Source organism: Bacillus rossius, chromosome 3 (assembly GCF_032445375.1).
Source record: "Bacillus rossius redtenbacheri isolate Brsri chromosome 3, Brsri_v3, whole genome shotgun sequence".
Lineage (NCBI taxonomy): Eukaryota > Metazoa > Arthropoda > Insecta > Phasmatodea > Bacillidae > Bacillus > Bacillus rossius.
Window position 1 is genome coordinate 70,486,523 of NC_086332.1, and position 72,089 is coordinate 70,558,611.

Below are 72,089 nucleotides of genomic sequence, written 5' to 3' on the forward strand. Positions count from 1 at the left end.
TATTTATTCGGCACTTGACCAATACTAAGAAGATACTTTATGTTGTCAGGTGTTAATGCACCGATGTCTGGTAGAGAACTGTTCTTATTCACGTCAATACTTCTTTTATAACTGTTCGGTGTTACGAACTTTATGCCCATCGCTTCAAGTGCAGCCGTAATGTAATTTCTTCGTCTTGAAAATTCACCAATCGTCCTCGCTGGTCAACGGTTCTGACGACGACTTCGTGTGCGCACTTCACGACGACTGGAACGTAAATGATACTTTGCGGTACTTCGACCAGTTTATATCCTGGCGGGACCATCGGCGAAAATTCGTGCAGCATGTTGCTTAGTCTTCCGTTGAGATACGTTCCACTTGCCAAATTACAGTTTATTCTTATGACATTCACAGGCAAAATGTTTACTGCGCGCGTAGATTCGTACGTTCTTCCTGCATCATACACCTTTGATTCGAATCCTAACATCGAACCTATGGTCCCAGGTTTCGTAAAGTCGACAATTTCACTGAATGTTAGAATGCTTTTTTGAGTGTTTGGATTTCCACGCAGTTGAAAGTCTACATCCTGTGGTAACATATCCCTGATGTAATTTGCAATGTCGTCAATTTCGTAAGATCCAACAGGTAACTGTATTTCATGAGCGGTCCCATCGCTTTTCAGGAAGCAGATCTTGCAGTTTTCTTCGTCGATATTCGGTATGGCATTATACGTTTGAAAATCTACGAGTCCGATACACCATTCTCCGTCTAAATCCAGAGGCGGGAAATGAACCGCCCGCAGCTCAGATGCGTGACCTGTCAAGGTAAGTGTTATCGACATGACTAATCAATTATCAACACTGCACAACCTTTAAGTAGCAATTTTTATTTGTCAGCTAAATTATTTTTTTAGTTAAAAAGCGAAGACACAAGTGTCCGCAGTTTGTTTGTTTAGACCTCTGTTCCGTTTCGTAATTGTAGAACAGTGTAGTGGTCCGGCCCAGGTACCGCCTAAGTTCAGGCGGAGGTCTCAAATTACCGAAACTGTCGTAGTAAGTAGCTTTTTTTCCAGACTTTATATACGCTACCCAGTGCGTGCCGCGACCTGCCGACGTGTCTAAATTAATTATGGCGCGTTCGTTGGTTTTTGGTTTGCTGGGTAAAGTGTCTCGCATAAACACGCCGCGGAAATGTGGTATTTTCAATTTGCGTGCGTACTTTATTAAATCTACGTTGGTGAGCGGTCGTTTCGGCAGAGAACTTAGGATTTTCGTTTCTTTTTCATGCCTCGGCCTGATTTGTGAGGACGTAAGTACAGTCCTGCGCCGTTTTTTTTACCCATGGCAATGGCTTCCATGCTTGCATTATGTCGCTGTGCTTCTTTTAACTGCTTTCGCTCATTCTTCGAAGTGTTGACTGCCCGCATTATATCGCTCGTTGCATCGATGAGACCGCCGAGAGCACCCAATGCAGGCAAAAGCAAAGGAAGAAATCCTCCTATAATCTTCTTGTCGAGAGTCTGTAATTTTTGCTTGGCTTTTTGTATGCCTGCTACAGTCTTGTGTTTGGTCTTGCGTGAGTTAGTCTTTGACTTGATGGAGCTGGGTCAACGAGCACCCAGTCCTAATTTGGTCTTTGCCTTCATGATTTTAGATACGCCCCAGGCCGTGATTTTTTCTCCTAGACCCGCGTGCGACGATTTAATAATATCTTCAGCTTCCTGTGCCAATATCTCGTCGGCCCGGTGCCTGGATTCTAGATCCTTGCTGAGGGAATACGCAATATCGTGCTGCTTGCACTTTTCGTCGAGAGAATTAATGCCCACGTCACCGCGAGCTAACCTTTTCGCTAGTTTGGTGCCCGGGCCGCAAAATCTGTATCCGGGAATGTGTAGCTCGAATGGCAGATTGTTTATCAGCGAGTTCACGAGTCCTGCACCGCTGTGTTTTTTGTTCTTACCTGTTCGAGTCATTACGCGCAACTGACCAGAAAGTATAAATGTGTTTGATTTTATACAATTTATTTAGTACAATGCAGGTCGTCAAGCAAGATGTTTGTTTGCCCGTGCGCATTACGCAAGACGATGAAACTAGCGGTCGCGAATCACGACATGGCTTACTGTTGCCTTCTGCTGTACGATGCATAATGGCGGGACCGTCAAACTGTGGCAAGACGTGCGTTCTACTGAGTTTACTGGAGGAGCCAAACGGTCTTCGGTTCGAGAACGTTTACTTGTATTCCAAGTCGTTGCAACAGCCAAAGTACCAGCGCCTAGCAACTGTTCTACGCTCGGTGGAAGGACTGGAGTATTTTCCGTTTAGCGATAATACCGATGTGGTGTCTACCGACGAAGCAAAGCCTAATTCCGTGTTTGTGTTCGACGATGTAATGTGCGAGAAGCAGGGCATTATACAAGAGTACTTTTCCATGGGCAGGCACGCCAAGGTAGACTGCGTATACCTGTGTCAGACGTACAGTAGAATACCCAAACATCTCCTACGAGATAATGCGAATGTTATAGTGCTTTTTCGCATGGACGAACTTAATTTGCGTCACGCCTACGATGACCACGTAAACACCGACATGACGTTTCAGGAATTCAAAGACATGTGTTCCTTGTGTTGGAAAGACGAGCACGGATTCCTAGTCATCGTAAAGGACTGGCCTCTATATAAGGGCAGGTACAGACAAGGTTTCGATCAGTTTATCGTCAAACATGAATCATAGCATTTCGAAATTCGGTCGTAGCAGCAGACATACTGTATGCCCCGACTCTGATATCCGCAAATACATTTCGCTACTGTCTCAAAAAGTAGACAGTGTGAAAAAGGAATTACTTGAGTATCTCGTTGCCATCGACCAGCGTGTGGAAGCCTCGGATTCTCGCATTCGCGACATGATCGAAGTATCGAATGCACAAAGACGTGACGATTTGAGGACTTTTCAAAGTAGTCTGAAAGCATCACTATCTCACTTGTCAACAAATTCAGATTTTGCCACACACAAGAAAGAAGTTTCTGCGAAGGAATAAAAAAGTATATAAAGAGGTCTTGCAATAAGTTTTCAGCCAGTACAATGTCGGACCTGGCCAGTGACCTTCTTCGAGCTATACAGTCTGTTCGTGAAAAATATTTACTTGCTAGACGAACCAGACTTGCACGTGAGATGGAAAATGAGGAGATATTTAAACCAATCACTAGTCGCCTCGACGAACTTAAAAACATGGAAGAACCAGCTAACATTGTGAAGACAGAAGTTGAAGATGAAATGCCAACTGTAAAGAAGAGAAAGTATGAACCAGATCGAGAAGAAGAAGACTTAACAAGTACATAGACCATGCACAAGAAAAAAATACCGAAAAAGGGACATCAAGTGAATGCAATGGTCCGACCATACCTGATATCGTTTACGAGTCGGAATAATGACACGACCTACGGAGTGTACAGAAAACATAATAAGTGGTTCCTCGGTGCTAAAGAAATAGACTTTCTGCCAGGAAATATCGTTCGCGTAGAAGAGTTCAAAACGCGCGGGACTCCTGGTCTGTACGAATTGCTGTTTCGCAGGGAGCCTAAAGGATATTCTCACAAAGACTTACAATAGTACAAAAAACTGCTAGAGCTAACCAATGCACATTTTCGCGATAACGATCCAGATAGTGGTGTATATAAAGACGTAGATCATGAAAAAATCGACATTCTCGCTAATCTCTTCAGTGAACTAACAATACATGGCGAAGGTTTAAAAAAGCTAGAAAGTGGTCAGATATTTGACTATGTATATTGGGACGATCCTAATGAATTAGTTGATCGCCTAAGAATTCTACATGCTTCGCTTAGCGTAGGAAACTATTCGCACATCAACGAAATAGTCTCCATACTTGAAGAACTGAGGGAAGCCGGCTACATACAATGAGTCGAACCGGAATCGCTTACGAACTTCATGCTCCTGCTAGACGAAAATACCTTCGTCGCAAAGTCATAGTTCGTGGAATTAATGATTTATTCCAGGCGGACCTTGTTGAGATGATACCGTATTCCCGATTGAATAAAGGTTTCAAGTACATGTTGACAGTCATCGATGTTTATAGCAAGTTCGCTTGGGCTAGACCTGTCAAATCAAAGACTGCAACTGAAGTAGCCAAGGCCATGAACAATATTTTGCGTGATGGACGTGTACCGTCGCACCTGCAAACGGACCTCGGGAAAGAATTCTACAATGCGACCTTCAAGGCTTTGATGAAGAAGTATGGCATCAAACACTACTCTACATTTAGTAACGTCAAAGCCTCCGTTGTCGAAAGGTTTAACAGAACTTTGCGTTCCAAGATGTGGCGGCAGTTCACGGCTAACGGAAATTACAAGTGGCTTGACATCTTGCCGAAACTAATAAACGAGTATAATTCCGCGGTGCATTCTACCACGAAAATGAAGCCAAAGGACGTAAGGGACAATCGCCTGCTTCGAACAGTGTTTTCCTACATGAAGAAGAAAGATCCACGAAAGCGTGAAGCTAACGTTGGTGACATTGTGCGAATCTCCAAGCAGAAAGGTATCTTCGAGAAAGGTTTCACTGCGAACTGGAGTCCCGAACTTTTCCGTGTGACACATGTTCGTGAATCAGAGCCTAGGACCTACTACCTCGAAGATTTGGACCACAAACCTATCCGTGGCGGCTTCTATGCCGAAGAGATTCAGCCTACGTTGTATCCTGATATGTACTTGGTGGAGAAGATTATAAAACGAAGAAACGGACTGTCCTACGTCAAGTGGTGGGGCTTTCCACCTCGCTTTAATTCGTGGGTGGCAGATGCAGACATCGAGAAATCCACAAGACTTTAGTTCTATGTCTGTGTATTATTTTTTGTACTTGTAGTAGTGTATTGAATTTATGTAATAAAAGTTTTTAAAAGTACTTGCGGTGTTTTTTATTTTCTCAATCCTGTCACTTTTGTGGTATTTTTTTAATTAAAGTTGTTTTGTATCGGCCAGGGATCAAACCAAGGACCTTAGTCGATCTAATCAATCAGTATATAGATTACAAATTTATTTAATGGATTTTGAACTTTTTCCCGAATCTCTAGCATTAAAATTACGGATTTTCAAGATGGCGGCCAAATTTCAAGATGGCGGGTGTCACAGTAATAAATGATTACTGCACTCTAGCGGGTAAGAATCAAACTAACTAGGCGGCAGCCCACTCTCGCCGCCGATACAATGATGATGGTTTCCAACATCGAAGACAAGATGACGGACATGACGTCATGCTCACTGTCGATATATATGCTTTGAAAAAAGTGGTGGGGGCCAGTCTGTCAGCAGCCACCACAGGGGGAAGGATCGGTCGCCATTTTTAATTTTTTGACCTCGTCGGGTTCGAACCGAGGACTCCGAGCTCCGTGTCGTAAATGTTCGTTTTTTAAAAAAAATATATATTAAAATTTTATTAATTGAATTTTTTTATAAATTTTAAAATTTTTTCATTAAAATCGGATAATAAATAAAAAAGTTAAAGATGGCGGGCGTAACGAAAATTGCAACGGTGACGTCATAATCCAGAATGGCGGAAAACAAAATGGCGGAAAGTTCGAGAAAACAAAGTGACGTCATCCAAAATGGCGGATCCAATATGGCCGCCGGGGTCAAGGTCAAAGGTCAAGGTCATCCAAGATGGCCGCCGTGACGTCAGAGATGGACGTGACGTCAGAGATGGACGTGACGTCAGAGATATGGCTCGGCTTCCCACTCCACAGCCAGAAGCCAGCCGCAGGAGCCCCATTCATATACTACTCAGTACGCTTCGTCACATCTCTTTTAAATAATAGCTAACTATATTTTTTTATGCTTAATAACCAATGCCTAACCTTTATTTACAAACCAAATATATTGTCCAATTGGAATCAGTGTTGTAATTGGATGGGTGTCATTCAAACATAGGGAATATATTTATAACAAAATAAATAACTTACCTGCATAAATAACTTACATGCTTCGTCAAATAAGCTGACAGTAATAACTAACCTTAAAAATAATGTATTATTACCTTAAAATCAAATAATCAGTAATTTAAAAATAGCATTAGTTCGTAAATTAAAAATTTTAACACTTAGCAGTGCTTCATATTTTCTACACACATAAAGTTTTAATTATGGCAAAGGATATAGAGAACCTGCATAACACATTTTAATTCCAAGTGAACAGTTTCTTGAAGATACCAATACCACAAAAAGTGTCATGATGATCACCTCAATAATTATGAGTGTCTGTAAATATCAAGACATCGATAGATGAATGATAATGGTAAAGTGTTTCATGTCACCTTGGTAAACGGATCGGGGTGTTCATCAGCCACTCGTCTCGTAGACACAATGCTTAAATGATTCCCCATAATATAAGTACCTCTGGTCACCATGGTATACCCATTGCAGAAAGGTGAGTATGTTCCACACTATTTGCAACGTCCCACTGACGATTGGTGTAAACTTGTAAAAAAAATATATTCATAAAACCATTGTTGAGGAGATTCTTTTGAAGATTCAGTAACTTGATTGCAAGGTCTTTAATCGTGTCCAAACAATTAACTTTGTTAATTTAAAACAATTAATAAAGGGAAAAATTAATAATTCTAGATATTATTTTATTTTTTAATAATCAAAAATTTTCTTCCCATGGGCCATGCTTGCCACACTTGAAAAAGATAAACCTTCAACGTACTGCCGTTAGTAACTGAACTTCACTCCCATGACCACATTTTTCTTTACAGTAGCTCACCACCTGAGGATTTTCTCCCGCAAATTTCAGGATGGTGCCAATATTGTAATATTATAATAAAAATATGTGATCGATTCCAAACATCCCTACGAAACGCGTTAGTCGCAAAAACATTTAATGTACATATAAGTGTTCACTCATAACTAAATTGTTGATTTTGAAAGTGGTATTATAAAAGCCACTTAAACTTTAATGTAAAATAAATGTACGATTTTATTATTTCTCGTTTCAGTTTTATATATAATGGATAAAATAACACTTTCCTATCTTTCAGACCATTAGGAAGCGAATTTTGGACAATCATAAAACATGAGATTTAGCTGAATGCATAGAGTTCGTCATTTCAGGTATCTTCGACTACTCCAACCGAAGGCCTAGCTCACATATTTTCCTGTCCATTTTCCGACACCACCGCCACGTAATGCTCTATCCAGGGCCGCCTAGCCCGCCCGCTCTTCGCTGTGAAGTGCACAATGCCTGGCAACCGACAACACACGTGTCGCATGTGACAAAAGACACAATGACATCTGGTCACATAAATGTTTCTTGCAGTCTCGTATTCGACTTAGCTAAACATTGATACCTTTGAAACTAGTAAAACATTACTCGAAACAGTTATATAATCCACAAAACAATTTTAAAATAAGTTTTTTTTGCCGAAATTTTAAATAGATTGGTATTCCACTTTGTGCTGTTGGTCGAAATGCGTAGTGATGACCACGTACTGTTACTTGTTTGATAAGTGGATAACCATAAACTCGTTATCATTTTTTTGAGTGTCGTCTTATTCAAGTTTTATCAGCGCAGCGAATCTCAACACTCGGTGTACGGTTTAAAAGTGGCGCGGCGCTGAGCAGGAGTCACTCGCAGGCAAGATGGCGTCGTGGTCACTTCTCGTACTCGGCCTCGTCGCCTTCGCGGCAACTGTCCGCTGCCAGGAGGTAAGCCCGACACTGCCCGACACTGCTGCGCCCTGGCTTGCACGTGAGAACTACAGGCCGTTCTTAGAGTAGCGCAGTCTCCAGCCCTGAACGGCTGTTTGCAAAGAGAAATGCTTTACGGTTTCATGGTGAACACAGTTATCGCATTATTCAAGTTATAATTATTGCAAACTCAAATAACTTTTTTTGGTCTGATTGATGTGTACACTCTTTTCATAGTTCATAACTAGTACTTTAAAATGTGCACGACGTCAAATAATGATAGTTTCGTAGAATATTGGCGAAGAACTGTAATAGTGTCTTGTCAAATGTTTTAATATGGCTACCATCTTGGAAAAGACAATACAAAAATAACAGTATGTATAGGTATAAGGCGTTCTAGGCTGTATTCGTATGTCTGATACAGACAAAATATTATCAATTTAATATTTATGTGTAAACACAAAAAAAAGTCGCAAGAATATATTCTTGTCTGGATAAATCGTATGACGCGAGTAGTTGTAAAACATCAATAGTTATGAACTGATAGTGATAAAATGCTCTTATAAATATATTTTATTACTAGTAGTTTTTATTATTAACACTTACATTATATAACTTTACGTCTTGTCCTTCCACGCTGCAATATCGCTTTTCAGTCCCAGTATTAATTATCTAAACGCTCATTTCTTTCAGAAACCAATTAACGACTTACACAAATTATATTTTCACATTATAACATCTGATGTGAATAACAAAGAACTTATTCAAAAATTCTTTAAATAAATCAAAAAATACTCACTGCAGTATTCTGATTCAGAACAATAAAAATCACAAAATAAAAGGACTGTAATTATTTTGCTAACCCAGTACATATGCCTACATTCTATATATGTAGGCTAGTAGTAGTTAGATTTAGTAAGTCCGAGCACAGGGGTGCCGGGTGCAGGATTCAGGATTCAGGATGTGTGACCTTGGACCTCTGATGTCACTGTTATGACCTTTGACCGATTACATCATAGCCGCCATTTTGGGTTACGTCATTTCCTACCGCCATATTGGATTACGTAATTTCCCACCACCTTATTGTATTACATCATTTCCGGCCGCCATCTTGGATGACCCTGCCGACATCTTGGATTACATCATTTCCCACAGCCATCTTAGATTACATCATTTCCGACAACCATTTTGGATTACATTTCCTACCGCCATATTTGATAACATTATTTCCGATCGCCATTTTGGATTCTAGAATTTTCGGCCATTTTGTTTTCTAGAACTTTCCACCATATTGGATTCTATAACTTTCTACCATTTTGTTTTCCACTAGTTATTATTAAGAAGTCATAGCCTCCATTTCGAATCACAGCTGTTGAAATTCTCGTTACGACTGCTTTCTTGGTTTATGGCATTACAATAGGTAGAATTGATGTAATCAATTAATAGAGACCTGCAAAATTCGCGGATTCATTCGGTGATAGGCTAGGATTCAAACACTAATTTCTTAGATAATTTTGATATTGGCTTACTGTTCATCTGGACGAATCTCAACCAGTTATATACCCACAACCAAAGAAGGATCGAATCACAGACAAACCAGCTGAGACGACTTACAAGTCGGCAGCCAATGAACTTGCGTTATTTGCCCGAGTGTACAGGGGTAAGTGCAGTCTATCCTGAAGGTCATCGCAACCGCGAATTTTGCAGGTCTCTATCAATTAATAATATTCTATATAAGTGGTTCAAAAACATCCGCCCCCCCCCCTAAAACATTGCTTACACAATCAGTGTTTACTGAACAATTATGGAAACTTAAAAGATGTTATGATGAAAGGTAAGCCAACCTGGAGTTTGATTTGTCCCGGGCTTCTGGGAGGGGCACAGGGAGGAGCGGGAGCGGTCCCCAAGCAGGGGTCGCTGCCCAAGAGAAGGGAGAGGTAGGAGCGGTCCCCCAGAGAGATCGCTGCCTACCGGAGGAGGGAAGGAGTAGGAGCGGTCCTGCAGAGAGGTCGCTGCCTGCCAGAGGAGGGAAGGGGTAGGAGCGGTCCTTCCGAGAGGTCGCTACCTACCAGAGGGGGTGGGGGTAGGAGCGGTCCTCCAGGGAGGTCACTGCCTAAATAATACTGCTCAAGTATTCTTGCCACTTTTATTTACCCAGGATTACTGGGAAGAGCTTTCTGCCTGGCTTAGCTCAGCCAGGGTAAATATACAATGTATGTACATATTCAGTAGGGAGGGCACATCTGTACCCTTCCTGTGCATACATATTCGAATTACAATACTCTTTACATTCACTTGTATCATTAACAGTTTTCTTGTCACAACACTATATATTTATATATTTGTCCTGAATTAGGCGGGGCAGGTAGACATAGTTACCTTAATTTACATTCCCCTTTGTCTGCCATCTAGGGGCGGGTGGCGAACTAAATTTCCTGCCCATAGATTGTGTAGGAGGGGTGGCGCACTTGGGGCTTGTGCTATCATACCAGCCGAGGCCAAAATGGTGGACATGACAATTCGCCCCCCTCCCTCTGTGGCCTTGACTGGGATCGTTGCACATGCCAGGAGTCAGCACGCTGGGCTTCAGTCCCAGGGCTGGCTCCTCTACACTGGCCACTACACTATGTGGAGGATAGACGGTAGCGGGCTGGTCTGCCCAGCCGTTCCCATGGTCGTAGGGTCCTGGAGGTAGTTGTCCTGGTGAAGAGGGGTTAGTAGGTTCCTGGGGTTCGGGGTTTTTGGACAGATCTGTTTTCCGTCTCCATGGCTGCAGGTGAATCCTGTTCTGGGGAAACCATATTCCTCAGTCTGGAAAAGGCTCTTTCTTCCAGTGGCATCTTGCCTTTGAGAGGGCGTCGCTCAGCGGCTGTCTCCATGACTGCATGGTCGATTTCCCCTTTGGGGTTCCTCCTTTCTGGCACCACTGAAAACCACTGCCCGAGTTATTTTGGCTTAGCTTGGTTGTGGCAGAGCGAAGGGAAGGAGTTTCTTGAGGTCTCTGGTCCCCTTGCGTCAACACAACCATCGGTTGGTCTCTGTGTTGTTCAGTGCAGATTCCAGGATTAGGGTTACCACCACTTTGATTAGGGGCATTCAGGTCACCCATTCCTTTGGTGCCCCAGTCAAGAGTCCGGCGGGACGTTCGTCCGAAGTGCATAGTTTGATCTTCAAAGTCCAATATCGCCTGCTGCTGCGTGAGCCAATCTTGGCCCAGCACAAGTTCTTCTCGAAGGTCCTTTGCGACTAAACATGGGATCTCCATCTCCATATCGGCTATGCAGCATTGTACCACAGCATTGCCCAGTAAGGTCATGGTGGATCCCTGGGTGGCAAGCTGTGCCATTTGGGGTTGGGAATTAATAGGGGTCCCTATTATCTACACCACACTCTCGCGCACATAATTAGTGGTGGCGGCTGAGTCGATAAGAGCCTGAATGTTCTGTGAGTCCAGTTGCACCTTGACTCTTGGCAGTTCTGGTTGTGGGTGGTGCTGTACGCACATAAGGCTCGGGGTCGGTCTACCTTCGAGCCGAGCTTGGGAGTTGAGGTCTTCTACCTTCGGTGTAGGGGTAGGGCTCGTTGGCACCACTCTTTCCCTCCAGGGGTCTACTGTGTTGAGGCTGTTCCTTTCAGACTGTTGGCAGCGGAACACTGGGCAGTCTTTGTGAAAGTGTTGTTCAGGGCAGTGCCAACACTTCGGCAACCTTTTGTTGGGGGTAGCATATTCTTGTACCAGGGTTGGTGGTGAACAAGGTTTACTTGTTACAGTGCCCCTAGTTTCGAGACAGTCTCGCTGCACGGCAGTGGCTCGAACCATAAGTTCGGATAAATTCTCGGGAGGCGGATGCCGTAGAAATGGCCGTAGGTTGGGCCGCACCAGCTCCAACAAGGTAGGAAGAAATTCATTTGGGTCTCTCCCTGGGTGTAGCCTCTTATAAAGTTTCCTTTTCTGTAGTAAGAAACTTTCGACATCCTCTCCTTCCTTTTGTTTGGTACCATATAATTGGGCAGTAAGCTTTGCCAGTCTTGATTGGTTTCCAAAATGGTTCAGGAAGCCCCCTGTGAACTCTTCCCAGGTGTCATACAGCCCTTCATGGTTATTCCACCATCTAGAGGCATCCCCAAGTAGTAATGGGCCTATCTGGTCTTGCACAGGGTCCTCATGATCCTGCCCTCTAAAGGGCCGAGGTACACTTGCAGATCCTGTACTTGAAGGTAAACTGGGATTCACTCTACACTGGGCGCAGGTAAACGACATCCCAGCAAGGTCCAGTGGTGTGTCTTCCCAGCCTAGACAGGCGAGATGGTAGTCGCGCTGGCAGGCCTGGCAGGTGACGATGACTAGGGCTGTCTCCGGGCAGTTCGGCGCGAAGCAGCGCCGGGGAGCTGGAACTGTTGGCTTCTTCTCTACCAGAAGTTGTCTGCAGGGCTGGCATATGTGGATATATGCCTGTTCACTGACTTGTTCCACGATACCAAGGCATTGTAGGTGAAACTGGGCATTGCAGCATACACAGGGAATGCTGGGTCCATCCGGTGCACTGCAGCGAGGTGCGGCACAGGATCCAGAAGACATCCTTCAGTTGGGTTGGGCGCCACCAGGTGTTTTCTGCACTCCTGGAAGTGGATGTGGTTCCGGCTGTGCTGATAGCTCTCGTAGAATCAGGGCGAGGTCCTCAGGTTATCCAAGCTGACTGGCCCCACGTTGGGCGCCAAATTGACTTGTCCCGGGCTTCTGGGAGGGGCACAGGGAGGAGCGGGAGCGGTCCCCAAGCAGGGGTCGCTGCCCAAGAGAAGGGAGAGGTAGGAGCGGTCCCCCAGAGAGGTCGCTGCCTACCGGAGGAGGGAAGGAGTAGGAGCGGTCCTGCAGAGAGGTCGCTGCCTACCAGAGGAGGGAAGGGGTAGGAGCGGTCCTTCAGAGAGGTCGCTACCTACCAGAGGGGGTGGGGGTAGGAGCGGTCCTCCAGGGAGGTCACTGCCTAAATAATACTGCTCAAGTATTCTTGCCACTTTTATTTACCCAGGATTACTGGGAAGAGCTTTCTGCCTGGCTTAGCTCAGCCAGGGTAAATATACAATGTATGTACATATTCAGTAGGGAGGGCACATCTGTACCCTTCCTGTGCATACATATTCGAATTACAATACTCTTTACATTCACTTGTATCATTAACAGTTTTCTTGTCACAACACTATATATTTATATATTTGTCCTGAATTAGGCGGGGCAGGTAGACAAAGTTACCTTAATTTACATTCCCCTTTGTCTGCCATCTAGGGGCGGGTGGCGAACTAAATTTCCTGCCCATAGATTGTGTAGGAGGGGTGGCGCACTTGGGGCTTGTGCTATCATACCAGCCGAGGCCAAAATGGTGGACATGACAAGTTCTTCATTCCATGATAATTAACGCTTTTTACTCAACAAAACCTTTCCCCTGCACATCCAACTGACACTTTTAGGTCGATTTTAGCTAGGTTGTACTTCCTTGAAAGACACGCACAGCATCCTTAAACTATATTATCTCGACTCCTGCCCCGCACAATGTCCCGTGTGTTGTAGATGTAACTGCACTATGTTGGCTGTTGTTCCTCAGGGCTACGATGCCTCGCCTACGGTGCAGACAGCACAAGGCACTGTCCGCGGGATGTCTGCCATCACGGCTGACGGCACCAAGTACTACAAGTTCCTGGGCATCCCGTACGCAAAGCCGCCTGTGGGGAACCTTCGATTTACGGTAAGTTTTCATCAGTAGCTTCATCACTGGTACAAACTATTTAGGACCTCTTTTTAAATACCTTATGATAGCTTATTATTGTAGGTATTGCTTGCAGCAAGCAAGCTAATACAAGCCTGCAAGTTTACTAGTCTCTAAGCGTTCAGATTGATGCAGGTTTGCTGCAACAAGCTTAGAGAAAGCTGGAACGAGCTTGATTCAAGCTTACAACAAACTTTAATTTATGTTTATTTGAAACGTTATCTTGGCTAGCGTTATTCACTCTCACTGCAAGCTTGCGAATGCAGGTCCATGTCATAGTTATCAAAACTGAGCTTGAAATATGCTTGAATCAAGGTCTTATGATAGGCTAGCACAGTAACAAATCTTTTAACTCTGCAAACTTAGCCTAAGAATAAATGCTATGTGGGGGTTGTTATTTTAATACTTCATCCGATAGTCGTAAAATACCATGCCATTTACTGCACATAAAAAATACTTTTCAGTTTGTGCGTACTAATTTCTACAGCTGATATATAAAATGGTCATAAATTCGTTGCAATGAAAATGTTATTTTATTTCTTGTATTTATTGTGCTCATATACTTTATAATATTTAACTTGTGAACTTCAATGCAAAGTTTGATTTCCGTACAGCTATATCTTCAGTATACATAGACCTTAATTTATTCTAAACTGAAAGTTGTTTATGGCTGTCCGTGGTACCAACTTTCCACGAATATTTAGTTTGGCGTCGTACCTGCTATGATAGTAAAGCCCGGTCTCCACCCCGCCAGTACCAGTCTCCGCTGGCGGAACGCACCCTCTCATCACGTCCGCACGAGTCAAGTTTGTGATTGTGTCCGCAACTAGTAAGTGCACCGTGCTGTGTGTTAGGCACTCGTATGAGTACCAGTGTATTTAATTCCCGTAAGAATTTATGTAAACTCATAATATTCACAAAATAAAGTGCATCGTTAAGTATGCGTGTGTCCCTTTAAGAGTATATAACTGGTTTGACGAACGCCTTAATATCGTTTGCGGCCCCAGGACAGATTTAATACGTAGTGCTCACTGAGTGTTTTAATAATAAATAAATAGTCTGGCTCCAGGTAACCATAGTAGCCCATACGCGACGAACAGTTTCTGGTTTGACTGGTGTTTTTCATATAAAAAAATACCATATAGATAAACGCACATATTTAGACCTTCTGTCAGTCGTTTCCCACTTGGAGAATTTAACAAAGTAAATTGTAAGAGTTTTAGATGTTAAAATATTTATTAGTGCTGTATGGATGTGGCGCGCGAGGGCGCTATCCCTCTCCTCTCCCGCTGCACAGCTCTTGCGGCGAGTCCTCAGGAGTTCGCTGTACAAGGCTGACGTCACGTGTGGAAGCTCTAATGCGTACATCACTGAGTTCTGTGTGACAGTAAATCTTATTAATCAACAAAAACCTTCGGTACTTAATTCACCACAAATACCTGGTCCAGTTTGCGGTGCAGCGTGTGACCCTCTCGCCGTAACTCCTCCTTCGCCGCGAGAACGCCCCATGGAGTTTTGAAAAGAGTACAGAGCCGACTGATTCGTATCGCAATCTTTCTATAGCGGGACGGCCACCAGAGGGCGTAGACGAGTAACGTGAAATGCAACATGTGTTAACAGTGTTTCCAGTGTAAATTGTAGTATACCGACACAGGCTTAGTACCTGTCCATCGGCTCCTGTGAATAAAACCACGCCCGCCAAAAGTTTGTTTTACTCAGTAGTTTGCCCAAACTACTTAGGAATCAACTACATATGCGGAGAAGGGAGCGCTCAGGAATGCCGTTAGTTAGTAGAGTCTTCACCATCTGGTTCAGTCACCGAGCTTAGTGAGCCACACTGGGACCGGTGATCCACACCAACCCTGGGGTTAGACGCCCGGGCTAACCTGGCGCCCTCCTGGAACAAGTCTATATTTCAATTGTAAATTACTTCCGCGTCACTACGTTCAAGCCGGTTCTGTCACGGGACCGCCGGGCAGTGGCAAGTTATAATAAGGTTAGTAAGAGTTTGTAACACTGTTGTAGAAAGCTTATTTTGGCGACCCCAGTCTAAAGCTTAGTTTACATAATTCTATTATGATTTACACTTATAGTGTAGGTACCCAAATTACACTGGTCGACATGATTTTTGTAACAGTGATAAGAATGCTATTTTTTAGTTCCTTTATGTATTTAATCAAAACCCTTTTTCACAGAAATAGCCTAGCATGTCCCATTTACAAGCAACTGCTTGTCCTTTTATAATAGTCATTGACATTATTTGTACATGACTTTGGACTGGAAAATGTAATATTTACCACAATATCGTAAAGGGAGGTTTCCCACAGTATTATACGAACCTTTAAGGGCAGTTTTATATACGGAAAATTTAATAAAGATCGATTAAACGATAAATCTCGACATTCCGGGAAGAAATATTGTCCCTCACGGTGACGCGTCGGCTCCTAAAATATACTCGGAAAAGATTCTAGTGAACCAGCTCTAAACTGTAAACCACGGCTATCTAGCGGCTCCAATAGTTACTAATGACTCGTGAAACATGCGCTAGATAATACCAAGGTCAAGCTTCCACAGCACTTCGCACAAAAGTGCAGAAAGCGGTCCGAATGCTACAGCACTCCACCGCAGTGTTGCCAATATAGCGACTTTGTTGCTAGAAATGAAGACTTTTGCTTAAGTCTTAGCGAAGAAAAAAAACTTATGATAAAAATATATAGATACTTATTAGACGAATTTCTGAGTACAAACCAAAACATTTTAGACAATGGATACGTAAACTATAGAGTAGGTAGGTACTAAACTGACTAAGAGTAACAATTCACTGACTATAGAACAACGCACTACCTACTAGTATTATCGTCAGTTAGTCTTATCGATATAGACTTGAAATGTTTAACCTTTTAACTTATTTTTTTTTCGAGTTGACAAAAAACGTATGTATATTAAATAATAATAAAATATATTTCTGACCAACAATATTTTGTTTTTGAAATGTTAACTCATAACACAAGAGCAATGCGGTCGAGGAATCCCCGGATTTTGTTATGTTTTTAAGGCTGAACAATCGGATTGATATCGACTTAGTTGATTGTTTTATATCCATAGCCCGCTTGCTTTTTAATTCATTTTAAATAATTATAAAGTCCTTAAACTTGTGTTGTGGTGGCTTAAATAATGGATTTACCTCAGGAAAAATAGCAGTACGTTAAAAAATATCGAGATACATGGGAAGCAGAGCCTAAATTCAAGGGATGGCTGAAACCAGTCTTTGAAGACTATCTAAGGAAAGATGTCAAATATATGTAACAGAATTTTATGCTAAATTGAGTGATATTAAACAAATTCAAAAACTAATAAGCATAAACAAAAAACTGATTAAAAAAACACAAGCTTTTAAACCTGTTAAAATTGTCCCGGAAACAACGGTAAGAATATCAAGCAGAACGGAATGTGTCCTTCCTTTATTTATTACTGGACATTTTCTATTTTAGCTGTATATCATTTAGGCACAGGTGTTTTCCAGTGTTGAGGCTACTAAAAACATGCAATTACATCGTACAAAGTGTACTAACTTTTTCACCGAAGTTTTAGCTCCATATTCTACACATTCATTGGTTGAAGATATAGGTGATCAAAAATACAATGTACTAATAGGTGAATCCACAGATGCATCAGTTTCAAAAACACTAGGAATCGTTATACGGTACTATAGTGTAAAAAACAAACCATTATATCAGCATTTCTCAAGCTCGCCTTAGTAGAAACTGCAGATGCAAAAAATCTGGCTGCTGTTCTTGTGAATTCCTTGAAGTATCTCCAAATCCCAATCGCTAATATGGTAGGAATTTGCACATATAATGTTTCTGTAATGGTCGGAGTAAATTATGATCTTTTCTAACTACTCAAGAGAGAACATGAATTTAATTTTTTTTTTTTTTCGTTATGTATGTCATTCTCAACAACTTGCGGTTTAACACACCTCAGTAAATACCATACCTATAAACATAGAGTTTCTTGTACGGAAAACCTACAATTGATTTCTATTTCTCCCAAAAGACAAAAATAATATAACAATATTTATGAGACGATAAATTGCGGGAAACAGCCACTAAAAAATTCGAAAGTCTGTGCAACCCGTTGAATTTCAACTGCACCAGTTGTACGCAGGATTCTGGAGCGAAAATTTTCACTTTTAATGGTTCAAGACAATTGCTACACAGCTGATCTTTTGTACAAGATGTATTGCGATGAATCAAATCAACTTTACATGCTTTAATTAAAAATATTTTAAAGGACATATAAATAGCACTATAAGCATTTGAAGGTGAAGACAATGATCCCACAAAATTACTTGATACCCTAGAATTTCTCATGCAATCACTCGGAAAAAAATTGTTTTTTCCAACTGTTGATTTGGTGACAACTCCCGTTTTGAACGAATGTACGTACACCAATCCACAACTTGGTTTTGCGTTTGAACATAAATTGTCTGAGTCAAGTTTGTCTCAAAAAAAAATTATTTGAAGAAGAGGTGCATTGAATTTAGTCTGAAACTCATAAAGGAGATTCAACAAAGACTACCAAGTAACGTCATTATCATGAAAAGTTCAATGTTAAATGTTGAAGAAACATTAAAAGTAAATAAAAATAATGCAATAGCCGATGTAGCCAAAGAATTGGCTTTGAGTAGCGATTGCATAGACGATATGCTGAAAGAATGGCATAATATCAACTTAATTATGTGGAATAACAATACTAACACTGTTAGATTTTGGAGTGAGGTTTTGCAGTATAAAAATGTCGTAGGAGAGAATCCCTTTTCTTAGATTTCACAATTGGTATTCACTATTCTATCGCTGCCTTATTCAAATGCTAAAGTCGAAAGCGTATTCAGTTCGATGAACATGATAAAAACAAAACAACGCAATAGATTGTCATAAAAAATATTAATACGTTGATCCTGTCGAGAAATCAGTTAAAAAAAATTAAATATGTTGTGCATCTTTTGAAATACCGTCGAAAGCGCTGCAACTCATTGGAACGAACAAAAGTTATTCTTTTGCAACAAAAACCGTTAAACTGCAACATCTGGTTTTGATCGACGTTCAACCCTTTACTTCAACTACAGCTGTGTCAGATGAACATGAGACCGAAGAATTATTTGATTTATTAAGTGACAATGATGAATAACTTACATATATATTTTTAATCTGATTTAAATTCTATTTTACCTTTTGTTACAAATGCAATTGCATATTTAAAGTATTTTTGGCAATTGTGATTTAAACAATGATTATAACATACTTAATTAAACATTAGTTTTTTATATGTATGTTGCTGCACACGATGCGTTATTTAATTATAATTTAATTACTTGCCAACACATTTTTACTAACTTTTTCACGGACCCAACCCCCTCCTCCTTTTTTTTAGACCACCACTGGCCTCTTATGCCCCTCCCAGAACGAAATCCTGGATCCAACCCAGGTGGAATCAGTTTTAGCGACTTTCTAGCGATTTTTGATATTGAGCCTAGTGATTCGGATTTATTGGAGTTGGCAACAGTGGGTCCACCGTCTGACGGGGCCGGAAGAGCACAGACTACTACAGCAGTCCACAGGTAAGCGGGACCAGCCAGGTCTCGACTGCTACACAAGTCGACCGGAGTTAAAGGGTTTTAAGTCAATTTTATATAAAATGGCAAGTTCTAGTCGTCGATGTTGCAAAAATCCACCGGATAAGTTTTTTTTGATATATGCGGACGATTTATTTTAAAGTCACAAGCTAGATCTATATCCGTGGAAGTAAAAAAACCTATCTTTTATATTTTAAGTGCCAAATTGGAGATCAAGATAAAAGTTGGTCCCCTCATGTTTACTTTGTGAGTTGTCACGTTATTTGAGTGCAGTAGATGCATCGCAAGTAAAAGTCTATGCCGTTTGCAGTTTATATGGTGTGTAGAGAATCTACTGACCATGTAAGCGATTTATATTTTTGTATCACTAAAACAGAAGGGATATCAAAAAAGCAAAGGAACGAAATTCAATATCCACATTTGCCTTTTGCAGTAAGGCCAGTTCCTCATAGCCAGGAACTGCCGGTACCGATTGCGCCTTCAAACCTGAACAACATGTTTTTCGGTGATTCTAATTCATCAGGATCTGATTCAAAACTTTCTGAGAACACCACTTGTAACTCAATATTTTACCAACTACCAGTGAACTTCTCTTAATAACTCAGAATGAATTAAATGATTTGGTACTTGACCTGGGATTATCAACATAAAAATCGTAACTCTTCTTGGTTCCAGACTCCAACAGTGGAACCTGTAAATGGAAATTGTTTCATTTTACCGAAAACGAAATGTAACAGTTTCAAGTTTTTTATAACACGGAAGGATCACTATGTGTTTTTGTGATATTGATGGTTTAATGAATTAGCTTAATATGTAACATGTACCTTCCGAGTGGTGTATTTCATACATTGATCGAAATACAGCCTAAAAGCAGTCTTCCATCATAATGGAAACAAAAAAAACATATATTCCTTTAGCCCATTCACAATGAAAGAAATCTATGACAACTTAGCAACCATACTAAATCGCGTTAAATATGAATGAATATCAGTGGAATATTTGTGGGGATTTAAAAGTCATAGGTATAATGCTAGAACTTCAAGGGGGTTTTACAAAGTATTGCTGTTTTTTTTGTATCTATGGGACAGTAGGGCATCAAAAGAACATTTCCGTAAGAAAGATTGGCCTCATAGAACCTATTTTGAACCTGGTACTTCAAACATAAAATATGACTCCCTTGAAAACCCAAAAAATTGCTTCTTTCCCTCTCCTAATTAGGATTGGACTAATGAAAAACTTTGTTAAAGCCATGAACCAAGAAGGTAATGTTTTCAAGAACCTAAAATAAATATTTCCTAAAATAAGTTATGCAAAACGAAAATAAAACTTATTTAATGGACCTCAAATAAGAAAGCTTCTAGGTGATTTCCATTTTCATGAAAAGTTAAATGAAAAGGAATTGGCAGCTTCGAAGTGTTTTGTAAGTGTAGTGAAAGGATTTCTGGGCAACAAGAAAGTTGAAAACTATAAATACCTCATAGATGAACTCTTGAAAGCCTATGAAATACTAGGTTGTCGCATATCCTTAAAAATGCATTTTATACACTCACAGTTGGATATTTTCCGGAAAATTTGGATGCAGTAAGCGATGAAAAAGGAGAGATGTTTCACCAGGACATCAGGACGATGGAAACAAGACACCAGGGACGCTGGAACTCATCAATATTGGGCAACTACAGCTGTTTTAAAAAGAGATGATACTACAGAACACAAGAGGAAAAAGTGAAAGTTTTGGTCGCTGAATGACATCTCATATAATATATTTTTTATTCACACAATCCTCATAAATTTCTTTGAATGGATTTAACACACTTTACATGTTTATATTAAAAAAAATATTATTAATAATTATTTGATTGTAAAAATATGTCTTCTCCTTCATTTCCTCCACCACCCACCCCATGTAACATAAAAGCTATACGTGTTAGAGTAATCTGCTTATCATTTTCGGATTTATAATTACAAAATACTTCATATACACCTATTTTCATCTATGTTACTTCAAACAAAGTTTAAATTTATTGGCCTGTGTTATAATAGAGTTTGTGTATACTTTATTAAATAAAATTCTTATCACATAAAACAAAACTGGATATTTAGTAAGAATTAAATATTTAATATCATTTGCTAAATTATTTTCGCCGTCTACAGCAGTGACAAAATGTTTTAGTCGCACCATGTAATTCAGCAGAAAAACCTTCTCTCTAGTAAATCTTTCATTTTATATATTTGTATTTACTTAGGTAATTAATTCTTTTCTGCTAGCAAGATATAGGTTGAATTGAAATCTTTTAGTCGGCAACAAAATAATTAAAGGCTTACATTGAGAATATCAGTGCACGAAAAATTACACTGAGCCTCAAATACTGATACAATCTTCATATAAGCGCCTATTTGCTAAAACTCAGTCAAAACGCACTAGGAAATGTACTTTGCGCATGTATTCAACTTTTACACACTAGCTCTGGGATACGAATATATCATTGTGCTATCCCCCCTAAATGCGTTAGCTAATACTTCATTAAACTAACTTATAGTTCACAAGCGCTGCAATAGTATAACATATCTCAAAGAGTTAGATAACAAATGTGACTGGCCTGTATTTTTCCAGGATCCACAAGAAGCAGAGTCGTGGTCAGGAGTGAAGAACGCAACTAGTTTCGGGCCAATGTGCTTACAGCTCAGGGGTGGATCTGAGGACTGCCTGTTCTTGAATGTCCACTCGCCACAGGTAAGTACAATACAACTTGCGTTTAGCTTTATTCCATCACTGGGACATTCGGTTTGCTAACCGATAGCTTGTACCAGGGTCCATGGTATACTGTGTGTGTGGTGTGTATATGTGTATATATATGTGTGTGTAAAATGGAACAGAAATATTCATATAAATTTACAGATATTTGTACATTTACATGAAAACAACTGTATCACTACAAAATAGTGATCGCAGTGTACAAAGTTACAATTAATTTCTTTTAGTATTATAAACTATTTCTTGGCAACTGGTTTCCAAAGGAATCTTTTGTGAAAGTAAGGTTTTGTTTTCTGTGTGAATGAACTAATTCAAGTCGGGTTCGACTTTCAAGAAGTTTCACACGCTAATATTTGTGATTCGCCTACGAGTAAATAGATTGCAGCTATCCTACGTGCTGACTGTGTAGTATCGCAACTTTCATAATTGACAGCTCTGGCTGTCAAGGCTGGGCTATAGTAGCATTGGAGGTTTTTTTTTTTTAATTTTAAGTGGATTTTGGATGTTTTAGAACGAATTATAGTACATTACATTTGTATTTTCTGATACAAAAGTATTTTAATAAGTCGGGAACACAAATTGAGGTTGTGTTGCTGCAAGGATTCATCTTGATCTTGACCTCAATTTAAAATACGACACCTCGATTTCAACACTAACAAAAGCCTACAAATTTGAGTTTTCAAGAAATTAAATAAAAAATAAATATGTAAAACCTTTTATTTTCTGTTGTTTTGTAACTTCGATTCGATAGCTGACATAGTAAAATTTCTTTATGGCTGCCAAAAATAAAGACAATTTTAAAAATAAACAATACATAATTAGGCTGAGCAACATCTAATTAGTAAAATCAGTTATGGTTCCCCATTTAATCTTCAGACAGAAAGAGTATATATGCACCAATTTAAACAAAAAAAAGTTAATTATATGTTATGGTGAATAACTGACTTCTTAAAATTTTCGTTTTAACAGAGACAATGTTCTGTGTTCAAACTTCCCAAACTCTTGCATAAAACAAACTATGACAGTCTTTGATTCGTGAAAAAAAAATTTAAAATTTGTTGTATACTGTTATTTAAAAGGCAATTTTAACTTTACACTCTATAAATATGTTTTTTTACAACATACTACTTGTAGGTGTATTACATATTCATCGTTAAATAAGTTGTTTACAGTTTTATAATAGTCAGATTTTAGTAATAAATCTGACGTTTTCATAGTTTATTTATTTCGTCTTCTTTTATTTTCACTCTAGTTGGGTAGCTGTACGTAGAAATGTTGATGCGATTATGATACATTAACAGTGAGGGTATAATGTGAAGGAATTCCGAATCCCGTTGCTTAATAGTGCAAGATTCACAAGCAAGGATATTTTATATAAATTTTGTATATATATAAACTGTGCTTACCTTTCAGAATAAAAATGACTTTTTCTAATTACCATGTACATGCCTATACAACATGAAAACACAGTGAGGTTAACGAAATCTATAAGTAGCCATTGCTGTCAAGCTAATAAAATTCGGCCCTAAAACCGGCTCGATCACCCTAAATTTAAGGGTCATTTTACTAACAATAACACTTTAAGGTTATGACAGTTGGTACATTTTAAACTCAAATTTTATTTTTTCAGCTGCCATCGAAAAACTCCTCCTTGCTGCCCGTCATGGTGCACATCCACGGCGGAGCTTTTGTGGGTCGTTCAGGGGACTTCGAGCCAGGGCAGCTTCTTAACTACGGAGTTGTCTTCGTGGGTTTAAACTACCGCCTCAACGTGTTTGGTAAGAAGCTCGTTACATTTTTATTATATCGTTTGGGCATCCTTTATTAAATTAAATTCTTGTTGAAAAAAAACAAATTTGGATAGGTATTAATAATTAAATATTTAATATCAACTAAAGTAATATAGTTTAGGGGCTGCGGGGACTGGGTCCTGGGTCCGGTGACTGGTGCCGAGCTACATCTCTGAATGTGACGTCACGGCGGCCATCTTGGATTGAGACGTCACGGCGGCCATCTTGGATGAGTGTGGAGTTGACCTTTGACCTTGACCCCGGCGGTCATTTTGTATCCGCCATCTTGGATCCGCAATCTTTAAATCGAGTGCCCCACTCACCCATGATGTAATTTTCGTCACGGTCGCCATATCGATTTTTTTTTCTATTCCACTGGAGCCTGCCATATAGGATACCGTCGACCTTGTTTCCGCTGTATGTTCCTAGAGAGCGACAGGGTCGCTCTTGATTTCTTTCTGTTCCACTGGAGGCCGCCATCTTGGATACCATCGACTTTGTTTCTGCTGTTTGTTCCTAGAGAGTGTTTGTGAGGCTCATGATTTTTTTTATTCCGTTCCACTGGAGGCCGCAATCTTGGATACCGTCGACTTTGTTTCTGCTGTTTGTTCCTAGAGAAAGCCAGTGTCGCTCAGTCTCATCACATAAGGTAATTGTTCCATTACCTACCAGAGCTATTATGGTCCTTATCGACATATTATATTTAATTTTTATGCAAAATACATTGGAAGCGCTGTGATTCGAACCATCGCAGCTCTGATCTCTAGGTTGGAAAACATATGCCTTTAACCGCACGGCAATCGAGTCATTTACCAGACTGAGAATTAAATAAGGTATATATAAAAATAACATGCATATTCGGACTTGTAATTTTTTTTTTTTTTTTAGTTTGGAGTAATAATATCATCACCTGTTCGAGACAAAACCACCATCTTGTATTAAGACGTAACTGTTGTAATTATCGTTACTGTTGGCATCTTGAAAATCCGTAATTTCAATGATTGAAATTCCGAAAAAAATTCCAAAAAGTATTTTAAAAATCGCCTACTTCAAATGTTTAGTTATTTAAACTATTTCGGTCATCGGTTCTATTTCCGGCGAGATAAACCAGTATTTTAATATATTTAAAAATTCTCAGTAAAAAGTAATAACAACATCTTCCACCACACCCGACATTTTGAATTGTCACCACGGAATCAATTATCGTGAAAGGCGCCTTCTTGAAATCTTTATTTACTATCCGATTTTAATGAAAACAAGTTCAAAATTCAACAAAAAATTAACTTATTAGAATACTGATTGATTAGATCGATTCCCGTCCTTGGTTCGAAGCCGGTAAGAGCATAAAAAAAAAAAAAAAGACAGAATCTTCCTCCACAGAAGCCACATACAGACTGACCTACCACCACCAATAGCAAGATATATATCGTCATCTGGTATGACATCATGTCCGCCATCTTGTCTACGTCCGCGGGATAACATATTGTTTTCGTCTGCTAGAGTGTGCTGATGGCATGTTAGTATAATTTTCTGTTCACCATACCATTGACCTCGACTGTAGGCATTGATCTTTGACCATAACCTTGAACTTTGACCGTGACTTTGAAATTTAACCATGAAATTGAACTTTGTCCTTGACCTTGAACTTTGACCTTGACTTTGAAATTGGACCTTGACCTTGAAAATTGACTTTGACCTTGACCTTAAAGATCATCATGGATCCGACATTATGTGTTCAGTATATGCTACCAGGAGCGACCACCTGTTAGAGGACATTGCCACCATCTTGTTTTCGTCTCCTGGAGACCAAACTCTTGTTTACGTCTACTAGAGTAGGCTACCAACATAAAGTTTAATTCTTACCCGCTAGAGTGCAGTAATCATTTATTTTTACTGATGTGCCCACCATGTTGGACATTTGTATTTATTGACATAAATTCGGAAAAATTCCAAAATTCAGCGAAAAAATCACTCACTAATTTACATATTGAATAGATTGATTACTGTCGTCGGTTTGCTTCTTGACCAGTGTCAAGTATTACTAAATATTAAATAAATTTATATTTTTGATTCCATTACGTACCTTTCACGGAATTATCAATTATTCACTCTAAGTAAACGACTCAAGACAATATACGACAATGTAGGACGAATTAAATACGTAGCCGTTAAGCCTAACATGTAAGTCTAGTTTTTGATACTTAGAATAACCTCTCAACCGTTCATGTACAAAGCCATCTATACATATAGAAAAATCGTCTTCGGACCGCGAGGCCGGCTCATAAACAATGTCAGACGTATAGACCAGTTATTTCCGAACCTCATGACCTTCTTCGTTGTTAGCTAAAAACAGTCAATTAGACCATCGTGCAATTTTTTATACATACTAAAGGATCAAGTGACCTTGAAAAATATTTTAGCAACACCAAGAGGTTTTGAACTAGTAAATATTCAGCCACTACAGATTTCACTACGCACAATCAACGAAAAGGAAGCACCATCAACAAAAAGATACCACATTTGAAAGCACAATCAAAAAGGTAGCACATTTTGGAAGCATAATAAAAAAGACAGCACATTTCGGATGCATAATCAAAGAGTCAGAACATTTTGGAAGCACCATCAACAAAAAGGCAGCACATTTTGGAAGCACTTCAACAAAATTAACTCATTTTGAAGAACAATTTAAAAGGCAGAAATTTGAAAGCACAATCAACAAAAAGCAAGCTCATTTTGGACGCACCGACTATCAAAAAGGCAGCACATTTGGGAAGCACCATCATCAAAACAGCAGCACATTTTGGAAGCACAATCAAAAAGGCAGCACATTTGGAGCACCATAAACAAAAAGGCAGCACATTTTCGAAGCACAATCAAAAAGGCAGCACATTTTGGAAGCACAATCATAAAGGCAGCACATTTTGGAAGCACAATCAAAAAGGCAGCACACTTTTGGAAGCACCATAAACAAAAAGGCAGCACATTTGGAAGCACAATCAAAAAAGCAGCTGTATTACGAGAACTAAGTCTTAGTTAGAAATCAGAATACAAAAAAAAAACATTGAATTTTTACTTTAAATATTTAATTTATTTTTTAACATTATACAAATGCAAGTAAAATAAGACATTATTGTATTTAGCCAGCTTTACTCGGTTCTTTGAGTAAGAAGGATATTTCTTTGATGCACGAATAGTTTCCTGCACAAAGCGAGCCATGTAGAAGTCTTAGCCGGTCAACAAATATGCAAGGATCTTTCCACGATGTGTAATCAATCTCTGCTACCAGCATCTTACTTGTTTGTTTATATAAATACTTTTAATATCACAATCATTCCAGTGATCTAAATAAGCTTTATCAGATTTTTTTATTATAACACGTCGTTTCCATCGTTTCGGTCTCAGGACACCGCCACATTCTTCGATCTTGTAAGCTTTAGGTGCTTCATCACAGTCTATGCCCTTGTCAACAGCCTCAGAGTCACTGTAGTAATCACCGAAGAAGGCATCGTCTTCATCTAGATTACCGTAAGAATTCGATATCGATGATGGCGAAGTGTCTTCATCGTCTTCATGCTTCCCTTTTAGGAGTCCATCATTTTTACAAAGAATGAAAGATCTACTTGAATTCGGTGGGAATGTATTCTCACTTTTCATGTTAAGGATTTTTCCATTGTCTTCATTCTTCCATAAATCATCAACGTCCTTCAATTTAAGTTCTTTGTCGAGATCGGAACGATCATAATCTCTCCCAATAAAAGGAAAATTATGGTCTTAATGCAGATCACTCTTCCTTAGTCTAGTAGATCCATCGTTGTCCTCTAGCTTGTACGCAGGCTTGACGTTACAAGTTCTGTCATGTCTTTTTAATCTCTCTCTCCGCGTAAACGACTTGCTACATCGAACACAACTTATAATATTGCGTAGTGGATTTTTAACACAGTCATTCTTCTCGTGTTGTCTTCCATTCTTTCTCAAGATAAATTTTTACACCTGTGGCCTTTCGATACAGTGACAGACATCGAATCAGGATTCATATTAGTAGTCTGAGACTAATGCCAGATGCAAACTGAGTGTTTTAAATTAGATCCATTACTTAAATAGAATATTTTTTTCTTATTTCATCAGCGAGATTTAAGTTACCTCATACAAAGAACTTGTTACAAGTAGTCCTGATTATTGTCAACAGTTGACACCACATGTTGCTTACAGGTAAATATTATTAATTTCTTTTAAGTGGGATGCAGGATGCTCACTAATCATCGCAAAAGAAGGATGGCTACCCTAGACACCAAGGACAAGGAAGTTCGTCTTGCATGTTAGTGTTCACAGATGTTTCATGGTATATTATTTGATTGAGTAATGGTTGTTTATTTTTTGTTTTAATTTCACCTGGTAAAAAAAATTGCAATTGCTGATTTAGTAGCAGAAATTCTCGAATTAAATGTAACTCCAAATAAAATCTAATGACTCATTAGGTAATAATCCTTCATACAGAGAGCTGTTTCTCAGAATAGACAGAAGCACTTGAAGAAACCACAGGAATAATCAGGCTCACACAGAGAAAACCATAAACATATTGACAAGAATATTCAGGAGCAAACGCATTGACAAGAATAATCGGGAGCACACGGAGAAAACCATCAACATATTAATAAGTATAATCAGAAGCAAATGTATTGATAAGAATAATCGGGAGCACATGGAGAAAACCATCATACTTTTCTTTTATGTTGAAATGAACTTTATTTCACGGCCACTACCATCCTACCCCTCTTTCTCGTTCCACTCTCCGCTTCTCGCCGCCTTCCCTTTCCTTTCTTGCTTCCCTCCCTCATCAGCTCTGCGCTTGCGCGGCGACCTGGGTGCTAGGGTATTTAAGCCTCTGAGAGCCGCCTCTCGGGTGGAGTATTAATATTTAAAATTTTCAGATAGTCCGCTTTGGTGGATCAGTCAGGACTTGGATATTTTCTATGTAATTATTTCAGTTTGTTAGACGTAGGAGCGGCGTAGTATCCGGTGAGCATGGCGACTTTTGGTTTATAATTTAACTTCGTTGCGACAGAAGGTGGCTCTGTCTACTATGTGAAATTTCTGGTTAAATTCTTGTCTTGTTTTAAATTTTCTGATTCGGACGCCACCTTGTAAAAATTTGGTTCGGTGCGTTAACGATTTTGATGGGTTGATAGTGTGATCACCCCTTAACTGTACCTCTTGTGTTCCTTGTTTGCAATGACTAGTCTAACCGCGCTGTGGTTGTTCTGATTTCGTTCACTGTAATGCGTATACTTTGTGCACATATACTCCTTCGGTTATGGTGCTATACATTTTTTTTGTGCTTGTTGAATTTCCCTATTTTGCATATCTCCGGACAGGCTATTGCCTTGATGTACGTTACGTGCATAGTTGCTATGTTGAGCCCAACACACGTAAATGCTATGTTAGGCGTTTGGCCGATTCTTTCTGTGACACGTGTGACACGTAATGTTTTTCTCTAACGCAATACTTACGTTGGCCTGGGTGCATGTAATTCACGAAGGTAACGTCCTTAAAGTAGTTCTTCTGAATGATACCTTAAGATAGGTACTTACGGCTTCGATTTACGACGTCGTATTCTAGAGTCCCTAAACGTTGGACGTAATATATAGGCTATGTCTTGTTTGATTTACCCTCATGTAACTAAAAGCCCTAAGTGGGATGCTAGCATGTTATAGTATCACTACGTAAATTACTAGGGACATGTGTAAAGCCTTTTTTATAAGTATGGCCATTGTAAACTTATGTCGTGTCTATGTTAATCAAATCTAATATTACCTTTGGCAGACTGTATACTCGGCAACACGCTTCTCTATTACTGTTGCTATGCATTGCGTGTAATCAACTGATTTTAACATCTGATGTAACAGACTTATAGCGCACATTTAGTTGGAGATAAACTGAGTTTTGTACCTGTTAAATCACATATATTTATATATTTTTATATTGTATTGATTGACATCTACGTATCGTGTAATCCTGACTGTAATCGATTTATATATCGTACTAGACATCAGTAAAAGCGTCTAATGTTCTAATTGGCGAAATCTCCTGTTATTCATTACTCATTACACAATTAATTCCTTACTCTGTTGTGCATAACATAATGCACGTCCTAATTCAAATTTAATATTTCTCTTGCTCATTTTTTTGGTAAGGCTGTGGTGTTTTGGGTGGAGTACGATCCCAGAACGCTGCAATAACATGAAATAACAGAAAAAAAATTTAATAAATAAAAATAGGTAATGAAAAATTACAAAAATTACAAAAATTACAAAAAAAAAATGCATAAACTTTTCTGCTAGCTTGTGAACTTCACATTGTTGAGCAAAGATAGAGTTCTAGTACAAACCAGAATTTTAAGTATTTTTTTTTGTAAATTTTTTGTTTATTTTTATTTATTAAATATTTTTCTGTTATTTTATATCAGAGACAAGTGTAATGGTTTTCTCCGTATGCTCCCGATTATTCTTGTCAATACGTTTTCTCCTGATTATATTTGTCAATATGTTGATGGTTTTCTCCGTGTGCTCCCGATTATTCTTGTCAATACGTTTGATCCTGAATATTCTTGTTAATATGTTTATGGTTTTCTCCGTGTGAGCCTGATTATTCCTGTGGTTTCTTCAAGTGCTTCTGTCTATTCTGAGAAACAGCTATCTGCATGAAGGATTTTTACCTAATGAGTCATGAGATTTTATTTGGAGTTACATTTAATTCGAGAATTTCTGCTACTAAATCAGCACTTGCAATTTTTTTACCAGGTGAAATTAAAAAAAATAAACAACCATTACTCAATCAAATAATATACCATGAAACATCTGTGAACACTAACATGCAAGACGAACTTCCTTGTCCTTGGTGTCTAGGGAAGCCATCCTTCTTTTGCGATGATTAGTGAGCATCCTGCATCCCACTTAAAAGAAATTAATAATATTTACCTGTAAGCAACATGTGGTGTCAACTGTTGACAATAATCAGGACTACTTGTAACAAGTTCTTTGTATGAGGTAACTTAACTCTCGCTGATGAAATAAGAAAAAAATATTCTATTTAAGTAATGGATCTAATTTAAAACACTCAGTTTGCATTTGGCATTAGTCTCAGACTACTAATATGAATCCTGATTCGATGTCTGTCACTGTATCGAAAGGACACAGGTGTAAAAATTTATCTTGAGAAAGAATGGAAGACAACACGAGAAGAATGACTGTGTTAAAAATCCACTACGCAATATTATAAGTTGTGTTCGATGTAGCAAGTCGTTTACGCGGAGAGAGAGATTAAAAAGACATGACAGAACTTGTAACGTCAAGCCTGCGTACAAGCTAGAGGACAACGATGGATCTACTAGACTAAGGAAGAGTGATCTGCATTAAGACCATAATTTTCCTTGTCTTGGGAGAGATTATGATCGTTCCGATCTCGACAAAGAACTTAAATTGAAGGACGTTGATGAATTATGGAAGATGAAGACAATGGAAAAATCCTTAACATGAAAAGTGAGAATACATTCCCACCGAATTCAAGTAGATCTTTCATTCTTTGTAAAAATGATGGACTCCTAAAAGGGAAGCATGAAGACGATGAAGACACTTCGCCATCATCGATATCGAATTCTTACGGTAATCTAGATGAAGACGATGCCTTCTTCGGTGATTACTACAGTGACTCTGAGGCTGTTGACAAGGGCATAGACTGTGATGAAGCACCTAAAGCTTACAAGATCGAAGAATGTGGCGGTGTCCTGAGACCGAAACGATGGAAACGACGTGTTATAATAAAAAAATCTGATAAAGCTTATTTAGATCACTGGAATGATTGTGATATTAAAAGTATTTATATAAACAAACAAGTAAGATGCTGGTAGCAGAGATTGATTACACATCGTGGAAAGATCCTTGCATATTTGTTGACCGGCTAAGACTTCTACATGGCTCGCTTTGTGCAGGAAACTATTCGTGCATCAAAGAAATATCCTTCTTACTCAAAGAACCGAGTAAAGCTGGCTAAATACAATAATGTCTTATTTTACTTGCATTTGTATAATGTTAAAAAATAAATTAAATATTTAAAGTAAAAATTCAATGTTTTTTTTTTGTATTCTGATTTCTAACTAAGACTTAGTTCTCGTAATACAGCTGCTTTTTTGATTGTGCTTCCAAATGTGCTGCCTTTTTGTTTATGGTGCTTCCAAAAGTGTGCTGCCTTTTTGATTGTGCTTCCAAAATGTGCTGCCTTTATGATTGTGCTTCCAAAATGTGCTGCCTTTTTGATTGTGCTTCGAAAATGTGCTGCCTTTTTGTTGATGGTGCTCCAAATGTGCTGCCTTTTTGATTGTGCTTCCAAAATGTGCTTCCTTTTTGTTGATGGAGCTTCCAAAATGTGCTGCTTATTTTGTTAATGGCGCTTCCCAAATGTGCTACCTTTTTGATAGACGGTGCGTCCAAAATGTGCTTCCTTTTTGTTGATTGTGCTTTCAAATCTGCTGCCTTTTTAATTAGTCATCCAAATATACTGCCTTTTTATTGATGGCACTTTAAAAGGTGCTGCCTTTTTGTTGATAGTGCTTCCAAAAAGTGCTGCCTTTTTGATCATGCTTCCGAAATATGTTGGCTTTTTGATTGTACTTCCAAAATGTGCTGACTCTTTGATTATGCATCCGAAATGTGCTGTCTTTTGTATTATGCTTCCAAAATGTGCTACCTTTTTGATTGTGCTTTCAAATGTGGTATCTTTTTGTTGATGGTGCTTCCTTTTCGTTGATTGTGCGTAGTGAAATCTGTAGTGGCTGAATATTTACTAGTTCAAAACCTCTTGGTGTTGCTAAAATATGTTTCAAGGTCACTTGATCCTTTAGTATGTATTAAAAATTGCACGATGCTCTAATTGACTGTTTTTAGCTAACGACGAAGAAGGTCATGAGGTTCGGAAATAACTGGTCTATACGTCTGACATTGTTTATGAGCCGGCCTCGCGGTCCGAAGACGATTGGTCTATATGTATAGATGGCTTTGTACATGAACGGTTGAGAGGTTATTCTAAGTATCAAAACTAGACTTACATGTTAGGCTTAACGGCTACGTATTTAATTCGTCCTACATTGTCGTATATTGTCTTGAGTCGTTTACGTAGAGTGAATAATTGATAAACTCCGCGAAAGGTACGTAATGGAATCAAAAATATAAATTTATTTAATATTTAGTAATACTTGACACTGGTCAAGAAGCAAACCGACGACAGTAATCAATCTATTCAATATGTAAATTAGTGAGTGATTTTTTCGCTGAATTTTGGAAATTTCCCGAATTTATAAGTCAATAAATACAAATGTCCAACATGGTGGGCACATCAGTAAAAATAAATGATTACTGCACTCTAGCGGGTAAGAATTAAACTTTATGTTGGTAGCCTACTCTAGTAGACGTAAACACTAGCCTGGTCTCCAGGAGACGAAAACAAGATGGTTGCAATGTCCTCTAACAGGTGGTCGCTCCTGGTAGCATATACTGAACACATAATGTCGGATCCATGATGATCTTTTAGGTCAAGGTCAAAGTCAATTTTCAAGGTCAAGGTCCAATTTCATAGTCAAGGTCAAAGTTCAAGGTCAAGGATAAAGTTCAATTTCATGGTTAAATTTCAAAGTCACGGTCAAAGTTCAAGGTTATGGTCAAAGATCAATGCCTACAGTCGAGGTCAATGGTATGGTGAACAGAAAATTATACTAACATGCCATCAGCACACTCTAGCAGACGAAAACAATATGGTCTCCAGCGGACGTAGACAAGATGGCGGACATGATGTCATACCAGATGACGTAATATATCTTGCTATTGGTGGTGGTAGGTCAGTCTGTTGGTGGCTTCTGTGGAGGAAGATTCTGTCTTTTTTTTATTTTATGCTCTTACCGGCTTCGAACCAAGGACGGGAATCGATCTAATCAATCAGTATTCTAATAAGTTAATTTTTTGTTGAATTTTGAACTTGTTTTCATTAAAATCGGATAATAAATAAAGATTTCAAGAAGGCGCCTTTCACGATAATTGATTCCGTGGTGACAATTCAAAATGTCGGGTGTGGTGGAAGATGTTGTTATTACTTTTTACTGAGAATTTTTAAATATATTAAAATACTGGTTTATCTCGCCGGAAATATAACCGATGACCGAAATCGTTTAAATAACTAAACATTTGAAGTAGGCGATTTTTAAAATACTTTTTGGAATTTTTTCGGAATTTCAATCATTGAAATTACGGATTTTCAAGATGGCAACAGTAACGATAATTACAACAGTTACGTCTTAATACAAGATGGTGGTTCTGTCTCGAACAGGTGATGATATTATTACTCCAAACTTAAAAAAAATTACAAGTCCGAATATGCATGTTATTTTTATATATACCTTATTTAATTCTCAGTCTGGTAAATGACTCGATTGCCGTGCGGTTAAAGGCGTATGTTTTCCAACCTAGAGATCAGAGCTGCGATGGTTTGAATCACAGCGCTTCCAATGTATTTTGCATAAAAATTAAATATAATATGTCGATAAGGACCATAATAGCTCTGGTAGGTAATGGAACAATGACCTTATGTGATGAGACTGAGCGACACTGGCTTTCTCTAGGAACAAACAGCAGAAACAAAGTCGACGGTATCCAAGATGGCGGCCTCCAGTGGAACGGAAAAAAAAATCATGAGCCTCACAAACACTCTCTAGGAACAAACAGCAGAAACAAAGTCGATGGTATCCAAGATGGCGGCCTCCAGTGGAACAGAAAGAAATCAAGAGCGACCCTGTCGCTCTCTAGGAACATACAGTGGAAACAAGGTCGACGGTATCCTATATGGCAGGCTCCAGTGGAACAGAAAAAAAAATCGATATGGCGACCGTGACGAAAATCACATCATGGGAGAGTGGGGCACTCGATTAAAAGATGGTGGATCTAAGATGGCGGATACAAAATGACCGCCGGGGTCAAGGTCAAAGGTCAACTCCACTCTCATCCAATATGGCCGCCGTGATGTCACAATCCAAGATGGCCGTCGTGACGTCACATTCAGAGATCTGGCTCGGCACCAGGCACCGGACCCTGGACCCAGTCCCTGGAGCCCTTAAACTATACTACTAACCAAATATTCTCTCAATTTTTTCATGAATAAAAAATTATAAATGAGGGTGTAGTTATGAGTACCTATTGTGTTAAATTATAATATCTGATTACAAACAAATATCTAATATCTAATGAAAACTTATTATACTGGAAGAGTATTGCTATTTTACATGTTATATAAGTTTGACATATTTAAATATTAAAAAAAATTATTACAAAAATAGAAATACATATTTTGATTTTATATTAAATATTTATATTACGACAAATTTGAAAAAAAATCCCTTCCTGATTCTTAAGAAATTTATATTAAATTAATCTTAAAATTAAATATTACACTGTTTTATTAGAATATTCACGCACATATGCCTATATACATACATATATATAAGTTTTTAGTTTTTTGAAAATTTAATGATTCCTATATTTCATTGCAAATTAAAACCACTTTTTAAAGGAAAAATTAAGAGCGCAGTTAAGTTACATCTCAACGCTTAGCAAAAGGAGACGGAGAAAAATGCCATAGTAAAGAGGCCTATTTTGTTCAAATCATAACGGATGTACAAACTATACAAATAGGGACGTAACCGGTATAAGAAAACTCGCCTATAACAATTACTATACTTCACGATAAGACAGTACGTAAAATGAATTAAGATGTCTTGTTTGAGAGCTAACGCATAGCTGATCAAAAGTGCCTTGAGATCAAACTATAATCCCAGAAAGCATTTAAGAGCTGTAAAAACATATTTGAGCTAATAAAGCTCTTTTATTAACATTGTGTAGAATATAAAGACATATTATTATGGGTAGGTTTGTGTATAACTTAAACTGTTATGAGCAGGTAGTGGTAACACACCACCAGCAGCAACAGCAGGAGTATGAATTTAATTAATATTCAGTGTGGATGCTGTGTGTGCTCACAGGGTTCCTGAGTGTCAGCGACTCAGACGCCCCTGGAAACGCTGGCCTGAAGGACCAGACCCTTGCCTTGCGGTGGGTGCAGAAGAACATAGCCAAGTTCGGCGGAGACCCGAACAGCGTCACTATCTTCGGAGAGAGCGCGGGTGGCGCTAGCGTCCACTACCACGTCCTGTCGCCTCTCTCCAGAGGTACGAATGTTAATGCTGTGAATAATCCTATCCAAAATGTACTTCATTATCTGTTGTAATATTGGTTTTATGGAGCAATATAACAAAGGTTAATTTTTATTGTGATTCCTTCTGCTGAAAATCAGCGACATTGTACCCACAGGCATCCTTAACTAGATGTAAATAAATATCAAATGACCATAACCCCACGTTAATAGGAAAGTAGTAGATTTTCGTAGAATTTATATAGGTATATATAAATATAATCGGGAAAACATTGATCGCCAAAGTCAAACAATTTATTTTGTCAGAAACATTTTTCAACCAACAAAACATTTTATTCAGAAATTATGATTTTATGAAGACAGCATAGATTTCAAAAGAATATCATTTAGGTAGCAGTAATGTTAACGTATGCTACATAATTAAAAATGATTAAAATTTACAATATAATAAAGAATATTAGATGGTTGTTTTGATTAAAAATATCCAAAATGTGTATAGTCACTTTGTTTTGATTACAAGAGTTTTAAGGGCATATAAAAACAAAACAGCGGTGAAGGGAAATTAATTTTTTTATTTACGCAACTTAATCCAAGTCTTACGTTTATCTTTTGCAGGCCTGTTCCACAGAGCCATCTCGGAGAGTGGTTCTGCCTTCAACCCTTGGGCATACTACAAGAACACTGAAGAGCGCGCCTACCGCCTGATCTCCAAAATAAGGCAGCACGCCAACAACTCTGCAGACCTCCTCAAAATTTTACGTGCCGCAGAGCCCGCCGATCTATTGAAAAACCTAGGGAGAGTTTTGGTTGGGTCAGAGAGGTGGCCTCCGCTGGCAAATCCCTTCATACCATCGCTGGAGTTCCCGAGGAAAGGAGTGCAGCCATTCCTGCCGCACGAGCCAGCCTACATCGAGCAGCACGGGTTGTTCAACAAGGTGCCATACATAACCGGCTCAGCCGCTCGTGAAAGCGTGTCCTTCATCGCGGCCAGCAAGCTGACTCAAGATTCCTACTGGCAGTCCGTCAACGACAACCTGGAGCAGGTGGTCCCAGCCGATCTGGGACTCGAAATAGGGTCTCAGCTGTCCAAAGAGGTGGCGCAGAAAGTGAAGAACTTCTACTTCGGCAGCAAAAACATCTCGTACGAAACTCGTGAGCAGTGGATAGCTCTGCAGACGGACCTGCTGATCGCCTTGGGTGTTGTGAATGCTTTCCACGCCCAAGTCAGGCACTCGACTAGCCACACCTACAACTATCAGGCCACATACGGCAGCGCCCAACATTGCGTGGAGTTTCAGTTCCTGGTCTACAACGGCAAAATTAATGGGGAAAGTTCAGACACTGTAAAACTTGCTAGGTTTCTGGGACAAATGTGGACGAATTTTGCCAAGACGGGGGTGCCCAGTGCAGAAGGTGATGTAGTGTGGAAACCAGCCACACAGAATGGAAGCTATCCCTATCTGGAGATCAATCTCCCCTCGGCTCTGAAATATAATGTGGATAAAGATCGAATGGACTTTTGGGAGAAAATTTACAACGAATACAACAAAACAAACGCCACTTTACTGGCAAATTGAAGACAAAAATCCAGGTTTAAAAATTATACGTAAATAAAAAAATTGAATAGAGCATCTATTCTGCTCATTTACAAACAAATACCAAATTTCTGTTTACTTGTGGAGAAAAAACTTTTAAGTTTGAAATTATAGAGCACTGTTTCTGCATATAGACGTGTTTGATTAAAATTTAACTGTAGTTATCTTTAGATGATTGAAATAATTAATGAAACCATGTATTTTAACACATATTATAATTTTATGTAACAATATTATTTAACGAATAAATTATTTTAATTTAGCATTTGACTTCAATAATTTCTAGATTCCAGAACAATTCCTGTAATGTAAATTATTCACTAACCGGAAACACGCGATCCTTGTAGCCTATATGTTGGCAAATCCTGCTTAGTGCACACTCCGTCTATTTCCCGCGATATGTTTGAGAGAATCTTCACTCGTTCGACGGTCGCACGTCTCCCTTCTGGGCTCCACGATGTAATGCGACACCACGTCTTCTAACACTTCTGTAAGACGCATTCTTTACGGCGAATCACCCGCCCAACCGCCTCGCCACAGCCCCGACCTTGCGACGGCCCGCTTACTGGCGCCCGCGACGACCCTGACGCGTTTTTACCTTAGACCCGGTTAACAAACCACTCAAAAACACATGATCGCTAGACGCAAAATGTTCAGCAACCACAGTTTAGAATACTTCTTTACAAAGTACTCAAGGTGCAATAACGTAACGCAAGTGTTTAACATTCGACTGTAGTGCGTTTTGGCTTGCGTTTCCTACGGCCATATTTTAAAGAGAAGTGTTCCGAAAACTGTTAGTGTGTAGAAGCCTACCATGTTCTTTTTGCTACTTAAATCTATTTTAATATTGTTAAAATTTCACACAGTGAAGAGAATAACACTTTAAGATAAAATTACTGTCGTTTTCTTTTCATTTCATGATAAATATGAATTATCAAAATAAGCTTGGGTTAGAAATTTGGTTTCTACTGTTTTACAATTTTAAGTTAAGGGTTTGGCAGCGTCTTTCAATTTGCATGTTGGTTACAGGTTGCATTATTACGACGACGTGTTCCTGGCGTAGTTTATAAACCCGACCTTAAGAGGCCGTGTCACAAATTTGCGCTCCTATCTATATCAATGTTATTTTAAAAGGCAGTTTTTCTCAAAGTCTATAAGAGGTAGGGGCCGGAAATTTCGCCTACTGAAAGTATACAATACATTTAACATAACTGTTTTTTTCAAATTTAGTTATCATATCATATATTATTTCTGTGATGAAAATAATATTATCAAAAGTTTGATTTGTCCAGATAATTGAAATTTTGCTTATATTTATAATTATTTAGCTAAAACTGAAAACGCCATTGAAATGTACTGGACATTACCTTCCGATCAGTGTCTTCATGATCATGATGGGTTTATAAACCTGGGTGTAATCAAGTCTTTAACTATTACATAACAACATTTATACTTAATAATTTGGAGATAGGCCTTTTCTATCCTCAGCCCCTGAGCTTTTACTACCTGGTCTGGCGACCGACCTGTCACCTTCAACCGCCCCAGGGGTCTCCGACTGCACATCCCATAAAAAAAAAGCTGTTCGTTCATTTGTTTTTGTGTTCGAGCGAAGGTTTACTTCTCCACAAGTGCCACAGTCTTCACACATTTATGCTAAGGGAATATTCCGCTGATGTGACGCCATATGAATGTATTATTCGCGACCATACAACTTTTTTGTTTGTCATCGGGAAGAAATAAAATCATGGTGTTTTTTTATACAGGGAAAAACCGTCGTTTATCAAGCAATAGTGGGGTGTTTATTTCAACTAGAAGAAAGAAAAACAGAGGGGAAAGTTTGCAGAAATGGAGATGCAAGGAAAAATTTAAGAAATTTTTTTATTATATTAACATTAATAGATAGTAAATTGCCAACATCAGCTACGAACATTAAATATAGTCAAGAGATCGCCCAAAACTTTTACAAATTAAATTATAAGCTATATCCATAATGTAACGTCGTGTGCAGAATGCCAGTGCTGAGAATAGTTTTACCCTCTAGGTTTATTATCATGAGAAATTACTTTACATCTTCCCTTGACCACAATAATCCAATGTTAAATTAGTTTAGGCTCTTTTGGTGTTTTAATTGCAGTTTTATCATGTTATATTTGAAGATAATTAAATGGCTAAGAAACAAGGTTAGGAACATAGGAACAACAGGCAACAAAGAAAATATAATATGTGTACTGCATCTTATTTTATTGTGACTGACACAATTCGGAGTGTCATCCTAGTGTGTGAGTGTTTGAAGTGAGATTTTATTTTGTTATTTCGTTGATTTAGCATTTATTTTGTTGAACATGCATAGCACCACCATACTGAATGATCAAATTGAAAATTTTATTTGGCCCAATGATGAATCTTAAATAACAGTATAAACAGTTAGGATGTGCACGCAGATTGTCTACTTTCCGATAATTCTGAAGCAGGGATTGTAATTGTAATTATTTTACATGGTGAAATTATTTTAATGGATGAATTCCGACATCTCATTTATTATATTTCCTTACATTGAAACAAAAAAACACTACGTGGTGAATAGCTTCAAAATTTCTATGTTGAGATCAATATCACATCCAAAATGCGAATGTGCCACCTTGTTCCCCATAAAAAAATCATTTTGTCTTTTACTTTCAACATAGGATATATCACAAACTTTTTTTGTACATCGAAATAAATATATATGATATGTGCCATAAATTTTCCTATTTTTACTAACAAAATCCTAAAACTCAGGAAACTGTATCATTGACAGCAAAAAGTACTAGTCGTGTAACAGTTTCAATGATTTTTGAAACGCCTCATCGTATCACAACTAAACGATATGATGAAATGTAAGATAAAAAATTTATTTATTGTAAGAGTATGACTGGTATATTGCTAAATTACATCCGACAGCTTCCAAAACGCTGATTGTCATGCTACGTCTGCAGAAGCATTCGTGAAGACTATTTTGTTTGAAGGCTAATCGTGTGTTTTCAATAATATTGCAGTGGCATGGCGAATGAGTTAGTCACATTCAGCACAACAGTCAATTACGAAAATAAAATATAATGTTTATAAACACTGAGTTTAAATTATCGAGTAGTCAGTGTTTTCCATAATTAATCACTGTCTTTCTTTATTAAATGTAGTGGGAATCCTGAATAACACATATAGGGCAAAGGATGTTTGACAAAATAACCATATTAAAAATATATATTTACAGTGTAAATTGCAAAATTCTCTTGAAATAATTTGCATCCCAAATATCTAAAATATCAAAGAATAAATTGGATATATTTTTTACAAGAATTATGTTAACAGCAGGTACTTAAACACTAAACAAGAAAATTATGTTACGTCAAGCATCATGTTATAAGAAATTTCAAATTAAATTTTAAAAATGAACAATACATAAACTGATGTGCATGATTTCGACACCGATGCCATGTTGTGGGGAAGAGAAAATTAAATGAACGCCATTCAAGAAGTTGAGAAAATACTTTCAGTCAAAATCAAACCATGTGGACTATTTGTAGACCCAGAACTTTCATATTTAGGTGCAACCCCGGATGGAACTGTTGACTCTGATGGCCTTGTTGAAGTTTAGTGTCCATCGTCAGCAAAAGAAATTTCTCCTGACGATGCTATACTATCTAGAAAATTCACATTCTGGAATGTAAAGGATAAAACACATGTTGATGTTATCAACAAGAAGCATGCTTATTACTATCAAGTTCAGGGTCAGCTTCATGTTACCAGGAAATTGTACTGTATTTTTTGTCTGTGGACTCCATTGGGCTCAAAAATAGAAAAAAATTTATCGAGACGATAATTTCTGGAATTGTCAGATGAAAGAAAAACTTATGTCTTTTTATATCGATTGTATGCTTCCTGAATTAGTAGACCCCAGGCATACCCGCTCGATGCCCATTAGGAACCCAATTTACATCATTCAAGCTATTAAAGAAAAAGAGGAGAAAACGAAAACTTCTTGCGCAGAAAAGCAGACCAAGAAATCTGTACGAAGGATGTTATGAATTAGGCTACGCCACAGTTTGATTTCTTGTGGTGATACAAAATAAATTTTCTTGCTAGGGAATGTTCATTTTGAATTGAGCATTTTTAAATGTCAGCGTAAAATATGCTTATCTGCCCATTTTGTTTCTTTCCATAATAATGAGAAAAGTTAACATTGTCATAGAAATTTTATTATATTCGTTTGCCGTCCAAGTACAAATGTCACACTATATCGCACTTAATTATAGCCTATATTTTACTAATTTGTTAGTTGTCATTTTATTTCAGTTACAAATAACAGTAATAAAAAATATTACTTAATAGTCCAGAAAAGATATTTAGTTATTATTCATTTAATAGGGGTTTAAAATATGGTACTACATACATACTTATATTATCTTGTTGTCTTCTTTGAAACTTTACTGGAAGAATGTCATTTGGTTTGTATGTTAACTCACAATGAAAATACTTCAGAAGTACTCAATTAACAGTGAACAACCTAGGCCCTATACTACTTTAATTATGTTGATGGAAATATAATTGAAATTAATAATAATGAACTATATGTGTTTTACGTAGAGATATCGTACGAACTGGATGTGGTACAGACCAACATTTGCTAAGACTCTGTAAATAAGTAATTTCAGTTAATGTGTAGAGAATATTAAAAGTTATAAATAATGATATATATAACAATGCAGAGTTATCAGTATAAAAATAAAAGTTATTTTTACGTAGCGCCTACTGGAATGTGTATTTTGTGTTAAATTATGTGGCATGATTATTAGTATTCTCTTATTGTATTTGTGTTCTGTTAAAATCTTATAAAACATAACTTACTGTTGAAGGATTTTCATTTTTTTGTGATATTATTACTTAAACAAGTTTTAATATTATTACACATGTCTATTTTAAAAGCTTTTTAATGTATACTTATAGAATTGTAATAGGCTTTATACGGACTCTCACGATGCATGTGAGCATCTATAATTATCTACATCACCATTGTACAAATAAAACAGAAAGGCTGTTTGCAACAGGGCCGTTTTATGAGAATTGGAGGCCTGGGGCAACAATATTCCGAGGCCCCCCTTTTTTTATTGTAGTGATAATTTTCAGGTATGAAAAACTCATATTTTTGCATGTATGTATGTAATAACTAACATAAAAAAGGACAAGAAGTACCATAATGAAATGCAGCATCTATACACAGAAATATGAAACATATTTATGCAGAGAAAACAAAATAATGTATAACAACAAATTTTCTAGTTGAAATGGAGTAATATTTCATAGCCAACACCCACCCCCAATATTTCTCTGCTTCATTTACGAAAGTCTTAAATCGTTCTCAAATATTTACACAATTTTATGAGTTGCAGATCCCGACCAATCAAAATTACATATTTATTAACTCACTTTGGAATAAACTTCTTCCTTGCCTTTTTAGCAGCAAACAAGTTAATGAGTCCATCAAATAAAATGCTGTTCACAAGATCATGTTCTGTAGAAATCACCGCTAACGAGTTTAATCTCTCTTGTGACATGGTAGATCGGAATTGATTCTTCAGAACTGACAGTTTTGAAAATGATCTTTCACTTTCACAGTTTGTGATTGGTAGTGTCAAATACAAGCTCAGTGCTATTGCTACATTTGGAAATATATCAATTATATCACTGTTATATAAGTGCTGCAAAACCTTTTGTGGAGTGATGATGTAACGCTGTCTTTAACTTGTTGCTCTCCGAGAAATGATGATAAGTGCAATAATTAATTTGTAATAACAGGCTGCAGATCCTTTCTGTATTTTCTGACCAACTCAGTAGCACTAGATTTGAGTTCATCTTCACTTGCTGTAGTTAAGTTACAAAGAACCCCAAATGTTGAGGCAATATCTTTGTAGGAAGCAGCTCTCTTCTCCAGTTCCATGCGGAGCTTATCAGCAATGCATAGAAATGTGGAAATTCTGAAATTCTCGCGGGATGTTACAACAGTTGAAAGTTCGTCTTTTCCATCCAAAAACTTTTTATTTTTGGATGATCTAGTATCTACAAAAGTTTGTAACACATGGTTGCTTAGTTGTGTTGCTTTAACTTCAATTTCATCAAAATTATTTCGCAGATCGGAAACAAAATCTTTCAAAGAATTCATCAGTTGATGACCAGTTATGACATCGAGTCCAGGCTTCTGTAGATGCTTGGTTACTGCACCGAATCTTCCATAATGTCGTACCAAAATACGACCATAAAAGCAAATTCTAAATATTGCATTTTCTTCATGAGGGAGTTCACTTCCATCCTTGTGACTTGCGTTTCATTTTTGTCGTTGAACATATCATTAAATACACAGAAAATATCATCATAATGAATGACGAGAGTTTTCAATGCATCTTCTCTGCATGACTACCTTGTTTCCGACAAGCTCTTGACATTGATTTTTGGCTTTCCGCTACATATTTCCTGTGCTTTCCGAAATAACTCCTTCAAGAACTGACCACCTGTGAGTGGAAGCCGCGAAAAATGAGTACAACTTTTCTATAAACAGAAACAGTTTTGTTGCATGAATACATTCACCAACGCTGTTTTTTCCTACTAAGTTTACTGAATGTGCTGCACATGGAACATACAGCACAGAGCTGTTTATTGATTTAATGTGCGCTTGTAGGCCCTCATATTTTCCTGACATGTTGGCTGCATTATCATAGCTCTGACCTCGGCAATCCTGGATATCAATGGTGTTGTCTTTTAGAGTACAGGTTACAACTTCACTTAAATTTCTTCCTGTGTGGATGTAAATTGGAATGGAACACAAAAACCCTTTCCAAAATGTTACCGTTAAGGCAGTATCTAAACACAAAAGATAACTGATCTGTATGGGAAACATCAGGTGTAGAATCAACTATCAGTAAATAATATTTGGCCTGTCTAATCTCATTTAGCATGTGTTTCCGAAGTTTGTTGGCCATTAGCTCAATGAATTCTTCACATATATCAGAAGAAAGATACGATACATGACCTTTTACTTTGTTCCCATGTATCCTTAAATGTTCCTGTAAAAAAGGATCAAACTGAGCAAGGAGTTCCGAAATTCCTAGGTAATTACCATTACGAGGTGATCCAAGCATCTGATTATCACCACGAACAGGAAGACCACGACTGCACAACAATTTTACAACTGCCACCACTCTAACAAGAACATTCTTCCAGTAATTTGTCTCAGTCACTTGTGCATCTAAATGTGATGAAATTGACATTTTCTTATGTTTTTTGAAACCTATTTTAAAGAACATGCTTTGTGTTCAATACTGTTTTCATGCTCCCTCAATTTTTCTTCTGTTTTCTTCCAATTAGAAAAACCATTTACAAATTTTGATAGTTTACAATTACTGAAAAGTTTGCACGCAAAGCAAAACACATTTCCCGTACATTTAGAGTACAATAACCATTTTCTCTCCCGTCACTCCATTTTCAAGAACTCTCACAAATGCAGATGATGTTAGTTTACGAGTACATTTTGGATATTGCCTAGCAGAAGTTGTGTAGTCTCCATCATTATTACTAAAAAAGTCCGGCCCCTTATCAACACAACACTAATCATTTCGTCAGTGATATTGCCAGGCCATGCCGTAGGATCTTGCTGGATTTCTTCTATTAACACTGCACTATCAAACTCTACACTTCTTTCAGTCCTAGAACAGTTTCTAGAAGTTATGGGAATTTCTGGAGTTGTGTTAATGAGATTACAATTATTTATTTTAGTTACTTCTGTGTTTTCTTTAACTTTATCAGAGCTTGAAAGTGGTAAAGTCAAAGGCAACTTACCATCACAATCACATGGTTCTAGTGTTTGAGGAGGTTCATGGACCGGCGTCGATGTCGGTGACTTACTCAGTAGTTATAAATAAAACCATACAAGTTACAGCATGGTGTGGTTTTATTGTGAAATCATGCTTTACAAAACTAAATAAATAGGTATCTAAATTTAAAGACAAGTTATTATTAAGTCAGATATAAAATGGGAAATAAATTTAAATAATGATATATTTTTTGGATAAAATTTGAGGCCCCCTTGAATGTGAGGCCCGGGGCAAATGCCCCTTTTGCCCCCCCCCCCTAGACGCGGCCCTGGTTTGCAAAACAATCTGTTATTCACAAATGCAAGGCTACGCACAGTTAAAACATACTTGTTTTTCCAACACTCAACCCACTTAGTATTAAGGAACATATACTGAGAACTAAAATTAACCTAGCCAAACTCAAGCACTAATTATTCTTAGATGACGCTGTGGGGACTATTCATTTGGTTAGAATTCGTATATAAGGAGTATAAAATCTATATTTTAACACAAAAAATTAGGATAGGTTCCTAATATGGTAATTTTATAAAATAGCAGCTTCTTGTAAATAAGGCTAATACAAAAGTAGTATAGTTTGGCCAGTCCGGAAACAGGCCTCAGGCGGTGGAGCCGAGAGCCGGCTCCGCCATATTGGATTGTGACGTCACGGCGGCCATCTTGGATGGTTGTGACCTTGACCTTTGACCTTGACCTTGAATTTGATCCTCAAAAATCGCCAAAATCCGCCAAAATTGGGCAAAATTTGCCCAAAATTCCTCAAAAATCGCCAAAATTTCCATTTCTGTGGAAAAAAGTTCCGCCAAAAAATCTCAAAAAATTCCACAAATTAAAGATTTCTCATTTCGAGGGAAAAATTTCCCGTTTCGAGGGAAAAATTCCCGTTTTTAGTCCTTAAAAATCCCAGCGGCTGAAAATTCCTAAAACTGGCTTAAGCATCCTTAACTCAAGCCTCAGTTAAGCCATTTCTAGGAATAAGGATACCATGACCGCCATCTTGAATTATGACGTCATCGTTGCAATTTCCGTTACGGCCGCCATCTTTAAATTTATTATCCGATTTTAATGAAAAAAAATTTAAAATTCATAAAACAAATTAAATAATAAAATTTTTAATAAAATATTTAAAAAACAAACATTTACGACACGGAGCTCGGAGTCCTCGGTTCGAACCCGACGAGTGCAAAAAATTAAAAATGGTGACCGATCCTTCCCTCACAGTGGACGCAGGCATACTGACTCCCACCACTTTTTTTCAAAGCATATATATCGTCAGGTAGTATGATGTCATGTCCGCCATCATGTCTTCGATGCTGGAAGCCATCATCATTGTATCGTCGGCTAGAGTGCGCTGACGCCATGTTAGTTTAATTCTTATCCGCTAGAGTGCAGTAATCATTTATTATTGCTGTGACACCCGCCATCTTGAAAGTTGACCGCCATCTTGAAAATCCGTTATTATTTAGCTAGAGATCCGGGAAAAAGTTCAGAAATCATTAAATAAATTTCCGATCAATATACTGATTAATTAGATCGACTAAGGTCCTTGGTTCGATCTAGGATGATGCAAAAAAAATTAAATATAACATCAATTTAACATAATAGTAACAGGTTCGAGGAATTAAACACTGCAAGTTCTTTTACAAACATAATATTTATTACATAATTTCTATTCTACTACAGGATCATTTGCGAAAGCCAGCAATCTTATAATCATTTAGTTCCGCAGCGGTGTGAAATGACTAATTCTTAGCTCCAATCGGTTTATACTAGACAGAGTCCAGCCAGAACCTTTACAGACATAGTCCACCTCTTCTTGACAGAGTTTCTGGATACCGTTTTTAACAGTTTGCTTCACATCGTTAGAACTGTAAATTACTGCAGCCGATGTCTTGAATGCACACTTCTTCACTTTGTCATCGAACGGATATGGCTTTCCATATATACAGTCCAACCACAAGTTATATTTCAAAGGTCCGTTTGTTGCTACATCATCAGTAAGTTGATTGATTATGTCCTCTCTGATATCATCAAGAAAATTACAAATGTCTTTCGACTCACCTAACGTATTTAAATAATAATAGTCCTTCAATGTTCCACGAAATGCAGACTGCGCCAAGTAGAAGCCATTATCGTTCACTTGTAATGCTCCGAACACAGTCTTAGGTTTATTTTCCTGTTCAGACGTCATACCAATCGGTTGATGCACATCGGTTTTCTTGCTTGTACGCTCACGAACCTTCAACCTAAACCGAGGAGTCGAAATTTCTGCAGGTAGTTCAGCAGTAGGCACACGGACTTCACCTTTACAGTTTTTCGCATGTCGTCGCAAATTATCAATTCGAGTTAACCATTCATGACACTCATCACATCGAAACTTCATGCGAGATGGATTTTTCGTGCATTTGCTCCGCTCATGTCTTCGTGCATCATGGGAAAATGCGAACGACGTATCACAGTAGCTGCAAGGATACCGTGGTGATGAAGACGATCCTTTCAGACCCGATCCAGATACAGGCGTTACAACAGTAGTACCATTTCCAGGCATTCTCTTATGCACATCGATGCATCGTTGTTGCGACGAAACCTTTACTTTCTGCCGAACAGCAGGACCTTTGCATGCCTTCATGTGCGTTTTCATATTATCTTTTCTGGCAAACTGCTTATGACATTTCTCACAAACAAACGTTTTACGATATAGGTTCTTGGCACATTCGCTCCTCTCGTGTCGCCGAGCATTGCTGCTGTTTGAGAAAATCTTGTCGCAATAACAGCACCGATGTTCGCTAGTTGTCAAATCAGCATCCATTGAAGTCTCCATCGAGGTCGTATCGTCGATCGTCGTGGTTTCCTGCACATCCAGCTCAGTAGTCATTAAGCTATCTTCTGCTGGTGGTATCACATCTGTTGAAACCTCCTCCAGTGTTGACATCGACGTTGTCAACGGAATCTGCTCCTTCTCCGTCGTAGCTGTCGTCAAGGTTCCCGTAGACGATGGTACAACCTCCATCGAGTTCGTCGTTAAAGTCGGTAAAGATGCCATCGAGTTCGCAAGAACAGGTAATTACGTGATTAATGCACCAGAAGAAACAAACTAGGTGATCCTTACACCGACGACGTCAGTAACAAACTGAGCGTCCTGTTGTCTAGGACTCGCTTATATACATGCACCGTATGGAATAAAACGCTAGTCAAATCAAGAACCATTTAAAATAATACTAGAGTCAAAACAACATTAAAATAGAAGGACCATCAACGAAAAGGCAGCACATTTGGAAGCACCGACAACGAAACGGCAGCACATTTGGAAGCACCGACAACGAAAAGGCAGCACATTTGGAAGCACCGAAAACGAAACGACAGCACATTTGGAAGCACCGACAACGAAAAGGCAGCACATTTGGAAGCACCGACAACGAAAAGGCAGCACATTTGGAAGCACCGACAACGAAAAGGCAGCACATTTGGAAGCACCGACAACGAAATAGCAGCACATTTGGAAGCACCGACAACGAAAAGGCAGCACATTTGGAAGCACCGACAACGAAACGGCAGCACATTTGGAAGCACCGACAACGAAAAGGCAGCACATTTGGAAGCACCGACAACATAACGGCAGCACATTTGGAAGCACCGACAACGAAACGGCAGTACATTTGGAAGCACCGACAACGAAACGGCAGCACATTTGGAAGCACCGACAACGAAACGGCAGCACATTTGGAAGCACCGACAACGAAAAGGCAGCACATTTGGAAGCACCGACAACGAAACGGCAGCACATTTGGAAGCACCGACAACGAAAAGGCAGCACATTTGGAAGCACCGACAACGAAAAGGCAGCACATTTCGAAGCACCGACAACGAAAAGGCAGCACATTTGGAAGCACCGACAACGAAAAGGCAGCACATTTGGAAGCACCGACAACGAAACGGCAGCACATTTGGAAGCACCGGCAACGAAAAGGCAGCACATTTGGAAGCACCGACAACGAAAAGGCAGCGCATTTGGAAGCACCGACAACGAAAAGGCAGCACCATCATCAAAAAGGCCGCACATTTGTCATTGGCTCCAATATTCATTGGCTCCATTATTCATTGATTCCATCAGTCTATTGATTCCATCAGTCTAGTGACTCCATCTGTCATTGGCTCCTACAGTCATTGGCTCCTACAGTCATTGGCTCCAACAACTGTCTTTTGTCTCACCAACTCCAAATATATATATTTGGCTAGAATTCTACGAGTCTAAGAGACTATGAGACCACATGGCTACGAGTCTAAAATGATCTAGCTGGTTACGAGTTATACATGGCTTGCGAGGCTACAGAGCTACGAAGTTTCTAGTACACAGGTTTACATGACTGCGAGGATACAGGACTACAAGTCTGCAAGAGTACTTGACTACGAAGGTACTCGTCTACATGACTCCAGTTACCGCATCTGTCTTCGACGGAATTTTCTCTTTTGCTCCAACTGCTCCATCAGCATTATGTTATAAGATTACAAGGCCTCTTGCTTACGTAGCTTCAAGTCTACAAGCCTCCAATGCATCATGACTGCGAGACTACGATCAATGAGGTTACGAGTCTACGCGATTGCGAGTCTTCTAGGTTACGTGATCGCGAGGCTATAGGACTACGAAGCTTCTAGAACGCATGGTTACGAGACTGCGAGGCTACAATTCTACGAGGTCCCAAGACTTCCAGGCTACGCGACTACGAGCCATGAGGTTACGAGACTACGTGACTACGAATCTTCAAGTTTACGAGACTGCGAGGCTACAGAGCTACGAAGCCTCTAGTACACAGGTTTACGTGACTGCGAGGATACAGGACTACCAGTCTGCATGAGTACTTGACTACGAAGCTACTCGTCTACAAGGCTACAATTACAGCATCTGTTTTCGTCAGAATTTTCTCTTTTGCTCCAACTGCACCACCGGCATTATGTTATAAGATTACAAGGCCGCTTGCTTACGTAGCTTCAAGTCTACGAGGATACTTGGATACGTAGCTTCAATTCTACGAGGTCCTAAGACTTCATGACTACGCGACTTCGAGTCATAAGGTTACGAGATTACGTGACTACGAATCTTCATGTTTACGGGACTGCGAGGCTACAGAGCTACGAAGCCTCTAGAAAACGAGTTTACGTGACTGCGTGGATACAGGAATACAAGTCTGCATGAGTTCTTGACTACGAAGCTACTCGTCTACAAGGCTCCAATTGACACATCTGTCTTCGATGGAATTTTCTCTTTTGCTACATCTACACCATCAGCATTATGTTATAAGATTACAAAGCTACTTGCTTACGTAGCTTCAAGTCTACAAGGCTCCAATACATCATGACTACGAGACTACGAGCCATGAGGTTACGAGACTATGCGATTGCAAGTCTTCAAGGTTACGTCATCGTGAGGCTATAGGACTACGAAGCTTCCAGAACGCATGGTTACGAGAATGCATGACTAATTGGCCGCATGGCTACGAAACTTTATGTCTCTAACTGACTACAATAGCACTATTCAGTGGTGAGAGTTAATTTATTTCATGCAAAGGTACTTGCTGCAAGCAGTTCCACTTTTCAACATCAGATGACGTCACGTTTTGCTTGCAGGTAAAATAATATTTATTTATTTTATGCGGGATGCGGGTTGTTCACTATCGATCGCATAAGAAGAATGGCATCGATAGTCTTCAAGGAGAAGGAAGTTCGTCCTTCCTGCTAGTGCTTCACAGATTTCTCACGGTCCGCCATCTTGGATTGCGACGTCACGGCTGCCATCTTAGATGGGTGTGACTTTGACCTTTGGCCGAAACCGCAGGAATGATCGCAAGCACACGGATTAACCATCAAAATATATATAAGAATTATCAGGAGCATACGGAGAAAACCATCATAATATTGGCAAGAATAATCAGGAGCACACGGAGAAAAACGACACATGTTTTCTTTGATATCATAAAATTACAGAAAAAAAATATTTAGAAATAAAAAAAAATTAATAAAAAAATTTAAAATAAAAACAAAAAATACATAAATAGATTCTGCTAGCTTGTAAACTTATCATTGCTGAGCAAAGATAGAGTTCTAGTACAAGCCAGAATTTTATGTATTTTTTGTTTTTATTTTAAATTTTTTTATTAATTTTTTTTATTTCTAAATATTTTTTTTCTGTAATTTTATGATATCAAAGAAAACATGTGTCGTTTTTCTCCGTGTGCTCCTGATTATTCTTGCCAATATTATGATGGTTTTCTCCGTGTGCTCCTGATAATTCTTATATATATTTTGATGGTTAATCCGTGTGCTTGCGATCATTCCTGCGGTTTCGGTCAAAGGTCAAAGTCACACCCATCTAAGATGGCAGCCGTGACGTCGCAATCCAAGATGGCGGACCGTGAGAAATCTGTGAAGCACTAGCAGGAAGGACGAACTTCCTTCTTCTTGAAGACTATCGATGCCATTCTTCTTATGCGATCGATAGTGAACAACCCGCATCCCGCATAAAATAAATAAATATTATTTTACCTGCAAGCAAAACGTGACGTCATCTGATGTTGAAAAGTGGAACTGCTTGCAGCAAGTACCTTTGCATGAAATAAATTAACTCTCACCACTGAATAGTGCTATTGTAGTCAGTTAGAGACATAAAGTTTCGTAGCCATGCGGCCAATTAGTCATGCATTCTCGTAACCATGCGTTCTGGAAGCTTCGTAGTCCTATAGCCTCACGATGACGTAACCTTGAAGACTTGCAATCGCATAGTCTCGTAACCTCATGGCTCGTAGTCTCGTAGTCATGATGTATTGGAGCCTTGTAGACTTGAAGCTACGTAAGCAAGTAGCTTTGTAATCTTATAACATAATGCTGATGGTGTAGATGTAGCAAAAGAGAAAATTCCATCGAAGACAGATGTGTCAATTGGAGCCTTGTAGACGAGTAGCTTCGTAGTCAAGAACTCATGCAGACTTGTATTCCTGTATCCACGCAGTCACGTAAACTCGTTTTCTAGAGGCTTCGTAGCTCTGTAGCCTCGCAGTCCCGTAAACATGAAGATTCGTAGTCACGTAATCTCGTAACCTTATGACTCGAAGTCGCGTAGTCATGAAGTCTTAGGACCTCGTAGAATTGAAGCTACGTATCCAAGTATCCTCGTAGACTTGAAGCTACGTAAGCAAGCGGCCTTGTAATCTTATAACATAATGCCGGTGGTGCAGTTGGAGCAAAAGAGAAAATTCTGACGAAAACAGATGCTGTAATTGTAGCCTTGTAGACGAGTAGCTTCGTAGTCAAGTACTCATGCAGACTGGTAGTCCTGTATCCTCGCAGTCACGTAAACCTGTGTACTAGAGGCTTCGTAGCTCTGTAGCCTCGCAGTCTCGTAAACTTGAAGATTCGTAGTCACGTAGTCTCGTAACCTCATGGCTCGTAGTCGCGTAGCCTGGAAGTCTTGGGACCTCGTAGAATTGTAGCCTCGCAGTCTCGTAACCATGCGTTCTAGAAGCTTCGTAGTCCTATAGCCTCGCGATCACGTAACCTAGAAGACTCGCAATCGCGTAGACTCGTAACCTCATTGATCGTAGTCTCGCAGTCATGATGCATTGGAGGCTTGTAGACTTGAAGCTACGTAAGCAAGAGGCCTTGTAATCTTATAACATAATGCTGATGGAGCAGTTGGAGCAAAAGAGAAAATTCCGTCGAAGACAGATGCGGTAACTGGAGTCATGTAGACGAGTACCTTCGTAGTCAAGTACTCTTGCAGACTTGTAGTCCTGTATCCTCGCAGTCATGTAAACCTGTGTACTAGAAACTTCGTAGCTCTGTAGCCTCGCAAGCCATGTATAACTCGTAACCAGCTAGATCATTTTAGACTCGTAGCCATGTGGTCTCATAGTCTCTTAGACTCGTAGAATTCTAGCCAAATATATATATTTGGAGTTGGTGAGACAAAAGACAGTTGTTGGAGCCAATGACTGTAGGAGCCAATGACTGTAGGAGCCAATGACAGATGGAGTCACTAGACTGATGGAATCAATAGACTGATGGAATCAATGAATAATGGAGCCAATGAATATTGGAGCCAATGAATATTGGAGCCAATGACAAAATGTGCGGCCTTTTTGATGATGGTGCTGCCTTTTCGTTGTCGGTGCTTCCAAATGCGCTGCCTTTTCGTTGTCGGTGCTTCCAAATGTGCTGCCTTTTCGTTGCCGGTGCTTCCAAATGTGCTGCCGTTTCGTTGTCGGTGCTTCCAAATGTGCTGCCTTTTCGTTGTCGGTGCTTCCAAATGTGCTGCCGTTTCGTTGTCGGTGCTTCCAAATGTGCTGCCGTTTCGTTGTCGGTGCTTCCAAATGTGCTGCCGTTTCGTTGTCGGTGCTTCCAAATGTGCTGCCGTTTCGTTGTCGGTGCTTCCAAATGTGCTGCCTTTTCGTTGTCGGTGCTTCCAAATGTGCTGCCGTTTCGTTGTCGGTGCTTCCAAATGTGCTGCCTTTTCGTTGTCGGTGCTTCCAAATGTGCTGCCATTTCGTTGTCGGTGCTTCCAAATGTGCTGCCTTTTCGTTGTCGGTGCTTCCAAATGTGCTGCCTTTTCGTTGTCGGTGCTTCCAAATGTGCTGTCGTTTCGTTTTCGGTGCTTCCAAATGTTCTGCCTTTTAGTTGTCGGTGCTTCCAAATGTGCTGCCGTTTCGTTGTCGGTGCTTCCAAATGTGCTGCCTTTTCGTTGATGGTCCTTCTATTTTAATGTTGTTTTGACTCTAGTATTATTTTAAATGGTTCTAGATTTGACTAGCGTTTTATTCCATACGGTGCATGTATATAAGCGAGTCCTAGACAACAGGACGCTCAGTTTGTTACTGACGTCGTCGGTGTAAGGATCACCTAGTTTGTTTCTTCTGGTGCATTAATCACGTAATTACCTGTTCTTGCGAACTCGATGGCATCTTTACCGACTTTAACGACGAACTCGATGGAGGTTGTACCATCGTCTACGGGAACCTTGACGACAGCTACGACGGAGAAGGAGCAGATTCCGTTGACAACGTCGATGTCAACACTGGAGGAGATTTCAACAGATGTGATACCACCAGCAGAAGATAGCTTAATGACTACTGAGCTGGATGTGCAGGAAACCACGACGATCGACGATACGACCTCGATGGAGACTTCAATGGATGCTGATTTGACAACTAGCGAACATCGGTGCTGTTATTGCGACAAGATTTTCTCAAACAGCAGCAATGCTCGGCGACACGAGAGGAGCGAATGTGCCAAGAACCTATATCGTAAAACGTTTGTTTGTGAGAAATGTCATAAGCAGTTTGCCAGAAAAGATAATATGAAAACGCACATGAAGGCATGCAAAGGTCCTGCTGTTCGGCCGAAAGTAAAGGTTTCGTCGCAACAACGATGCATCGATGTGCATAAGAGAATGCCTGGAAATGGTACTACTGTTGTAACGCCTGTATCTGGATCGGGTCTGAAAGGATCGTCTTCATCACCACGGTATCCTTGCAGCTACTGTGATACGTCGTTCGCATTTTCCAATGATGCACGAAGACATGAGCGGAGCAAATGCACGAAGAATCCATCTCGCATGAAGTTTCGATGTGATGAGTGTCATGAATGGTTTACTCGAATTGATAATTTGCGACGACATGCGAAAAACTTTAAAGGTGAAGTCCGTGTGCCTACTGCTGAACTACCTGCAGAAATTTCGACTCCTCGGTTTAGGTTGAAGGCTCGTGAGCGTACAATCAAGAAAACCGATGTGCATCAACCGATTGGTATGACGTCTGAACAGGAAAATAAACCTAAGACTGTGTTCGGAGCATTACAAGTGAACGATAATGGCTTCTACTTGGCGCAGTCTGCATTTCGTGGAACATTGAAGGACTATTATTATTTAAATACGTTAGGTGAGTCGAAAGACATTTGTAATTTTCTTGATGATATCAGAGAGGACATAATCAATCAGCTTACTGATGATGTAGCAACAAACGGACCTTTGAAATATAACTTGTGGTTGGACTGTATTTATGGAAAGCCATATCCGTTCGATGACAAAGTGAAGAAGTGTGCATTCAAGACATCAGCTGCAGTAATTTACAGTTCTAACGATGTGAAGCAAACTGTTAAAAACGGTATCCAGAAACTCTGTCAAGAAGAGGTGGACTATGTCTGTAAAGGTTCTGGCTGGACTCTGTCTAGTATAAACCGATTGGAGCTAAGAATTAGTCATTTCACACCGCTGCGGAACTAAATGATTATAAGATTGCTGGCTTTCGCAAATGATCCTGTAGTAGAATAGAAATTATGTAATAAATATTATGTTTGTAAAAGAACTTGCAGTGTTTAATTCCTTGAACCTGTTACTATTATGTTAAATTGATGTTATATTTAATTTTTTTTGCATCATCCTAGATCGAACCAAGGACCTTAGTCGATCTAATTAATCAGTATATTGATCGGAAATTTATTTAATGATTTCTGAACTTTTTCCCGGATCTCTAGCTAAATAATAACGGATTTTCAAGATGGCGGTCAACTTTCAAGATGGCGGGTGTCACATCAATAATAAATGATTACTGCACTCTAGCGGATAAGAATTAAACTAACATGGCGTCAGCGCACTCTAGCCGACGATACAATGATGATGGCTTCCAGCATCGAAGACAAGATGGCGGACATGACATCATACTACCTGATATTAATATGCTTTGAAAAAAAAAGAGTCAGTATGCCTGCGTCCACTGTGAGGGAAGGATCGGTCACCATTTTTAATTTTTTGCACTCGTCGGGTTCGAACCGAGGACTCCGAGCTCCGTGTCGTAAATGTTTGTTTTTTAAATATTTTATTAAAAATTTTATTATTTAATTTGTTTTATGAATTTTAAATTTTTTTTCATTAAAATCGGATAATAAATTTAAAGATGGCGGCCGTAACGGAAATTGCAACGATGACGTCATAATTCAAGATGGCGGTCATGGTATCCTTATTCCTATAAATGGCTTAACTGAGGCTTGAGTTAAGGATGCTTAAGCCAGTTTTAGGAATTTTCAGCCGCTGGGATTTTTAAGGACTAAAAACGGGAATTTTTCCCTCGAAACGGGAAATTTTTCCCTCGAAATGAGAAATCTTTAATTTGTGGAATTTTTTGAGATTTTTTGGCGGAACTTTTTTCCACAGAAATGGAAATTTTGGCGATTTTTGAGGAATTTTGGGCAAATTTTGCCCAATTTTGGCGGATTTTGGCGATTTTTGAGGATCAATTTCAAGGTCAAGGTCAAAGGTCAAGGTCACAACCATCCAAGATGGCCGCCGTGACGTCACAATCCAATATGGCGGAGCCGGCTCTCGGCTCCACCGCCTGAGGCCTGTTTCCGGACTGGCCAAACTATACTACTTACAAAACCGTTAAGTGGAAGATTCGTTTCGTAAATTCAGAAGTTGTAATATTGATTTGGAACGTAAGTTAAACTTTATACGTAATTAATAAAGGTGACCTAACTAACCTTTAACTGTAGTTACTATTCAACTTGTTTTCCAGGGGCCTCTACTCTGTAATTTTCCCCTAAAACATTCCGATGTGGCACTCGAGTAATATATAAATGAATGTCCGGCATCTGGTGCCAGTACATTGTGTGTGGTTGAGGTCCATCATCTTGGATTGTGACTTCACGGCGGCCATTTTGCGTGACCTTGGCTTTGACCTCGGCCGCTTGTTATTCCTGACAACATTTTGTTGGTGTTCTCCCTGTGCTCCTGGTTATTCCTGTCAAAACTTTTGTTGAATTTCTTAGTGTGCTTCTGGTTAATCATTAGAAAGTAGGTAATCATTTCAAGTATTTTTTTTGGATTGAGACATGCAATTGTATTCAGTTTTGCGTTTATTTAGTGAATTACTGTTACCAAATTACTTTCGATTTGAGACATGCAATTGTATTAAGTTTTACGTTTAGTTAGTGATTCCTGTTACCAAATTACAACTACAAATTAAATCAGATGAAACTCACACATAAATTAGATTTATCACTGAGTCGATTTCTATGTATTAAAACAGCTTAGAACCACAGCATGCAAGAAAGACTATTCTCCTTCTGCTTAAAGTCTTCTATCCCGATCGTTAGTGAGCATCCCGCATCTCGCCTAAAACAGTGACCGCTTTTACAACATAACAAATAACGAATGTTTTATACTTGCATTATTATACAATGTAAATTGTACTAGATGGATTCAGATATATATTGTTTGAAGCACGAACACTGTGAGCAATTACATGAGGAGACATCTGTTGGTGAAAAGCAGATCTAGCTAATTGTAGATGATTTTTTCAACAAATGTAAAATTAACTCTAGCTGATAGGTTACTGAAATTCCTATTTGAATGTCTGTTTTAGTTTTGAACAGTAGTATAGGATAGTATGTTCTGGCACAGGATTCAGGTTGTGGAGCCTGTGGAGCCGACCGCCATCTTGGATTGTGACGTCACGGCAGCCATATTGGATGACCTTGACCTTGACCTATGACCTTGACCTTGAATTTGATCCTCAAAACTTGCCAAATTTGGGCAAAAATTGCCCAAAATTCCTCAAAAATCGCCAAAATTCCCATTTCTGTGAAAAAAAAATTCCACCAAAAAATCTCAAAAAATTCCACAAATTAAAAATTTCTCTTTTCAAGGGAAAAATTTCCCGTTTCGAGGGAAAAATTCCCGTTTTTAATCCTTAAAAATCCCAGCGACAAGAAATTCCTTAAAGCGGCTTAAAACTCCTAAGAGCTAGCCGCTCTAAGCCGTCGAGGTCATGACCTTGAAAACTAGGATTATGACCGCCATTTTGAAATATGACGTCACCGTTGCAATTTCCGTTACGGTCGCCATATTTAAAATCTTTATTTATTATCCGATTTTAACGGAAAAAATTAAAATTTATAAAAAAAATTCAAATAATAAAAATTTAATAAAAAATAATAAAAAACAAACATTTATGACACGGAATTCGGAATCCTCGGTTCGAACCCGGTGAGGGCAAACAAATTAAAAATACGACTGGCTCCTTCCTCAATGGTGGCTGCAGTCAGACTGACTTACCCCCACCACTTTTTTTTTATTTTTTTTTCATAGCACATATATCGTCAGGTATCATGACGTCACGTCCGCCATCTTGTCCTCGTCTGCTGGAAGCCATCATCATTGTATCATCGGCTAGAGTGCGCTGATGCCATGTTATTTTAATTCTTATCCGCTAGAGTGCAGTAATCATCTATTACTGTGACACCCGCCATCTTGTCATTTCGACGCCATCTTGAAAATCCGTAATTTCAATGCTAGAGATGCGGGAAAAAGTTCAAAATTCATTAAATAAATTTGTAATCTATATACTGATTGATTGGATCGACTAAGGTCCTTGGTTCGATCCCTGGCTGATACAATGTTTAATTTTATGTAAAAAATAATAATTTCATTATATCATGTTCAACATTCTTAAAGAGACTTTAAAACCTCTACTACCATCATCCTATAAGCCATCAAGACCACCATATTGTAAATGCGTAATTATATTGCTAGAGATTCGGGAAAAAGTTCAGAAATCATTAAATAAATTTCCGTTCAATATACTGATTAATTAGATCGACTAAATTCCTTGGTACGATCTAGGATGTTGCAAAAAAAAATTAAATATAACATCAATTTAACATAATAGTAACAGCTTCGAGGAATTAAACACCGCAAGTTCTTTTACAAACATAATATTTATTACATAATTTATATTCTACTACAGGATCACTTACGAAAGCTAACAAATTTATAATCAATCATTTAAGTTCCGCATCGGTGTGAAATGACTAATTCTTAGCTCCAATCGGTTTATACTAGACAGAGTCCAACCAGAACCTTTACTGACATAGTTCTCCTCTTCTTGACAGAGTTTCTGGATACCGTTTTTAACAGTTTGCTTCACATCGTCAGAACTGTAAATTACTGCAGCCGATGTCTTGAATGCACACTTCTTCACTTTGTCATCTAACGGATATGGCTTTCCATATAGACAGTCCAACCACAAGTTATATTTTAATGGTCCGTTTGTTGCTACGTAATCAGTAAGCTGATTGATAATGTCCTGTCTGATATCATCAAGAAAAGTACAAATGTCCTTCGACTCTCCGAACGTATTTAGATAATAGTAGTCTTTCAAAGTTCCGCGAAATGCAGACTGCGCCAAGTAGAAGCCATTATCGTTTACTTGTAATGCACCGAACACAGTCTTAGGTTTATTTTCATGTTCAGACGTCATAGCAATCGGTTTCTGCACATCTGTTTTTTTGATTGTACGCTCACGAGCCTTCAATCTAAAGCGAGGAGTCGAAATGTCTGCAGGTAGTTCAACAGTAGGCACACGGACTTCACCTTTACATATTTTCACATGTCGTTGCAAACTATCAATTCGAGTAAACCATTCATGACAATCATCACATCGAAACTTTATACGAGAAGGATTCTTTTTGCATTTGCTCCGCTCATGTCTTCGTGCATCATGAGAGAATGCGAACGACGTATCACAGTAGCTGCAAGGATACCGTGGTGATGAAGACGAACCTTTCAGACCCGATCCAGATATGGTCGTTGCAACAGTAGTAGTACCAGTTCCAGGCATACTCTTATGAACATCGATGCATCGCTGTTGCACCGAAACCTTTACTTTCTGCCGCACAGCAGGACCTTTACATGTCTTCATGTGCGTTTTCATATTATCTTTTCTGGCAAACCGCTTATGACATTTCTCACAAACAAAGATTTTACGATATAGGTTCTTGGCACATTCTCTCTTCAAATGCCGTCGAGCATTGCTGATGTTTGAGAAAATCTTGTCACAGTAACAGCACCGATGTTCGTTAGTTGTTGTCGATTCGGCATCCATTGAAGTCTCCATCGAGGGCGAAACGAAGTTCGTCGAGTTTTCCTGCACAGCCAGCACTACCGGCATTAAAGTCTCTTCTGCTGGTGGTATCACGTCTGATGAAGTCTCCTCCAATGTTGACATCCTCGTTGTCAACGGGATCTGCTCCATCATCTTCGTCGCTGACGTCAAGGTTCACGTAGTCGATGGTACAACATCCATCGAGTTCGACGTTAAAGTTGGTAAAGATGCCATCGAGTTCGCAAGAACAGGTAATTACGTGATTTATGCACCAGAAGAAACAAACTAGGTGATCCTTACACCGCCGTCGTCAGTAACAAATTGAGTGTCCTGCTGTCTAGGACTCGCTTATATACATGCACCGTATGGAATAATACGCTAGTCAAATCAAGAACAATTTACTAAAATACTAGAGTCAAAACAACATTAAAAAAATAGAAGCAACATCAACAAAAAAGGAAGCACATTTGGAAGCACCATCAAAAAAGGAAGCACATTTGGAAACACCATCAAAAAAGGAAGCACATTTGGAAGCACCATCAAAAAAGGAAGCACATTTGTAAGCATCATCAAAAAAGGAAAAACAATAGGAAGCACCGTCAACGAAAAGACAGCACATTTGGAAGCACCGTCATCGAAAAGGCAGCACATTTGGAAGCACCGACAACGAAAAGGCAGCACATTTGGTAGCACCGACAACGAAAAGGCAGCACATTTGGAAGCACCGACAACGAAATGGCAGCACATTTGACAGCACCGACAACGAAAAGGCAGCACATTTGGAAGCACCGACTACGAAAAGGAAGCACATTTGGCAGCATCGACAACGAAAAGGCAGCACATTTGGTAGCACCGACAACGAAAAGGCAGCACATTTGGAAGCACCGACAACGAAATGGCAGCACATTTGGAAGCACCGACTACGAAAAGGCAGCACATTTGGAAGCACCGTCATCGAAAAAGAAGCACATTTGGAAGCACCATCAAAAAAGGAAGCACATTTGGAAACACCATCAAAAAAGGAAGCACATTTGGAAGCACCATCAAAAAAGGAAGCACATTTGGAAGCACCGACAACGAAAAGGCAGCACATTTGGAAGCACCGACTACGAAAAGGCAGCACATTTGGCAGCACCGACAATGAAAAGGCAGCACATTTGGAAGCACCGACAACGAAAAGGCAGCACATTTGGAAGCTCCATCAACAACAAAAAAAGGCAAAAAGGAAGCACAAGTTACGAGATCTAAGTCTTAGTTAGAAATCAGAATACAAGAAATAAAAACATTAAATTCTTATAATTTAAATTATTTATTTTATTGCTTTACATTATACAAATGCAAGTAAAACAAGCCATTATTGTATGTAGCCAGCATTCCTCAGTTCCTTGAGTATGAAGGATATATATCTTTGATGCACGAATAGTTTCCTGCACAAAGCTAACCATGTAGAAGTCTTAGCCGGTCAACCAATATGTTTGGATCTTTCCATGATGTGTAATCATTCTCTTCTACCACCATCTTCCTTGCACCTTTATAATAAATATTATGATCTCTGGTGTCTTCCGTTTTACCACCAACCTCAGGGTAACTTTCATGTTTGAGACGGTGATCATCACAAGCTTGATCAGATTTATTTAATATATCACGTCGTTTCCACCGTTTCGGTCTCAGGACACCGCCACATTCTTCGATCTTGGCAGCTTTAGGTGCTTCATCATAATCTATGTCTTTGTCAACAGCCTCAGAGTCACTGTAACAATCACCGTAGAAGGAATCGTCTTCACCCAATTTACCGTAATAATTCGATGTTGATGATGTTGAAGTGTCTTCATCGTCTTCATGCTTCCTTTTTAGGAGTCCATCATTTTTACAAAGTAGGAAAGATCTACTTGAATTCGGCTGGAATATATTCTCACTTTTCACGTTAAGGATTCTTCCATTGTCTTCATTCTTCCGTAAATCATCAACCTCCTTCAATTTAAGTTCTTTGTCGAGATCGGAAGAGCCAAGAAAATTATTGTCGTAATGCAGATCACTCTTCCTTAGGCTAGTAGATTCATCGTTGTCCTCTAGCTTGTACGTAGGCTTGGCGCTACAAGTTCTGCCATGTCTTTTTAGGCTCTCTCTCCGCGTAAATGACTTGCTACATCGAACACAACTTATCATATAGCGCAGTGGATTTTTAACACAGTCATTCTTCTCGTGTTGTCTTTTATTCTTTCTCAAGATAAACTCTTTACTGCAAAACTTACACCTATGTTCTTTCGATACAGCGTCAGATCCCAAATCTGAATTCATATTAGTTACTGAGACTAATGCCAGATACCAATTGACTGTTTTAAATTAGATCCAATACTTAAACAGAAATTTTTTCATATTTCATCAGCGAGAATTAATAAATCTCATGCAAAAGTACTTTATGCATGAGATATATTAATTCTCGCTGATAAAATATGAAAAAATTTCTATTTAAGTATTGCATCTAATTTAAAACACTCAATTGGTATCTGGCATTAGTCTCAGTAACTAATATGAATTCCAATTTGGGATCTGACGCTGTATCGAAAGAACATAGGTGTAAGTTTTGCAGTAAAGAGTTTATCTTGAGAAAGAATAAAAGACAACACGAGAAGAATGACTGTGTTAAAAATCCACTGCGCAATATGATAAGTTGTGTTCGATGTAGCAAGTCGTTTACGCGGAGAGAGAGCCTAAAAAGATATGGCAGAACTTGTAGCGCCAAGCCTACGTACAAGCTAGAGGACAACGATGAATCTACTAGCCTAAGGAAGAGTGATCTGCATTACGACAATAATTTTCTTGGCTCTTCCGATCTCGACAAAGAACTTAAATTGAAGGAGGTTGATGATTTACGGAAGAATGAAGACAATGGAAGAATCCTTAACGTGAAAAGTGAGAATATATTCCAGCCGAATTCAAGTAGATCTTTCCTACTTTGTAAAAATGATGGACTCCTAAAAAGGAAGCATGAAGACGATGAAGACACTTCAACATCATCAACATCGAATTATTACGGTAAATTGGGTGAAGACGATTCCTTCTACGGTGATTGTTACAGTGACTCTGAAGCTGTTGACAAAGACATAGATTATGATGAAGCACCTAAAGCTGCCAAGATCGAAGAATGTGGCGGTGTCCTGAGACCGAAACGGTGGAAACGACGTGATATATTAAATAAATCTGATCAAGCTTGTGATGATCACCGTCTCAAACATGAAAGTTACCCTGAGGTTGGTGGTAAAAAGGAAGACACCAGAGATCATAATATTTATTATAAAGGTGCAAGGAAGATGGTGGTAGAAGAGAATGATTACACATCATGGAAAGATCCAAACATATTGGTTGACCGGCTAAGACTTCTACATGGTAAGCTTTGTGCAGGAAACTATTCGTGCATCAAAGAAATATCCTTCATACTCAAGGAACTGAGGAATGCTGGCTACATACAATAATGGCTTGTTTTACTTGCATTTGTATAATGTAAAGCAATAAAATAAATAATTTAAATTATAAGAATTTAATGTTTTTATTTCTTGTATTCTGATTTCTAACTAAGACTTAGATCTCGTAACTTGTGCTTCCTTTTTGCCTTTTTTTGTTGTTGATGGAGCTTCCAAATGTGCTGCCTTTTCGTTGTCGGTGCTTCCAAATGTGCTGCCTTTTCGTTGTCGGTGCTGCCAAATGTGCTGCCTTTTCGTAGTCGGTGCTTCCAAATGTGCTGCCTTTTCGTTGTCGGTGCTTCCAAATGTGCTTCCTTTTTTGATGGTGCTTCCAAATGTGCTTCCTTTTTTGATGGTGTTTCCAAATGTGCTTCCTTTTTTGATGGTGCTTCCAAATGTGCTTCCTTTTCGATGACGGTGCTTCCAAATGTGCTGCCTTTTCGTAGTCGGTGCTTCCAAATGTGCTGCCATTTCGTTGTCGGTGCTTCCAAATGTGCTGTCTTTTCGTTGTCGGTGCTACCAAATGTGCTGCCTTTTCGTTGTCGGTGCTGCCAAATATGCTTCCTTTTCGTTGTCGGTGCTACCAAATGTGCTGCCTTTTCGTTGTCGGTGCTTCCAAATGTGCTGCTTTTTCGATGACGGTGCTTCCAAATGTGCTGTCTTTTCGTTGACGGTGCTTCCTATTGTTTTTCCTTTTTTGATGATGCTTCCAAATGTGCTTCCTTTTTTGATGGTGCTTCCAAATGTGCTTCCTTTTTTGATGGTGTTTCCAAATGTGCTTCCTTTTTTGATGGTGCTTCCAAATGTGCTTCCTTTTCGATGACGGTGCTTCCAAATGTGCTGCCTTTTCGTAGTCGGTGCTTCCAAATGTGCTGCCATTTCGTTGTCGGTGCTTCCAAATGTGCTGTCTTTTCGTTGTCGGTGCTACCAAATGTGCTGCCTTTTCGTTGTCGGTGCTGCCAAATATGCTTCCTTTTCGTTGTCGGTGCTACCAAATGTGCTGCCTTTTCGTTGTCGGTGCTTCCAAATGTGCTGCTTTTTCGATGACGGTGCTTCCAAATGTGCTGTCTTTTCGTTGACGGTGCTTCCTATTGTTTTTCCTTTTTTGATGATGCTTCCAAATGTGCTTCCTTTTTTGATGGTGCTTCCAAATGTGCTTCCTTTTTTGATGGTGTTTCCAAATGTGCTTCCTTTTTTGATGGTGCTTCCAAATGTGCTTCCTTTTTTGTTGATGTTGCTTCTATTTTTTTAATGTTGTTTTGACTCTAGTATTTTAGTAAATTGTTCTTGATTTGACTAGCGTATTATTCCATACGGTGCATGTATATAAGCGAGTCCTAGACAGCAGGACGCTCAGTTTGTTACTGACGACGGCGGTGTAAGGATCACCTAGTTTGTTTCTTCTGGTGCATAAATCACGTAATTACCTGTTCTTGCGAACTCGATGGCATCTTTACCAACTTTAACGTCGAACTCGATGGATGTTGTACCATCGACTACGGGAACCTTGACGTCAGCGACGAAGATGATGGAGCAGATCCCGTTGACAACGAGGATGTCAACATTGGAGGAGACTTCATCAGACGTGATACCACCAGCAGAAGAGACTTTAATGCCGGTAGTGCTGGCTGTGCAGGAAAACTCGACGAACTTCGTTTCGCCCTCGATGGAGACTTCAATGGATGCCGAATCGACAACAACTAACGAACATCGGTGCTGTTACTGTGACAAGATTTTCTCAAACATCAGCAATGCTCGACGGCATTTGAAGAGAGAATGTGCCAAGAACCTATATCGTAAAATCTTTGTTTGTGAGAAATGTCATAAGCGGTTTGCCAGAAAAGATAATATGAAAACGCACATGAAGACATGTAAAGGTCCTGCTGTGCGGCAGAAAGTAAAGGTTTCGGTGCAACAGCGATGCATCGATGTTCATAAGAGTATGCCTGGAACTGGTACTACTACTGTTGCAACGACCATATCTGGATCGGGTCTGAAAGGTTCGTCTTCATCACCACGGTATCCTTGCAGCTACTGTGATACGTCGTTCGCATTCTCTCATGATGCACGAAGACATGAGCGGAGCAAATGCAAAAAGAATCCTTCTCGTATAAAGTTTCGATGTGATGATTGTCATGAATGGTTTACTCGAATTGATAGTTTGCAACGACATGTGAAAATATGTAAAGGTGAAGTCCGTGTGCCTACTGTTGAACTACCTGCAGACATTTCGACTCCTCGCTTTAGATTGAAGGCTCGTGAGCGTACAATCAAAAAAACAGATGTGCAGAAACCGATTGCTATGACGTCTGAACATGAAAATAAACCTAAGACTGTGTTCGGTGCATTACAAGTAAACGATAATGGCTTCTACTTGGCGCAGTCTGCATTTCGCGGAACTTTGAAAGACTACTATTATCTAAATACGTTCGGAGAGTCGAAGGACATTTGTACTTTTCTTGATGATATCAGACAGGACATTATCAATCAGCTTACTGATTACGTAGCAACAAACGGACCATTAAAATATAACTTGTGGTTGGACTGTCTATATGGAAAGCCATATCCGTTAGATGACAAAGTGAAGAAGTGTGCATTCAAGACATCGGCTGCAGTAATTTACAGTTCTGACGATGTGAAGCAAACTGTTAAAAACGGTATCCAGAAACTCTGTCAAGAAGAGGAGAACTATGTCAGTAAAGGTTCTGGTTGGACTCTGTCTAGTATAAACCGATTGGAGCTAAGAATTAGTCATTTCACACCGATGCGGAACTTAAATGATTGATTATAAATTTGTTAGCTTTCGTAAGTGATCCTGTAGTAGAATATAAATTATGTAATAAATATTATGTTTGTAAAAGAACTTGCGGTGTTTAATTCCTCGAAGCTGTTACTATTATGTTAAATTGATGTTATATTTAATTTTTTTTTGCAACATCCTAGATCGTACCAAGGAATTTAGTCGATCTAATTAATCAGTATATTGAACGGAAATTTATTTAATGATTTCTGAACTTTTTCCCGAATCTCTAGCAATATAATTACGCATTTACAATATGGTGGTCTTGATGGCTTATAGGATGATGGTAGTAGAGGTTTTAAAGTCTCTTTAAGAATGTTGAACATGATATAATGAAATTATTATTTTTTACATAAAATTAAACATTGTATCAGCCAGGGATCGAACCAAGGACCTTAGTCGATCCAATCAATCAGTATATAGATTACAAATTTATTTAATGAATTTTGAACTTTTTCCCGCATCTCTAGCATTGAAATTACGGATTTTCAAGATGGCGTCGAAATGACAAGATGGCGGGTGTCACAGTAATAGATGATTACTGCACTCTAGCGGATAAGAATTAAAATAACATGTCATCAGCGCACTCTAGCCGATGATACAATGATGATGGCTTCCAGCAGACGAGGACAAGATGGCGGACGTGACGTCATGATACCTGACGATATATGTGCTATGAAAAAAAATAAAAAAAAGTGGTGGGGGTAAGTCAGTCTGACTGCAGCCACCATTGAGGAAGGAGCCAGTCGTATTTTTAATTTTTTTGCCCTCACCGGGTTCGAACCGAGGATTCCGAATTCCGTGTCGTAAATGTTTGTTTTTTATTATTTTTTATTAAATTTTTATTATTTGAATTTTTTTTATAAATTTTAATTTTTTCCGTTAAAATCGGATAATAAATAAAGATTTTAAATATGGCGACCGTAACGGAAATTGCAACGGTGACGTCATCTTTCAAAATGGCGGCCATAATCCTAGTTTTCAAGGTCATGACCTCGACGGCTTAGAGCGGCTAGCTCTTAGGAGTTTTAAGCCGCTTTTAGGAATTTCTTGTCGCTGGGATTTTTAAGGATTAAAAACGGGAATTTTTCCCTCGAAACGGGATATTTTTCCCTTGAAAAGAGAAAAAGTTTTAATTTGTGGAATTTTTTGAGATTTTTTGGTGGAATTTTTTTTTCACAGAAATGGGAATTTTGGCGATTTTTGAGGAATTTTGGGCAATTTTTGCCCAAATTTGGCAAGTTTTGAGGATCAAATTCAAGGTCAAGGTCAAAGGTCAAGGTCAAGGTCATCCAAGATGGCCGCCGTGACGTCACAATCCAAGATGGCGGTCGGCTCCACAGGCTCCACAACCTGAATCCTGTGCCAGAACATACTATCCTATACTACTTTGAACACTCAGTATGCTTCTGACCACATTCACAGAAGTTAGTATGGATTCCGTAGCGATGTCTGTAGCCGTTATCGAATGGACACAAGTGTAGTTTTTGCAGCAAGAAATTTACCTTGCAATAAATGTTAAACGTCATGAGAGAAGCGAGTGTATTTTGGGTCATTACCAAAAACTATTTAGTTGCACTCAGCATCATTTAGTTGACGAAATATCTTGAATAAACATCACAAGATCTGTACAATTAAGCTAACTGATGATAAAATGAACGGTGCTTCAACATCCAGAAAGTGAAATAAAGACAACTATATCCTAGATTTCGTTATGCTAAAGATGAAAGTAGCATCTTTAATGGAAATGAAAAAAATACCAATAGCAAATTCAAGTCATCTTTGCAGAACTGAAAACAATATAAAAGCATCTGAAGCTGACAAGTTCGAATAACGTGATGAAGCACTTGAACCTTTCAAGATCGAAGACCAAGCTGAAGCACCTGAATCTTACAAGATCGACAATTGTGATGAAGCACTGAGACCTAAACGATGGAAGCGACATGTTAAAATTATCAATTCTGATCATTTCCGTGATGATCAATGGGACGATTATGATTATAATAATTATGAGGCTGGTTTTAAAACAGAAGACTATCGAGTTTCTCAGAAAATTGGCAGTAAAAGCGCAAAGAAGATGGAGGCAGCAGAAGAGATTGATTACACAACATGAGAAGATCCCAAAATATTGGTCGATAGTTAAGACTTCTACTTGCTTCCCAAAATGTTAAAAATATATCCATCACTAAAGAAAAATGTACTATACTTCATGAACTAAGATGTACGGGATAGTCCAATAATGCCTTGTTTTACCTGCAAGTGTGTTTTATTGAAAAATAAATATTATATTTTGTATTTTGAAAAAAATGTTTTATTTCTTGCATTTTAATTTATCGCCTAAGATTGTTTTCTCATACTACAATTTCTAACTAAAATATGCAAAAATCGTCACCAAACAAAATAATAAGTAACAAAAAAGTCTTCTCAGCAATCGAGACGATTTCGGGCTAAATATGATTGAAACCAACTGGAACCAAATTAAGTTGTAGCTGTCGTAGAGAGTTGGAGCCATTGTAGCCTTCGTAGCCAGTTGGAGCTGTGGAAGCCAGAGCAATTTGTAGTTGTTGATTTTAATCTTTACTCGGACTGGACAGTAGCAGTCGCAACAACGACGAAGACCTTGATGACGTATGTACCATCAGCAATTGGAGGTTCTTCAGTTCAGTCTGACCTATCACCTACAACAACAGTAATGCTGACTATCGTCAGTAGAGATCATTGTGGAAGGTCTACCATCGTCGTTTACATACTAGAGGAGACTTTAACGGGTGCAGTGTCTTTATCAGCAGTAAAAACATAACAAGTATCGAAAACGAATACATCGTGGTTCGGATATGCTTGGCCTACAAGGCTTACATTGTAAATGATCTGATCGAACAGTATGCTGAGAATATATGAATTAGATCTTTTGGTTCGGGATACTTTGTCTGTACCTGAATGGGTACATGAGAATGCTGAAGGGGTTTCCAAACCTCTTGGTGTGGAGACGCTTGTCATACGGCCTGTCTAGAGAGACGTTTCGTTGTAAGGCCAGTTGTCAGAAGGTAAAGAGAGAAATAAAAAATAATTTTTTATAGTCTGAAATCCCCTTTTTTGCATCGACCAAGGATCGAACCGAGGACTGATATCGATTGATTCAATCGCTATATTATTTGGCTAATTTTCTAATATTTTGTCGATTTTTCTCGATTATTTATTTAATAAGTACAGAATTTCAATATGGCGACCAAACCTACATCTGCGGCTCACTGGAAGCTGATAGATCAAGAAAGTAAATATATTTTTTTTTGTGTCTTTAAATGAATTTATTTAATTAAATTTTAAACATAAAACTTTATTTTTTTGGTCAAGGATTGAACCAAAGACTTAAATCAATCGGGTCAATCATTACATTAATAGGCGATTTTTTTAATATAATTTTTGGAATCATTTCCGGATATATAGGTTAATAATTACAGAATTACAACATGACGGCTATGATGTCCGAAAAGATGGGGGAAGTGATAACATTCTTGCAATAAATACTCCTGCACTCTTGCCAACATAGCGGTAGCGCTCTATAGCATACGGCTGGACACTAATGTGACTGGTAGCAAGAACTGAAAACAAAGATGGTGGCAGCGCCCTCTAGCATATGGTTGGTGACACTCGCGCTCCTATTATTGTGAATTGAAAACAAGTATGGCGGCAGTTTCCTCTAACAAATTCTGCTATTTTTATTTCATAATATTGAAAAAAAATTACAAGTCCGAATATGCGACATTTTTTATATATACCTTATATAATTCTCAGTCTGTTAAATATCTCGATGGTCATGTGGTAAAATGCGTATGTTTCTAATCCAGAGTTCCAAACTGCCATGGTTCGAATCACCTAACTACCAATGTAAATAGTATAAAAAATTTAATGTAATATGTCGATAAGGGTCATAACCTCATTAGTAGGTAATGGAACATCGAACTTATGTACATAAGACAGAGAGTAGCTGACACACACTAGGAAAAAATAGCAGAAACAAAAATGGTAGATATGACATAATCCAAGGTGGCGACCTCCAGTAGAAGAAAGCAAATGCTAGATGACAATTTCTGGCAGATAATAAATATAGTTTCAAAAACTAAAGAAACATGCTTTTAAAGATTATCAAACTAAAAAGTAAAAAATAATTTTAAAATTAAATTTATGACAATAGTATATAAGCAATACTAGTATAAATGAGAAAAAAGCTTGAGGCGCTTTGTGCCATATTTTTTGAATATTAAGCGCCCCATGCTTTTTTCTCATTTATACTAGTATTGCTTATATACTATTGTCATAAATTTAATTTTAAAATTATTTTTTACTTTTTAGTTTGATAATCTTTAAAAGCATGTTTCTTTAGTTTTTTAAACTATATTTATTTTTAACTTTTTAGTTTGATATTCTTTAAAAGCATGTTTTTTAGTTTTTTAAACTATATTTATTTTTAACTTTTTAGTTTGATATTCTTTAAAAGCATGTTTTTTTAGTTTTTTAAACTATATTTATGTATAATTATCATAGGGAAATGAGTTACCGACACTACCTATTACCATCTGAGATAACTATTTGGAGTTGCAACGTCACAAAGAAATGGTAAAGTCTCTACGAATCATTTGCAGTTAGATGTATGGATATAATATTAGAATTTACCGGGGGAAAAAAAAACATTTTTTTTTTCGGCGTGGCCGGGAGTAGAACCCACGATCTTTGAATCCGAAAGCTGACGTCACGCGCGCCTTAGACCGCTCGGCTAACGAACGTAATGAAATGGGTGGGACATTTTACTGTGATGGGTCACTCACTCTTAGTCGAAAGAGTTACAGACGGACAGACAGAGTTACAGACGGACAGACAAACATACAGGTGAAGCTAATATAAAGCATGTAAAAACAAGATGATGGAAAAACCAGATTGCGGCCGTAACGAAAAGTACAACGTTCGAGATTGGGGCATTCGATTTTAAAATGGTGGAAAGTTTCAGAACCAAAATGGTGGAATCCAATATGGCGGCGAGATCATAGTCAAGGTCATTCAAGATGGCCGCCGTGATGTCACAATCCAATATGGCGGACCCCAAACACACCACGCACCGACTTCAGTTTCCGGACATACATTTATACACTTCTCATACGTAATGTTAGAAAAAAAGTTTATTATGAATGCATACTGGCGTGAATAATTTTTTTGTTAAGAATTCTTTAAAAATATATCAAAAGGAGTTTTGTGTGTTTCAAGGGAAAGGACCTACTGTTAATTTCAGCTGGAAAAAAAAGAAGTCAAAATATGACAAAACGACACAAGTGAATATGTTCAAATTACTAGTTAATGGAGTGTAGCACTATGAGGCAAAAAGCCACAGACTAATATAATGTAGGTCTACACATAAATAACCAACCCCAGACATTCAATTAAGTAATCGTGTCACATCATTTTTCTCAAGAAAAAAATTAGTTAACTCATTTGTGAATAATGCCTCTCCACTCACCTACTCGCACTTGGCAATGAATTAGTGAAAGTTTTAATTCAAAGTCGAGTAAAT

The 72,089-nt window shown here is 38.7% G+C and overlaps 1 protein-coding gene across 1 annotated transcript; it reads left to right on the top strand.

Annotated features, from left to right (window-relative positions):
- Window positions 1-7,614: 7,614 nt before the first annotated feature.
- LOC134530871 (carboxylic ester hydrolase-like) lies at window positions 7,615-37,711 on the top strand. The gene is made up of 6 exons (XM_063366137.1): window positions 7,615-7,690; window positions 13,270-13,410; window positions 21,678-21,797; window positions 23,449-23,596; window positions 35,682-35,867; window positions 36,467-37,711. Exons 1-6 carry the CDS (start codon window positions 7,625-7,627, stop codon window positions 37,426-37,428), a joined length of 1,623 nt encoding a protein of 540 aa, XP_063222207.1. The 5' UTR covers window positions 7,615-7,624; the 3' UTR covers window positions 37,429-37,711.
- Window positions 37,712-72,089: the final 34,378 nt, after the last annotated feature.

Excerpts from the sequence above, each read along its gene's own strand:
- LOC134530871 (XM_063366137.1), top strand. The coding sequence starts at position 7,625 with ATGGCGTCGTGGTCACTTCTCGTACTCGGCCTCGTCGCCTTCGCGGCA. Across the intron at positions 13,411-21,677 it reads TGGGGAACCTTCGATTTACG|GATCCACAAGAAGCAGAGTC; the intron begins GTAAGTTTTCAT and ends GTATTTTTCCAG. Across the intron at positions 21,798-23,448 it reads TGAATGTCCACTCGCCACAG|CTGCCATCGAAAAACTCCTC; the intron begins GTAAGTACAATA and ends TTATTTTTTCAG.